Source organism: Mesoplodon bidens (assembly GCF_964165515.1).
Source record: "Mesoplodon bidens genome assembly, chromosome: 19".
NCBI classification, from domain to species: Eukaryota; Metazoa; Chordata; class Mammalia; order Artiodactyla; family Ziphiidae; genus Mesoplodon; species Mesoplodon bidens.
The window spans coordinates 1708279-1780367 of record NC_138179.1 but is presented as its reverse complement, the minus strand read 5'-3'; positions in this window follow the sequence as shown (position 1 = coordinate 1780367).

Sequence of the window (72089 nt, the reverse complement as noted above, 5' to 3'; positions counted from 1 at the left end):
TGAAATTCTACTCTAAGATCAAAGAATAAGAAATGTTCTATGTACTATTCTGATTCATCCTTTAGGGTCAGTTGGACCACAATAAGAACAATAACAGTGATCCAGAAAGAGAAAATGTAGATCTTTAAGGCCCACATGGAAGTGTTTCTACAGGAAGTTATGCTCAGTGGAGGTGGAGGTGGAGAGCCCCATTCTCATTACTATTGCAGTAAAACAGCACAGGGTGACTATGCTGTAGGGCTTTTATTCTGCTTTCTCTTTTCTTTTCTTTTAGGAATAAAATATTTATAATCTTCAAGGGCAGGCTCATATCTAAATAAATAAGAAGGTAAATAAATAACTGCCTTTTTCTTGTAGCACATGATGAGTCCAACTGGGAAATGCTTCTCTTCAGTCAACTGCCCTGTTCTTTGGGAGGCCTGATGCTGCAGAATATAATACATACCACTGCTACTCTAGCTCCTATCATTTTTGTGATCTTTTCAGGTAACGTCAGTGTCTATTGATATTCATTTTTCCAGTTTAGAAAAAGTAGTTTAAAAACTCTAGTGATTTAAAGGACATAGTTTTTCTTTTTCTTTTCTTTTCTAAGTTTTTCTTTTTCTTTTTCTTTTCTTTTCTATTTTATTACTTTTCTTTGCATGGCCCATGTCACTGAATTTATAGTATTTAAATAGACATATAATAACTTCTCCAGTCTGTGTCCTCTACGTGTTCTTGAAATCTCATTCAATCAGGAAACACTTTCATATTTCAATCATACAAAACATTTTTTTTTCTTTTTTAAATGAGGCTAAGCTCTGAATTCTGGATGAAGGGTTAAAGCATGAAGTGTAGACATGAGTTAAACTTTTCAAATGTCAGAAATGGAGGATCTTTAGAGATTGTTCAGTTCAATAACCAATTTGAAGATGAGAAAACTTTCTTTGAGAGGTACACAATACCTACCATTATGGTCTATGTACTGGGAGCTAAACATTGTGTTAAACACGGTGCATGTACTATCTCCTCTGATTCTAACACCTTTGTTACCAGAAAGGGGACCCCCTCCCAGGGCTGGAGAGTGGGCTCTTGTCTAACACTCAGAAATGAAGTGTCTGAGACACATGCGCTAATAAAGCAAAAAACTTTATTGGGAAGGGGAACGCAGGCAGAGAGCAGCAGTGTAAGGGAACCCAGGAGAACTGCTCTGCCATGTGGCTCACAGTCTCAGGTTTTATGGTGACGGGGCTAATTTCTGGGTTGTTTCTGGCCAATCATCTTGCCTGCGCTCATATTTGGTCTGACCTAGGGTCCTTCTTGGTGGAGCATGCATCTCTCAGCCAAGATGGATTCTAGCATGAGCGTTTCTGGGAGGTTGGCAGGACATATTATGGACTTGCATCTCCTGCCTCCTTTTGACCCCTCCCAAATTCTCCCAGTTAGTTTTCTGCAGCAGCACCATATTCCCTATGGGGACCTTCTGTTGTGAGACAACTCATGCAAGTGGTTATTGCTGTGCCTAGCCAAAGTGGGTGGTTTCAGTCAATGGTTCCCTAATACATTTACAGACAGGTAAACCATCTCCAGCCTATAGAAGTGGAATCTAAGGCTCAAAGAGGCTAAATAATTCACCTATGTGTCATATCTAGTAAGAAAGAGTCAGGGTGAGGATTTGAATCCAAGTTTTTCTGCTTGACATTCTAACTCAAGTCAGAGCTCCAAGGGCTTGTGCTGAGAAACTTCAGAAGGAGAAGGTCATAGCTCAGTGGAGATAGTGTCTTTAAGGTTATCACTTAGTTTCTGGGAATTGGTAGATTTACGATGTCAGCTAGTGAGGTGATAATTGAATTTTTAGCTCAACTCAGAATGACTTGGAGAATGTAATTTATTTTTCAGTACCTACGGAAATTTTAAGGTTCTATATTGAGCAGCAGCCCTAGCAGTTCTCTCTAACATGGTACAAACTGTATGGGTTGGGGGAATGTTGCTAAGGCATCTCCTATCCTAACAGTAATATCAGTGACATGTATTCCTCAGATTCATAGCCTCTGTCACGATTTGCTGTGTGATTTGGGCATATCATTTCAGCTTAATATCACTTTTCTCATCAGTAATTTGGTGACAATAAGAACTGCTTAACAAGTTAATGGTATTGTTGTGAAGATTTAGCAGAATAATGTATATAAAAGAAAATTTTAAATGTGGTACAAATTTAAATATCATTGTGCTAAAAGTCACCAGGTTTTTGTTAAGCAGGTTTGACTAGTGAAGTCAGCTCATGCAGAAACCTGTAGTAGGCGCTGTAGATTAGCACACTAACCTCTTAATGTGGATAGGAATCACCTGGGGAGCCTGTTAAAATGCAGATTCAAATTAATTAGGTCTGAGTGGGGCTTAAAAGTTCCCATCTCTACAAAGCTCCCGGAGTATGCCAGTGCTACTGGTCCACAGATACATTTTAATAGCCAGGGTCTAGATTACAAAATTTCAGGATTAATGTACCTTATGGAGTTGAAAATTTTGGCTGAAGTAACAAATATTTTTAAATAAAATTCTAAAAATGTTGGGGTAATGAAAACTGAAACTGAAATTATTTAGAAAAAATGATAGTTTTATTTAACTCCTCATTTTTGTAAAAGAGGAAAATGGACACACACACACACACACACACACACACACACAGGTAGAGTTCCTTTCTGAATGCCTTCCCCATCCCCTACCCACCATCTAGCTGGTGGAAGAGGCCAGGTCACCTGGCCTAAGGATGGTGCTCTCCCCACTGGGCTAGACTTCTACAACTGAACATCCCTCACACACTGCATCTAATTATCATGGACCCCACGCATTTCTCAACTTTATGCAAAACTGTAAGGCAGTAGTGGGGGTGACCCCTCTCAGTCTGTAAGGGCTCTAGGAAGTGTACCATCTATCTTTAGATAGAAACTGCAAGCCCCAGCTCCTAATTTTCAGTCTAGACTTCATGCAACATCACTAACACAGCTCTTTCTTTCAGTGAGATTACATTCCAGTTCAGTGACAAGTTCTGGCAGTAAGATAAGACAAGCTGCTTCTTTCAAATGATTCTTCATATTATACCTCTATCTACACACAATTCTGAAATATTCTAAAATACAGAAAAGCTAAAAAGATGATATAACAAATATCTGTATTTCCATTTTCCCAAATTACCGACTGTTAACATTGTGCCACCTATGCTTTTTTTACTTCATTCTTCTTTATTGTCTACGTAGTCCATGTTAGATACTGTCCTGGGTACCTGGGATAATGCTGTGAAAAAGATGAACAAGGTCTCTGCTCATGAACTTGCATCTAAATGGGGAAAATGGAAATATAAACATTAAAAACAAAGGGAAAATATCAGTGTTATGTGCTATGCAGAGAATTCAAGCAGTCACATGACAGGGAGAGACTGGGTGATTATTAAAGATTGGGTGGTCAAGGATGGCCACACTGCAGAGCTAATATTTAAACTAAGGTTTAAATGGAAGTTCATGCATATGGAGATATGGCAAAAGAAGCATTCTGAGCAAAGGGGACCGCTCTGACAAAGGCTTTAGAGGAAAGCAAGACTGCTGTTAAAAATAGAGAAAGAATGCTGGAATGTAGAAGACAATGCAGAATGGTAGAGAAAAGGTCAAGGAGCTGGGCAGGGGCCAGTTACTTTATGGTGAAGAGCTTGGTTTTTACTTTATATGAAGTCAGAAGCCATCAGAGGCTTTTAAGTAAGGGATTAACATCATTTGATTTATCATTTATCACTGAGAACATGATTACTCAGCTTGCTTTGTGTGTAGAATGAATAATTGGAAGCTGGAACAGATAAGTTAGGGGTCTATGGAACAATTCAGGCAAGAGATGATAGTAATTCACAGAAAAGGGCACAGATAGGAAATATGTTTGCATGTAGAGTTGATGGAACTTGTTTATGGATTAGATGTTAGGAATGAGGGAAGGCAACATGTGAATGATTGTTCCTTTTATTGGGAGGGAAAATCCTGGGCAAGCAGCAGGTCTGGAGGAGGAAATCAAGAGTTTGTTTTTGGCCATGTTAATTTCGCAATACCTATTGGATGGATCAACATGTCCCCTGGCGTTCTAGAAGGAGATCAAGGCTGGAGATCTGAGAGTCTTTAGTGTTTATATAAGATTTAAAACCCTGGAATAGGCAGCTGTCTCCTGGAGAGAACATGTTGACAGAGAAGTGGATCCTGGGCACACTAACATTTTGGAAGCCAGACAGAGGAAGAGGAGCCGACATAGAAACTGAATGGTTGTGGCCAACAAAGTGGGAAGGAGTGTGCATTACTCAGGGGTCTGCAGAGAAACAGAAGAGTTTATATATTATTGTGTGTGTGTGTGAGATAGAGAGAGAGAGACAGAGAGAGAGAGAGACAGAGACAGAGACAGAGAGAGAGAGAGAGAGAGAGAGAGAGAGAGAATGTGGATGTGTGGAGGCTGGCAAGTCCAAAGCCAGCAGGTTGAAGACCCAAGGAAAGAGTTAATATTCCTGCTTGAGTCTGAAGGCAGTCTTTTGGCAGAATATCCTCCTCCTTAGGAGAACCTCAGTCTTTTTTCTCAAGGTCTTCAACTAATTGGATGAGACCCACCTGCATTATGGAGAGTGACATGCTTTACTCAAAATCTACTGATTTATATATTAATCTCAAATCTACTGATTTATATATTAATTCCATCTAAAAATACCTTTGCAGCAACATGTAGACTTGTCTTACCAAATAAATATCAGGGCACCATGGCCTAGCCAAATTGACATGTAAAATTAACCATCACAGGATGTTACCATGGAAACCCAGAAAATAATATGTTTAAAGAAGGAGAGGGTGGCCAAATATGTTGACTACTGCCAATAAATTAAATAGGATAAAAGATCTCACTTTTAGGGTTCAATGTCTAGGAAGTTATTATTGTCCTAGACAAGAACAGTATCTAAGTGATAGGTACAGAAGCCCAATTGCAGTACACTGAGAAGAAATAATATGCCTACAAATTTTTTTCTCTTTTTTCCTCAATCTTTGAGAAATAATGAAAGATAAAGTCACTTTTTAATACATCCCATTCCCTTCTCTCCTCTCCATTTACAGAAATCTTGACTAAAGTTATAAAGTTGGAATCCTGGAGATTATTTAGGTAGACTCCAAATCTCTTTTTCTAATAACAGAGCAAATGAAAATAAGCCATAATTGTCTCAGCTATTTTAAATCTTGTCATACTATGTATATTTTTTTTCTGTAAACAGACAACTTCTTTTTAGAATGAATTAAGGTAGAAATAAAACATAGTGAAACTACAATTTATTATAGTACATTGATCAAGTGAAATATTATATAATTTATACTAAAAAGTTCATATAATGGAATTAATGAATAAAAGTTAAATACCTTTTAAAATCAAGTCACAGTCATCCCACAAAACCCATTTCACCCTTGCATATCACCTACTAGATTTTGTACACACTCATGCTTTAAAAAGAAAATCACTGTTCTTAGGCCAAGGTGACTGAGTTCTGGTATGAGACCAGACACTAACTCTTTGTATGACCTTAGCAAGTAAGTCCCCATCTTTAGGGTTTGTTTTTTTACCCATAAAATAAATGATGAGTTTCAATTAACTGATTCCCAATGTTTCTGCAACTGTGACAAACTATGCTTCTATGCTGCTACAGCACTAGGATTTTAAAAAAGGGAGACAGGTATAAGATTGAATAAGATCAAATTTTCTTTATTTAAGTGTGACACATACAATAAATAATATCACAAGAAAGTTCTGCTGCTTTGTCGTCAAAGGTATTAAATAATAAAACATATCAGATTAAAGTAATAAATCATGAGTTCCTAGAAAATATACTTGGGTAGAACTCTACCAATTTATTGAGCATAAAAATCAGCTGGAGAGCTTGTTTAAAATGAAGACTTTTGAGTTTCTTCCTCAAAGATTCTACTAGACTATGCTATGGCCAGGCTAAAGTTTAAGTACCTACATTTTTAATGTTTCAGGTTCCAATTGGTTTTGATGTGAATGAGTCCAAAGACAACATTTGAGAAACAATGAGTTAGAAAAAAAAATCAAACTAAGGTTAAAAAAATTCATGTCCCTCTCATGTGGGGAAGATAATGAGTTATAGGAAGAATTCCTCATTTGAGTAAGTTGAAATGCGGAGCAATATTCTTTTCTTTTCCAATCATATTCTGTTTAGGTAAAAACTATTTGGTTCCCTAAGAAACTGCAAATGTATGGCATTTGTTTGGATGGGTTAGCATGCTATATCAAATGATCTACGATATGGGCAAGCAACTAGGGCAAAGGATACACAATATTCCAAGCGTAAAGAACCTTTTATTAGTATGGACAAGATATGATACCTGACTTTAGAGACTTTCTCAGGATTAATGTCAATGAGTGTATATCTCCTTGTCCCAATTGGTGGAAGTTTAGTCTAGTCTCTGTCACTAGTTATTCTACTTTGGGCAAGTTTATTATCATCTCTGGATTCAGTTATTTTAGTTGTGTTATGATGACCAAGATGGTTTCCTAATTTTATTTCTCTTTGAAAGACAGTTATCTTCTAATACTAACATGCAGATGTTAACCAACTCCCAATAGGTTTTGAAGTACAATAAATCTATTGCTCTAAAACAATGGCCAAACTCATGGCCCTGGTCAATATAATATACCACACATGTTCATTAAAAGTTTTTTGAAATGTATCATATATGCAGAAGTATACATACAACACATATGTTCAGTGTAAGATTTTAGAAGAACACCATGTGTCCAGAAAAAAAAAAAAAAAAACTCTTCATATGCCTAGAGGTAAGCTCTATCCTGGCTTCTATTATAATTATTTTCCTGTTTTTCTTCATAGTTTTTAATCATTTACACATACTTACCTAAAAAATATTGTTTAGTTTGTCAGTTATCTAGCTATATAAATGGAACAGTTATATATTCTTTTGATTCTTTTTTCTTTCACTCAATAATTTTTTGTGAGGCACATTCATATTTCTATGTGAGCTGCTTTCACAAAATGTCTTTTTGAAATGTCTTTTATCTAGTAATATCCCACTGTATGAAAACATCATTATTTACCTATTCTACTGCTGATGAACATTATGAACAGTAATGCTACTAATATTCTTTTATATATATCCTCATGCAAGACTTTTATTGGAACATATTTCTAAAGAGTAGAAATGTGTAATTATAAGGTATTCACATCTTTAACTTTATTAGATAATTCCAAATAGTTCCAAAGTGATTGTGCTAATTTATAATGCCTTTGCACTATCTCCTTGTCAACACTTAATTTTGTCAGATTTTTAGCTTCTTTTTGCCAATCTGATGAGTTTGTACTGATATAATTTATTTTGTAATTTTGGGCCTGATTGTTAATGCAGATGAGTACTGTTTTATATATTTATACTACTTAACAGTACATCAGCATGTTGTTACCCTAATGTTAGTTTATCAGTAGTTTTTCATATATACTGGATACCCTGTGGTTTGTCTTCTCTTTATGGTGTCCTGACTAAAAGTTCTTTTTTTATTTTTTTAACATCTTTATTGGAGTATAATTGCTTTACAATGTTCGTTTAGTTTCTGCTGGATAATGAAGTGAATCATCTATATGTATACATATATCACCATATCCCCTCCCTCTTGAGCCTCTCTCCCACCCTCCCTATCCCACCACTTTAGGTGTTCAAAAAGCACACAGCTGATTTCCCTGTGCTATGCAGCTGCTTCCCACTAGCTATCTATTTTACATTTGGTAGTGTATATATGTCAATGCTACTCTCTTATTTCATCCCAGATTCCCCTTCCTCCACTCCATGTCCTCAAGTTCATTCTTTACATCTGCATCTTTATTACTGTCCTGCCACTAGGCTCATCAGACCATTTTGTTTTAGATTCCATGTATATGCGTTAGCATACAGCATTTGTTTTTCTCTTTCTGACTTATTTCACTCTGTATGACCGAAACTAGGTCCATCCACCTCACTACAAATAACTGAATTTCGTTTCTTTTTATGGCGAATAATATTCCATTGTATATATGAGCCACATCTTCTTTAATCATTCATCTGTTGATAGACATTTAGCTTGTTTCATGTCCTGGCTATTGTAAATAGTGCTGCAATGAACATGGTGGTACATGTCTCTTTTTGAATTATGGTTTTCTCAGGGTATATGCCCAGTAGTAGGATTGCTGGGTCATATGGTAGTTCTATTTTTAGTTTTGTAAGGAACCTCCATACAGTTCTCCATAGTGGCTGTATCAATTTACATTCCCACCAACATTGCATGAGGGTTCCCTTTTCTCCACACCCTTTCCAGCATTTGTTGTTTTTAGATATTTAGATAAAGGCCATTCTGACCGGTGTGAGGGGATACCTCACTGTGGTTTCAATTTGCATTTTCCTAATGATTAGTGATGTTGAGCATCCTTTCACGTGTTTTTTGGCAATCTGTAAATGTTCTTTGGACAAAGGTCTTTTTAGGTTTTCTGCCCATTTTTGGATTGGGTTGTTTGTTTCTTTGATATTGAGCTGCTGTATGATCCTTTTACTGTGCTGTTGGATTCTGTTTGCTAGTATTTTGTTGAGGATTTTTGCATCTATATTCATCAGTGATATTGGCCTATAGTTTTCTTTTTCTGTGATATCTTTGTCTGGTTTTAGTATCAGGGTAATGGTGGCCTCGTAGAATGAGTTTAAGAGTGTTCCTCCTTCTGCTATATTTTGGAAGAATTTGAGAAGGATTGGTGTTAACTCTTCTCTAAATCTTTGATAGAATTCACCTGTGAAACTATCTGGTCCCAGACTTTTGTTTGTCGGAAGATTTTTAATCACAGTTTCAATTTCATCCCTTGTGATTGGTCTGTTCATATTTTCTATTTCTTCCTGGTTCAGTCTTGGAAGGTTATACCTTTGTAAAAATTTGTCCATTTCTTCCACGTTGTCCATTTTATTGGCATAGAGTTGCTTGTAGTAGTCTCTTAGGATGCTTTGTATTTCTGTGGTGTCTGTTGTAACTTTTCATTTTTCATTTCTAATTTTCTTGATTTGAGTCCTCTCCCTCTTTTCTTGATGAGTCTGGCTAATGGTTTATCAATTTTGTTTATCTTCTCAAAGAACCATCTTTTAGTTTTATTGATCCTTGGTATTGTTTTCTTTGTTTCTATTTCATTTATTTCTGCTCTGATCTTTATGATTTCTTTCCTTCTAATAACTTTGTGTTTTGTTTTTTCTTCTTTCTCTAGTTACTTTAGGTGTAACGTTAGATTGTTTGTTTGAAATTTTTCTTGTTTCTTGAGGTAGGATTTTATTGCTCTAACCTTCCCTCTTAGAACTGCTTTTGCTCCATCCCATAAGTTTTGTGTCATCTTGATTTCACTGTCATTTTTTTCTAGGTTTTTAAAATTTCTCTTTGATTTCTTCATTGATCTCTTGGTTATTTAGTAACGTGTTGTTTAGCCTCCATACATTTGTATTTTTTATAGATTTTTTCATGTAATTGATATCTAGTCTCATAGCATTGTGGTTGGAAAAGATACTTGATATGATTTCCATTTTCTTAAATTTGCCAAGGCTTGATTTGTGACCCAAGATATGATCTATCCTGGAGAATGTTTCATGTGCACTTGAGAGGAAATTGTATTCTGGTGCTTTTGGATGGAATGTCCTACAAATATCATTTAAGTCCATCTGGCCTAATGTGTCATTTAAAGCTTGTGTATCCTTATTTATTTTCGCTTTGGATGATCCGTCCACTGGGGTAATGGGGAGTTAAAATACCCTACTATTATTTTGTTACTGTCAATTTCCCATTTTATGACTGTTAGCATTTGTCTTATGTCTTGAGATGCTCCTCTGTTGTATGCATACATATGTACAATTGTCATGTCTTCTTCTTGGATTGATTCCTTTATCATTATGTAGTGTACTTCTTTGTCTCTTGTAATAGTCTTTTTTTTAAATTCTATTTTGTCTGATATGAGTACTGCTGCTCCAGGTTTATTTTGATTTCCATTTGCATGGAATATCTTTTTCCATCCTCTCACTTTCAGTCTGTATGTGTCCCTAGGTATGAAGTGGGTCTCTTGTAGCCAGCATATACATGGGTCTTGTTTTTGTATCCATTCAGCCAGTCTATGTCTTTTGGTGGGAGCTTTTGATCTATTTACATTAAATGTAATTATCTTTATGTATCTTCCCATTAACATTGTTAAAATTGTTTTGTGTTTGTTTTTGTATGTCTTTTCCTTCTCTTGTGTTTCCTGCCTAGAGAAGTTCCTTTATCATTTGTTGTAATGCTGGTTTTGTGGTGCTCAATTCTCTTAATTTTGCTTGTCTCTAAAGGTTTTAATTTCTCCTTCAGATCTGAATGATATCCTTGCTGGGTAGAGTAATCTTGGTTGTAGGGTCTTCCTTTTCATCACTTTAAATATGTCATGCCACTCTCTTGTGGCTTGCAGTGTTTCTGCTGAATGTTCAGCTGTTAACCTTATGGGGATTCCCTTGTATGTTATTCATTGGTTTTCCCTTGCTGCTTTTAAAATTTTTTTTTGCATTTAATTTTCATTAATTTGATTAATATATGTCTTGGCCTGTTTCTCCTTGGGTTTATCCTGTATGGGACTCTCTGCATTTCCTGAACTTGAGTGACTATTTCCTTTTCCATGTTAAGGAAGTTTTCGACTATAGTCTCTTCAAATATTTTCTCAGACCCTTTCTTTTTCTTTTCTTCTTCTGAGGCCCCTATAATTACAATGTTGGTGTGTTTAATGTTGTCCCAGAGTTCCCTGAAACTGTCCTTAAATATCTTCCTTCTTTTTTCTTTAGTCTGCTTTGCGGTAGTTATTTCCACAATTCTATCTTTCAGATCACTTATCGATTCTTCTGCCTCACTTACTCTACTATTGATTCCTTCTAGAGTATTTTAAATTTCATGTATTGTGTTGTTCATTGTTTGTTTGGTCTTTCATTCTTCAAGGTCCTTGTTAACACTTTCTTGTATTTTTTCCTTTCTATTTTCAAAAATTTGGATCATCTTTACTATCATTACTCTGAATTTTTTTTCAGGTAGACTGCCTATTTCCTCTTCTTTTGTTTGGTCTGGTGGGTTTTTGCCTTGTTCCTTTATCTGCTGCATATTTCTATGTCTTCCCATTTTTTAAAACTTATTGTGTTTATGGTCTCATTTTCGTAGACTGCAGGTTCTTAGTTCCCCTTATTTTTGGTGTGTGCCTCCAGTGAATGAGGTTGGTTTGGTGGCTTGTGTAGGTTTCCTTGTGGGGGCTGGCCTGGTGCCTGTGTACTGGTGCATGGGGCTGCATTGTATCCCTCTGCTGCACAGGGCCGTGTCCAGTAGTGTGTCTTGGGGTGTCTGTGATCTTAGTATGAATTTAGGCAGCCTGTCTGCTAATGGGTGTGGTTGTGTTCCTGTCTAGCTAGTTGTTTGGCATGGGGCCTCCAGCACTGTAGCTTGCTGGCCGTTGGGTGGAGCTGGGTCTTAGTGTTGAGAGGGAGATCTCTGGGAACGTTCATGCTGATTATTAATACCTGGGGCTGGGAAGTCTCTTTTGGTCCAATTTCCTGGACTCAGCTCTCCTACATTGGAGGCTCAGGCCCAACACCTGGCCAGAGCTCCAAGACCCTGCCAGCCGCCTGGCACAGAAGAAAAGGAAGAAAAAAAAAAAGAACAGACAGAGCCCTGAAATAAATGGTAAAAGCGAAACTAAACAGACAAAATCACACAAAAATCCATACACACACACACTCACAAAAAGAAAAGAAAGAAAATGAACAGACAGAATCCCAAGACAAACTGTAAAACAAAACTAAACAGACAAAATAGCACAAAGAAACATACACACACACACTCACAGAAAGAGAGAGAGAAAAAAGGAAGAGACCAACCAAACCAATAAACAAACCTACAAATGAAAACAAACACTAAAATCTAAACTAAGATAAACATAAAAAAAAAAAACAAATCAAAAGCAGAAAGGAAACCCCAATTCTACAGTTGCCCCCAAAGTCCACTGCCTCAATTTTGGGAACACTTGTCTATTCTGGTATTCCACAGATGCAGGGTTTACCAAGCCAATTTCAGGGATTTAATCCACTGCTCCTGAGGCTGAATGCAGAGATTTCCCTTTCTCTTCTTTGCCCACACAGCTCCTGGGGTTCTGCATTGTTTTTGGCCCCTTCTCTCTGTAGGCTGCCCTCAGATGTCTGTTCACCACCCAGACAGGAAGGGGTTTAAGTAGAAGTTGATTAGGGCTCTTTTGCTCACTCAGGCAAGGGAGATGAGGATACGACAGTCACAGTTGGGATGTGTGAGCAGTGTGTGTGGCGGCAGAGGTCGGTGTGAAGTTACAACAGCCTGAAGCACGCCATATGTTCTCCCAGGGAAGTTCGCCCTTGATCATGGGACCCTGGCAGTGGTGTGCTGAACAGGTTCCTGGGAGAGTGGAGGTAGTGACCTGTACTTGCACACAGGACCCTTAGTGACAGTGGCGGCAGTGGTAGTGGTCTGTGCCCACCTCTGGAGTCCAAGATGATAGCTGTAGCTCTCACCTGTCTCTGGGACTCACTTAGGCAGTGCTCTGCCATCTGTGGGCACATGGGGCAGGAAGCCTGCCTCCTTGTGCATCCCAAAATAATGGTCTCTTTCTTGTCCAGCAGGTCTAGACGTTTTCCCAGACTCCCTCCCATCTAGGTGTGGTACACTAACCCCCTTCAGGCTGCCTTCATGCAGCCAATCCCAGTCCTCTCCCTGGGGTCTGACCTCTGATGCCAGAGCCTCAGCTCCCAGCCCCCACCTGCCCCAGCGGGTGAGCAGACAAGCCTCTTTGGCTGGTGAGCGCTGATTGGCACTGATCCTCTGTGCATAAATCTCTCCACTTTGCCCTCTGCACCCCTGTTGCTGCACTCTCCTCCATGGCTCTGAAGCTTCCCACACACACATCTCCTGTCCCAACCAGTGAAGGGGCTTCCTAGTGTGTGGAAACTTTTTCTCTTTCACAGGTCCCTCCCAGAGGTGCAGGTCTTGTCCTTATTCCTTTGTTTTTTTTTTTTTTTGCCCTACCTAGGTCTGTGGGGATTTTCTTGCCATTTTGGAAGTCTGAGGTCTTCTGCCAGCATTCAGTAGGTGTTCTGTACGAGTTGTTCCACATGTAGATGTATTTTTGATGTATTTGTGGGGAGGGAGGTGATCTCTACGTTTTACTCCACTGCCATCTTGAAGGTCTGCCTGACTAGATGTTCTTAATTTAAAGGGAACAAAGTTATCATCTCTCCCTTTATGATTACTGTTTTTTTTTGTCCTTTCCTACTCTGAGGTTATGAAAATATTTTCTAAAACTCTAAAAATGTACCTTTCCTTTATTAACTAATTTTTATATATGAGATAGAAGTTGAAATTTATTTTTAATTTCTTAAAATTAGGCTAAAATTTATTCACAGTAAAACAAAAATATTACTTGTACAATTCAATACATTTTGAGAAACATAACCAACACACCAAACAAGATGTTATAACATTTCTTTTATCCTGGAAATGTTCTTGTCCCCTCTAGGCAACCACCATCCCTACAAGCTTCTTTTACTCAATGTATTTTAACTTACCCTTGCCTCACCTCTTCATTCCTTCTTGTAGATCAGAGTTTCTGTCTAGTATCATTTCTACTCAGCCTCAGGACTTTCTTTTAGCATTTCTTATACTACAGGCTAACTACAATACATTCTCACAGCTTTATTTCATTAAAAAGTCTGGATTTTGTCCTCATTTTTGAAGGTCATTTTTCCTGGATATAGAATTCTGGGTTGGCAGTTGTTTTCATTAAATATTTTTACTGATGATGTTGAATTTTACCTAGTCCTATACTCCTGGAAACAGTGGTTAAAGGAATCTCCCCAGTGTTCTGTGTTCAGGAAGGTGGCTTACTACACAGAACACTCTTTCTCATGTGACCTAGGTAAGGTTCATGAATATCCCCCTTTTACCTATGATAATGGCAGTCATGGATCCTCCAAATTCCTGCTTTCTGCTTCATGAATGATTAACTAAACTGTATGTCCCCATTGAGCAATCATAACAAAATGCTTGTTAACTAAACTTGGGTAAGATTCTCTCATTCCCCCACGTCCCTGTACCAGCATATAGTCTCTTCTTAAGAGCTTGGGAAACAGGCTGGCTTCAGGGTAAATCATTATCTGATCATACCACTCTTCCATACCAAGGCCCTACACCCTGTTCCTTCTAGCCTGTCTACACCTCTCTATAAAAGAAAAATCCTTTTTACCTGATCATTGAGATGCTTGCAGATCTTATGGTCAAAGTATTCTCTCTATTGCAATAGTCTCTCCCTCCTCTCCTTGCAATAATCATTTTGAATAAAGTGTCTCCCTACTAAGTGCATATTTGCTTTTTACTTGACACAGTGTAACAAACAACCATGAAACTTAAGGCTTTTTAAAAGAAAAGCATTTTATTATATTTCATGGTTTTGTGGGTTGACTGGAATCATCTGGGTGGTTCTTCTGCTCCATGTGAAGTCATACAGAGATACACTAGTCTGGGTACACAGATGGGTTGAAAAATCCAAGATAACTCACTTTCATGGCTGGCTGTTGTTGTTGGCTTTGTGTTGGGAGCTCAGCTGGGGCTGCTGACTGGAGTGTTTACACGTGACCTCCATTTCAGCTTGGGCTTTTCACTGCATGGAAGCTGTGTTCTGAAGGGGAGCAAATGTTCCAGGAAAAGGAGGCACAACCTGCCAATCCTATTAAAGGTGAGACCCAGAACTGACACAGTGTCATGTCAGGCATATTGTATTGGCTAAGCAGGCACAGAGCCAGCACCCCTTCAAGGGTAATTGAAATAAACTCCATCTCTCCTTGAAGGGGGTGATAAAGATATGGCCATCTTCCATCCAACATTCTTTCAACTACTTTAAAATATCTTTTCATTTTTTTCTGACCTCCATTGTTTATGATGAGAAACCAGACATCACGATTATCATTGTTCCTCTGTATGTATTTATTTGCCCTCCCCCATGCTGTTTCTTTCAAGACTTTATCTTTCATTTTCAGCAATCTGACTATAACATGTCTGGATGTGGTTTTCTTTATATTTATCCTGCTTGGGCTTCACTGAGCTTCTTGGATTGTAGGTTCCTGTTTTTCACCAATTTGGAAGGTTTTTCAGTCATTATTTCTATTTTTTTCTCCTTTTTTCTCCTTTTTTCTCCTATACTCACATACTACTTGATTTGATGGAGAAGAGAAACCTCCAGGCCTTGTTCATGGATTTAGGAGCATGGTAGTTGGTGTGGGTTGAAAATGGACTGCACTGCAGTGCAGCCTGACTAAGGCTGCACTGCAGTGCTGAAAGGTGATGATGAGGGAGGGGAATCTTCCCAGTGGACAGAGCTTCAAGAAATGGACTTAAGCATCAATTAATTTAGAGAAAAGTGGACTGAAAAAAGTATATGCATGGACTCCCTGGCAATGGTAAATGACTTGATTGGTTAGGCAGGGGCTTAGAGCAACATGATTAGATATTCAGAGATGGAGAAGCCTGGGGAAGAAGCATGTGTATAAACCTATGGAAATGGGCCCAACCTGAATCTGTTTGTCTCATGTAAATACCTATTAGAGAAGATGCACTTTGGGCATGGCATCGAACAATCAGCTGGATATTAGTCACCCAGTGATTGCACAGTGAGTCCATGAATGGAGTAGCTATGTTTTCTAGGCTATAGTTTATTCATGGGCTAAACAGCTTGGGTTCCCTCTCAGAGACTGATTGAGCTGATTGAGTCTGAGCTCATAGTATCATAAAATCCTTTGAAGAGACATCAAACAGCCATTTTGTTTCAATCTGATTGCAATGAAACACTTCCAAACTGGAAGTGACAGAAATTTATCCTTACCAAAATTTATGCATAGTCTGAGGATAAGTTATTTATTCCTATCTGCAATGCCTTAACCTATTATTTGAGGACTCAGCCAATGTCTGTTTTACTGACATAGGATCTCACATAATACCTCTATGGGCAATTGACCTGCTTAATAACAAAGAAGGGATAGTAGTGGGCATATACCATATACTTTATCCTGCCACATACTTTATCACGCTGAAGCTTCCAAGTCTGACAGAAAATTGGAAAGAACTCTTAAATGCATACTTACATGCTTAAATGCAGCACCTTGTGGGGCTGGAGTGCTGTTCTCTAAGATGTGGTATTTGAGTCAACAGCCCTTGTGTGCTGTTGTGCTCTGAGAGGTAGAGAATTCAAGGGTTGGTAGTAGGAGTTGTCTCTCTCATTACCACTTTCAGGGACCTTTTGAGAACAAACTGTGCACCCTTTCTTCACTGGTGTTAACCAAGAATGCTAAGAACAGAGACCTGGTTGAGGCAAACAATATGTTTACTTGATGTTTGTTAGGATTGCAGCCCAGGAGACACAGATCCAAGAAGCATTTGAATTGTGCTCTGCTGGACTAAAAACTGGGGGAGGTTTGTAAAGGCAAAAAAACGCAAGAATTAGGTTTGTCAAGAATTAGGATTGGAGATGGCAAGGAGTAAGGGCGCTTGTTAAGAAAGGATCAGTTGGGGTTGGAAATAATTATGTAATTGAAAAGGGTGGGGGCAAGGACTTGGAGACTACAAGGTTGCAGCTAGCAGCTGTTAGCAGATATTGTTTTGAAAAAGGCCTGGTGATGTCCTTGAGTTTGATACAATTCAGAGAAAATTCAAGTTCTCAGTAATTTTTGAATGTGTCTGAAACCATATCTACAATGGCCACTCAGCTTCATTTTGGATGCCTGAACCACAGTTACTCCATTTTGATTTTTTTTTTTTTTTTTGCGGTACGCGGGCCTCTCACTGTTGTGGCCTCTCTCTTTGCAGAGCACAGGCTCCGGACGTGCAGAATCAGCGGCCATGATGGGCCCAGCCGCTCTGCGGCATGTGGGATCTTCCCAGACCGGGAGATGAACCCGTGTCCCCTGAATTGGCAGGCGTACTCTCAACCACTACGCCACCAGGGAAGCCTTTTATTCCTCTTCTGATCCTTCAGTTCAAGTCCACTGAACTGAGTATATACTCTGTTGCTAATTACTCTGTTTCAATTACTCTTGTATTAGAGTTTATACAAATTTCATAAGGATTTATGGATTTATTTCATCCTTTGCGAGTGAAAAATAGACTTTTCTGTAAGAACGCTGGAGAACAACTGCACCCCTCCTGCCTATTCTCCTATTGGTACACCTGTGTTCTGGTCAGGCCCCTGTCTTCCATTTCACACGTTGAGCTTTTCTAATAAGGTACTGATCTTGATTGGCAATGGGTGTGGGCTCCTATTCGATGCATTTTCATGGATTTAAACATAGTTATTAGCTCTGTATGTCTTGGGTAGATAAAGAAAAACCTCTCAATCCCATAGCCATTGCCAAAAAGCAGGAGGATCTGTAGCACTAGAATTGCATGACTGATTTTTCAATTGCATTAGTTTCTCCTGCTTTAAATCTGTTTCAGAGGTACAAGAAAACCTTACCAAAATTTATGTTTTACATGTTTGTTTGCTAGAGCTGCCATAACAGCTCTACAGCCACAGACTGGGTAGTTTAAACAACAGAAATTTGTTTTCTCACAGTTCTGGAGGCTAGAATTCTAAGATCAAGGTTTTGTTTGGCAGATTTTGTTTTTCCAGAGGCTTCTTTTCTTGGCTTGTAGGTGGCCACCTTCTTGCTTTGCCCTCACATGACCTTTTCTCTGTGTGCATGCATCCCCCATATCTCCATCACTTCTTATAAGGATACCAGCTTTATTGGATTATGGCTCACCCATATGACCCTGTTTAACCTTATTTATCCCTATAAAAACCCTGTCTCCAAATACAGTGACATTCTATAGTTTTGGAGGTTTATAAGTTCAACATACGAATTTTGGAGGACACAATTCAGTCTATAACACCACGGCCAGTGGAAATATCATAATGCTCTATTTAAAGGAGCTAATATGTGTAAGGTGTTCAGAACTGTTCCCAGCACATAATTAGGGCTCAATCATTACTGGTGGTGAGAGTTACTATGCCTGTTCATGTTGTGGCAGTGATTATTTTTATTAATTATTACTAGTATTTCGCAAACTGAGGCCATACATATATCAACCTAAGGTAAAACTCTTTTTTACAACCATGTGTTGTTAGTCTCCGAGCAATAGCTGTCTTATTTGAGGTGCTATTTAATATTACAAAACCCAAGCCAGTGGAAGGATTTGGACAGAGTAGAAGAGGCAGTTTGGAAAAAGTGAAGTCTTTGGAATAAGAAGACCCATGTTTAAACTCCAACTCTGCAAAGCATTGGCAGAGTCACTTGAAGCAAATCTTTAACTTCCCTACCTCTCATTCTCTGCATCTAAAAAACAAAATGACTAGTTTGTATTTGTATTGCAAAGATCAAGGAAGATAACATATTTGGAATTTTGGAAGGGCAATAATTTTATGTGTCAACTTGCCTGGGTTAAGGAGTGCCTGCATAGCTGGTAAAGCATTATTTCTGGGTGTGTCTGTGAGGGTGTTTAGGAAGAGATTAGTATTTGCATCAGTAGACTTAGTAAAGAAGATCACCCTCACCAATAGGGGTGGGCATCACCTAATCTGTTAGGGTCTGAGTAGAACAAAAAGGTGGAGGAAAGATGAACTTGCTCTTTGCTTGAGCTGGGACATCCATTTTCACCTGGCCTCAGACATCAGTGCTCTTGGTTTAGACTTGGACTTGGACTTACACCATTAGCTCCCTTGGTTCTCACACCTTAGGATTTGGACTGGAACTACACCACTGTATTTCCTGGCCCTCCAGCTTGCAGATGGCAGATTATGGGACTTCTCAGGCTCCATAATTGTGTGAACTAATCCTTCATAATAAATCTCTTTCTGTTTATCTCTATAAAGCCTATTGATTCTGTTTCTCTGGAGAACACTGACTAGCAAAACAGCTTTGTCCTGAACCATAATTCTAACCATTGTTCAGTGCTAAAAGCAATGCAGATGGCAGATGAACACCCATTTTACCAAAAATAGAAAAAAAATACAATTGTGAAAAAATTGGCACCACCATCTTGACTCTTTTAGACATTGTAATTAGGAAGCAAGAGACTTTTCACTTATATTGTATGTTTATAGACACATTTCCCTGAAGGGAAAATACTTTAATCATAAGGAAGGTAAACATGAAAGAGTGAAACAAACTCCATAAATGCTTAGAGCTGAGAGGGATGATAGAGGTTGTCTAATTCTACTATCTTATTTTTGCAGACAAAGGCAGTGAGGTCACAAAAAAGGAAGAAATTTGTCCAAGGTCACACAGTGAATTTGTGGCAGAATTGACTCTGAAGTCCATTTTTCCTGGCTTTAAATTTACTGCTCTTTCTATAGAGTCACACTGTTTCTCTCTAGCTTTCACCAGTTACAAGCCTGAATATAATGGCCAATAAGATACTTCTGTTAGCATAATGTGCTTTTTATCTGTACACTGAATTTGTAGTCCATGACTTGGTGCAATTTGAGGTTTCACTGATCTGTCACGGTAGCATTTGGGTACCTTTCCTATAAGAGTGAAGTATAGATGACCTTTAGGCATTTGGTAGCATAGATTCATTTCCTCGACATGACAGCTCATCTGATGCTGGATCTAAGGGAAAGGGAAACAGGGCTACAAGGAAGGGTTTTAAAGCCTTGAGACAAAGATTGATCATGGCTTGCATGGATTGCTATGTTCATAAGAGTGGGGATGGATGTCTGAATATATAGGAGGTCTTCATTTCTAGGTAGCTGGGACTCACTACAGAGACTCTTGATTCAAACAGGGAGTTAGGAGAAGAGATGGCAGTGTCTCAGATAGAAACTTCAAGAAGTTTTAAATTTGACGTGAGCCCACATCCAGTGGTTTTTTATAGGTATCCCTAGGTTCCTTGTCAAAATGGAGAGACAGCTAAATATCTTTTTGCTTGAGAATTACTGTGAAGGTTCTTTTCATGTTTCTAGGCACTTGCTATCCAGAGTTATAGACACTGTGAATATTTTATAAGATAGCCACAGATATTAATAGCATTTGGTAGGCTTTCATAATATGCACTTTTAGAAAAATTATTATTTTCCATGTCACACTATTGTTTGCAGATTTTCTTATTTTTTATGTTTATTGAAAACAGAAAAAAAAATTAATGGCATCCAACAGAAACTATCTTACCTATGGAGCACTAAGACTTTTATATTTATTTTCTCTTCCTCTTAAGCATATGCCTTTGAAGTACAAAAGACCAGAGAACCTAAAGAAGAAAGGAATGATGGCAGTAACTAAGGATGGATAATGTCCTGTTAGAACCAACCCATAGCTCCTGATGCTTACTTAAATTGACAAACATTAAATGGAAATTTAATGGGCATTAGAATTGCCTGAAACTTTATAAACTGCTGATTTCAAGATTCCTTCTCAAGACAACCTGGATAGCATCCCTTGGATTGAGCTCAGAAATCTGCATTTTGTTTCATTTCATTTTTTCTACCTAAAACTTTAAAAATAACATCTATTATGATTATAAAGAAAAGTACGAACAAGCACCAAGAGTACCAGAATTATTTTTTTAACATTTTAATTTTTATTTATTTATTTAATTTTTGGCTGTGTTGGGCCTTTGTTGCTGTGTGCGGGCTTTCTCAAGCTGTGGAGAGCGGGGGTTACTCTTCCTTGCAGTGCATGGGCTTCTCATTGCTGTGACTTCTCTTGTTGTGGAGCACAGGCTCTAGGCATGCAGGCTTCAATAGTTGCAGTGCATGGGCTCAGTAGTTGTGGCGTATGGTCTTAGTTGCTCCAGGGCATGTGGGATCTTCCCAGACCAGGGATTGAACCCGCGTCCCTTGCATTGGCAGGTGGGTTCTTAACCACTGCACCAGCAGAGAAGTCCTTAATATTTTTATTGAAGTATAGTTGATTTACAATGTTGTGTTAGTTTCAGGTGTACAGCAAAAGTGATTCAGTTATACATTTATATATATAAACATATATATATATATATATATATACTATATATATATATATAGTATATATATATATATATATATATAGTATATATATATATATACTATATATATATATTCTTTTTCAGATTCTTTTCCATTATAGGTTATTACAAGATACTGAGTATAGTTCCCTGTGCTATACAGTAGGTCCTTGTTGGTAGAATTAAGTAATTGTTTAAGGTGATTCTGATGATGGTGGTCTAAATAATACTCCTGCTAACAGTGGGATGCCTCTAATTCTTTCACTCCAGCAAGAAATCTCAAAGACTCATAAATCATAGAATTTCAAAAATTGAATGTACCTTATGAATTATCTCACTAGTCCAACTGTCATCTATTTTTAAGGTCTGTCCAGAACATCCCCGTTGGAAATTGCTTTGTTTTACAAAGTTTCTTTCTGTACTGAATCAAAGTCTTTCTCCATGTGCCTTATAGTCACTGTCCTTTTGCTTTTAAGAATGTGTGTAAAATGTTCAGTTCCTTTTTCATATATTAGAAGATAATCTTCCATACCCCTTTGACACTTTCATTCCCTGTGCAAAACATTCCAAGTTGTAAAGCATTCAGAATTTTTACCATGATATCACATTTCAAGACATGAAAAATAGTTTAGCATGTATTTCTTCTGGCTGCTCCAAGCCTGCATGTCCATTTGGGATGCAAGATAATTTTTTTTTTAATGAACTAGTTATTTAATTGCTGAGCCTGTACTAGTTGAATTGCCTCTAACTGCCTTAGTCCAAGCCCTTCCTTATAGGTCAAGTTGGGCAGTGCAATTATGAGATACATTTCACCAATTTCCATTTCACCAATTTTCCTAAAGATGTATTCTCCAAATGTTGATGAGATACTCCTGATGTGTCTGGCTATAATGTGTCAAGCACTGTGTTTGGTGTCACTGTTGTGGTCTCAGTTGCAGTGATAGACAAGCAGGATATCTCACTCCCTAATTCCCCTGTGGAGTGGCCTTCTTAACTGATTCCCTCTGCATTTCTTATAAGTTAGAGGGAGGAGTACAAAGGACATGGAGCACCTTTATTTGCACTATTTCTTCCAAGAAGTTATTTCCTTTGCTTTTATTCCAGAGAACTAGGTCCCTCAGCTTTTAAGAAACTTAGGTCAGAGTTGTTATGAGATTCTTCCCAAAAGGACTGGGACATGATAAGCAGGGCCAGAGGCATAGATAGAAGATAGACGGAGGAGAGAAAATGGGAGGATATTTCAGATAAAGCATATAATGAAAAAAATCAGGAAGCCAGCTTACGTGATTGTGTGATGGGAAGTGTATGTATGTGAGTGTATGTGGTGGGAGAGGGTCACAATTCAAGGACCTCAACCTAGAATACTACGTTCACTTTAGGGGACAACAGAAGGTAAATAGCACACACAGTAGAGATAGGGAGCTCTTCTCAAATGTCTGGCAAAAATGATTAAACTTTATGCTGAGGCAATATGAGCTTAATATGCTGATGCTCCATCTAACATCCTGAGAATGAGCTCATCACATGACTGCCGACAGTTTAGGAAAACCCAACTAGTAGTTAATGTGGCATAAATTTAGTTATTTAGTCTGGTATTATCCTCTGTTGAAGGAAAGTTAGGGGTTAACTTCTCTGATAGAGAGAACATTGACAAGAGGACAAATATGACTGGTGTCTCATCTAAATTAGACATTCTAATTTGGAAGATAAGCTCAGGGGAAAATAGCATCTGAGACACTGACATTTATATGATCAGAGCCATATATAAAAATACCACAAAAAATTGGGATATGTACCACAATTATGGTAAAGCTAAATGCAGATTAGATATCTGTTATTCAGTTTTCACTGGTAGCATAAGTTTCTATGACTTGCATATAAGTGAGTATGTGTGCTAAAAATCTGTAATATATGTGTATATTGCTTTAAATAGATTTGCTCCTAGAAAGCAGTAGTATGTCTTTATAGATTGATGTCATATTTAAATAATATTTAAATCAATAAGGGAACTTTAATAATATTCTGTGAGCCAGCAAGATTAGTGGTACAAGTAAAAAAAAAAAAGAAAGAAAAAAGAAAAGCCTATAAGAAACTGCGTTAATTCAAATCGAGTTTCCAGATTAGGAGAGGTGATAGTTCAGTGGACTCTGCACTAATACGATCACACACATTGTATTGTGTGAAATTCTAATCACAGGCTTTTAAAACGGAAATAGACAAGAATGAGTTCTTATGTAAGAAAATTATTATGTGTTAAGAAAGGCCTGAATATAACTTCATACAGAAAGGGTAATTATTTTAAAGTTTAAATAGCTGTAACATGAAAGGGAGACTTCATTTTCATGTTTTCTTGCAGCTAGACTTAAGGCTAAATAGTGAAAGTTACGAAGGGAGTTTCTAGCTCAGTATAGAAAGGGTATTATAAAAATCAATACTTTCTAATACAGAGGAATCTAATGTAATGTCTGGATGATTATACACCTATGATATTACAGAAAGGCTTCCTATGCAAAATTTCATGGAAGATACAATTAAAAGCCCTAAATGTCCTTTTATAGTATACCTTCTGTTATACATTCTCTTATATATTCCATTACACATATTATTCTCTAATATTTATAACAGTAGGTTGAATCTTTTAATAAAAAGATAAAATTAATGGGAGCAAAAGAAATGAAAATATTTGTTTTTACTCCTACTTAAAGTTGTACGTAACTATAATATTTACTTATATTGGTATCAAAAATTAATAAGTTCAGCATTTGAGCAAAGTTATTATGAAAACAATATAATAATATGTTATAAAATCCTGCAGCCTGTGCAGCAAAAGCCACATTCACAAAAAGATAGACAAGATGAAAAGGCAGAGGGCTATGTACCAGATGAAGGAACAAGATAAAGCCCCAGAAACACAACTAAATGATGTGGAGATAGAAAACCTTCCAGAAAAAGACTTCAGAATAATGATGATGAAGATGATCCAGGACTTCGGAAGAAGAATGGAGGCAAAGAACGAGAAGATGCAAGAAATACTTAACAAAGATCTAGAATAATTAAAGAACAAACAAACAGAGATGAACAAAACAATAACTAAAATGAAAACTACACTAGAAGGAATCAGTAGCAGAATAACTAAGGCAGAAGAACGGATAAGTAACCTGGAAGACAGAATGGTGGAATTCACAGCTGTGGAACAGAATAAAGAAAAAAGAATGAAAATACATGAAGACAGCCTAAGAGACCTCGGGGACAACATTAAACAAAACAATATCCACATTATAGGGGTTCCAGAAGGAGAAGAGAGAGAAAAGACTGAGAAAATATTTGAAGAGATGATAGTCAAAACTTTGCTAACATGGGAAAGGAAAAAGCCACCAAGTCCAGGAAGTGCAGAGAGCCCCATACAGGATAAACCCAAGGAGAAACATACCAAGACACATAGTAATCAAATTGGCAAAAATTAAAGACAAAGAAAAATTATTGAAAGCCGCAAGGGAAAAATGGCAAATAACATACAAGGGAACTCCCATAAGGTTAACAGCTGATTTCTCAGCAGAAACTCTACAAGCCAGAAGGGAGTGCATGATATACTTAAAGTGATGAAAGGGAAGAACTTACAACCAAGATTGCCCTACCCAGCAAGAATCTGATTCAGATTCGAAGGAGAAATCAAAAGCTTTACAGGTAAGCAAAAACAAAGAGAATTCAGCACCACAAAACCAGCTTTACAACAAATGCTAAAGCAACTTCTCTAAGTGGGAAACACAAGAGAAAAAAAGGACCTACAAAAGCAAACCCAAAACAATTAAGAAAATGGTGATAGGAACATACATATCAATAATTACCTTAAATGTGAATGGATTAAAGCTACAACCAAAAGACACAGGTTTGCTGAATGGTTACAAAAACAAGACCCATATATGCTGTCTACAAGAGACCCACTTCAGACCTTGGGACACATTCTGGCTGAAAGTGAGGGGATGGAAAAAGATATTCCATACAAATGGAAATCAAAAGAAAGCTGGAATAACAATACTCATATCAGATAAAATAGACTTTAAAATAAAGAATGTTACAAGAGATAAGGAAGGACACTACATAATGATCAATGGATTAATCCAAGAAGAAGATATAACAACTGTAAATATAGATGCAGCCAACATAGGAGCACCTCAATACATAAGGTAAATGCTAACAGCTATAGAAGAGGAAATTGACAGTAACACAATAATAGTGGGGAACTTTAACTCCTCACTTACAGCAATGGACAGATCATCAAAACAGAAAATTAATAAGGAAACAGAAGCTTTAAATGCCACATAGGTCAGATAGATTTAATTGATATTTATCGGACATTCCATTCAAAAACAGCAGATTACACTTTCTTCTCAAGTGCACATGGAACATTCTCCAGCATAGATCACATCTTGGGTCACAAATCAAGCCTTGGTAAATTTAAGAAAATTGAAATCATATCAAGCATCTTTTCTGACCACAACACTATGAGAATAGAAATGAATTACAGGGAAAAAACGTATAAAACACAAATACAGGGAGGCTAAACAATATGATACTAAATAACAAAGAGATCATTGAAGAAATCAAAGAGGAGATCAAAACATACCTAGAAACAAATGATAGTGAAAACACGATGATCCAAAACCTACGGGATGCAGCAAAAGCAGTTCTAAGAGTGACGTTTATAGCTATAGAAGCCTACATCAAGAAACAAGAAAAATCTCACATAAATAATCTAAGCTTACACCTAAAGGAAGTAGAGAAACAAGAACAAGCAAAACCCAATGTTAACAGAAAGAAAGAAATCTAAATGATTAGAGAACAAATAAATGAAATAGAAACAAAGAAAACAATAGCAAAGATCAATAAAACTAAAAGCTGGTTCTTTGAGAAGATAACAAAATTGATAAACCATTAGCCAGACACATCAAGAAAAAGAGGGAGAGGACTCAAATCAGTAAATGTAGAAATGAAAAAGGAGAAGTTACAACAGACACTGCAGAAATACAAAGCATCCTAAGAGACTACTACAAGCAACTCTATGCCAATAAAATGGACAAACTGGAAGAAATGGACAAATTCTTAGAAAGGTACAACCTTCCAAGACTGAACCAGGAAGAAATAGAAAATATGAACAGACCAAACACAAGTAATGAAATTGAAAATGTGATTAAAAGTCTTCCAACAAACAAAAGCCCAGGACCAGATGGCTTCACAGGTGAATTCTGTCAGACATTTAGAGAAGAGCTAACAACCAGCCTTCTCAAACTCTTCCAAAAAACTGCGGAGAAAGGAACACTCCCAAACTCCTCCTATGAGGCCATCAACCTGATACCAAAACCAGACAAAGATACAACAAAAAAAGAATATTACAGACCAATATCACTGATGAATATAGATGCAAAAATCCTCAACAAAATACTAGCAAATACAATCCAACAACACATTAAAAGGATCATACAGCATGATCAAGTGGGATTTATCCCAGGGATGCAAGGATCCTTCAATATATGCAAATCACTCAATGTGTTACACCATATTAACAAATTGAGGAAGGAAAACAATGTGATCATCTCAACAGATGCAGAAAAAGCTTTTGAGAATATTCAACACCGATTTTTGATAAAAACTCTCCAGAAAATGGGCATAGAGGGAACCTACCTCAACATAATGAGGACTATATATGACAAACCCAAAGGAAACATCATTCTCAATGGTGAAAAACTAAAAGCATTTCCTCTAAAATCAGGAAGAAGGCAAGGATGTCCACTCTTACCACTCTTATTCAACATAGATTTGGAAGTCTAAGCCATGGTAATCAGAGAAGAAAAAGAAATAAAGGAATACAAAATGGAAAAGAAGAAGTAAAACTGTCACTGTTTACAGATGACATAATACTACACATAGAGAATCCTAAAGAGGCCACTAGAAAACTACTAGAGCTAATGAATGAATTTGGTAAAGTTGCAGGATACAAAATTCATGCACAGAAATCTCTTGTATTCCTGTACACTAATGATGAAAAATCTGAAAGAGAAATTAAGGAAACACTCCCATTTACCATTGCAACAAAAAGAACAAAATACCTAGGAATAAATCTACCTCAGGAGACAAAAGACCTGTATGCAGAAAACTATAAGACACTGATGAAAGAAATTAAAGATGATACAAACAGATGGAGATATATACCATATTCTTGGATTGGAAGAATCAACATTGTGAAAATGACTATACTACCAAAAGCAATCGACAGATTCAATGCAATCCCTGTCAAATTACCAATGGCATTTTTTACAGAACTAGAACAAAAAATCTTAAAATTTGTAGGCAGACACCAAAGACCCCGAATAGTCAAAGCAGTCTTGAGGGAAAAAACAAAAAACAAAAACAAAAACAAAAACAAAAAAAAACGGAGCTGGAGGAATCAGACTTCCTGACTTCAGATTATACTACAAAGCTACAATAATCAAGACAATATGGTACTGGCACAAAAACAGAAATATAGATCAATGGAACAGGATAGAAAGCCCAGAGATAAACCCATGCACCTGTGGTCAACTAATCTATGACAAAGGAGGCAAGGATATACAGTGGAGAAAAGACAGTCTCCTCAATAACTGGTGCTGGGAAAACTGGACAGCTACATGTAAAGGAATGAAATTAGAACTCTCCCTAACACCATACACAAAAATAAACTTAAAATGGATTAGAGACCTAAATGTAAGACTGGATACTATAAAACTCTTAGAGGAAAATGGAGGAAGAACACTGTGACATAAATCACAGCAAGATCTTTTTTGATCCACTTTCTAGAGTAATGGAAATAAAACCAAAAATAAACAAATGGGACCTAATGAAACTTAAAAGCTTTTGCACAGCAAAGGAAACTACAAAGAATATGAAAAGACAACCCTCAGAATGGGAGAAAATATTTGCAAATGAATCAACAGATCAAGGATTAATCTCCAAAATATATGAACAGCTCATGCAGCTCAATTTAAAAAAAACCAACAACCCAATGCAAAAATGGGCAGAAGACCTAAATAGGCTTTTCTCCAAAGAAAATTTACAGATGGCCAAGAAGCACACGAAAAGCTGCTCAGCATCACCTATTATTAGAGAAATGCAAATCAAAACTACAGTGATGTATCACCTCACACCAGTTAGAATGGGCATCATCAGAAAATCTACAAACAGCAAATGCTGGAAAGGGTGTGGAGAAAAAGGAACCCTCTTGCACTGTTGGTGGGGATCTAAATTGATACATCCACTATGGAGAACAGTATGGAGGGTCCTTAAAAAACTAAAAATAGAATTACCATATGACCCAGCAATCCCACTACTGGACATATCCCCAGAGAAAACCATAATTCAAAAAGACACAGGCACCCCAATGTTCATTGCAGCACTATTTACAATAGCCAGGTCATGGAAGCAACCTAAATGCCCAATGACAGACAAATGGATAAAGAAGATATTGTACATATATACAATGGAATATTACCCAGCCATAAAAAGCAACAGAAATGGGTCATTTTTGGAGACTTGGATGAATCTAGAGACTGTCTTACAGAGTGAAGTAAGTCAGAAAGAGAAGAACAAATATCATATATTAATGCATACATGTGGAACCTAGAAAAATGGTACAGATGAACCAGTTTGCAGGGCAGAAATTGAGACACAGATGTAGAGAACAAACGTATGGACATCAAAGGTGGAATGTGGGCTGGGGATGGAGTGGTGTGATGAATTGGGAGACTGGGATTGACATGTACACACTGGTGTGTATAAAATGGATGACTAATAAGAACCTGCTGTATATAAGAATTAATAAAATTTTAAAAATACTATATTATAAGATCAAAGTTAAACGGGTAGTATTTATATACTTATTTGTATGATTCAGCAGGAATGTCTTTTCTGAGATTCAAACAAACAAAAAATCTAAAGAGTTGAAGATTCAAAACAAACCTTAACATTTCAAAATATATAATAGATTTTTTAGTACAATTAATCATAGGAGTTACAAGACAATTTTAGTTGGTTGAGCAAAAGCCATATAAAATCTCCTTCTCCCTTTTCCCAGTGTCTATTCATATCAGTTAATAATGTGTGAACTTTGAGGCAATGAGGAGATTCAGGAGAACAGCATAATGTTTGTCATCCAACCAGCTACATGGACTGCATATAAAAGAAAATAATAGTTAAATACATGGGTTCTGGAGACAGAATGCGTGACTCAAAATCCTAGTTTTATTTCTTCAAAGCTAAGTGAACTCGGGCAAGTAATTCAAGCATTTATTATCTCAGTTTTCTCATGTATAAAATATAAAAAGAAAAGAAAATCTATCTTAAAGGATTGTTCAATATAATTACAGTAATAGCTAATATTTATTAAGTGATGACTTTGTACCAGGCACAATTCTGTGTACATTGAGTGTATTAACTCATTTAACCCTCATAACACTATAAAGTTGATCAATTTTTTTCTCATTTTTCTAGATGGGAAACTGAAGCACAGAGAGATTCAGCACCGTACTCAAAGTAATGGCATTAACCCAAGCAATCTGGCTTAAGACATCAAGTCCTGAAGTATTATTCTCTAACTATATCAAATAGATCCTAGAGCAAAGTAAAGAATTTGATGAATTATAGTTATTATTATTATTAGAGTGAAGACATGTTTTATATTCCTCAGATACTGAACTCTATTGATATTTGGTTGCCATATTTTAGAAATAAATATGAGATCTGTAAAGAGATCATGCTAGAATCTGGCAAAACAGATTTAATGAGATGCGTTGTGAGACTCCAGACACAAATGGAGTTACTTTAGATTCTAAGTAAAGAATTAGAAAAGGCCATCTCTCTGCCTCTGTTCAGAACCTGTTTAGGGGCAACACAGCATACAGTGGCAATGGTGAGACTTCACCAAAAGACTTTGCAGTCAGTGAACATACACAATGGGGAAGAGGGTGAAAATTGCATGACAAAGGTGGTCAATACACTGGTTTGTAGGCATGTTTAAGGTACCCCTTTTATGACTTCTTATAATAGCCAAAGGATACATTGAGGTGAATCAGTTTTCACCAGATATGCCAGGGACATCTGAAGTTACCATAATTTGATTATTAAAAATAAATGTGGTTTCCATTTCTAGTGATAACTCAGAAAGATCCTGTTATACTGACACCCTGATATAACAAATATGAAATCTAAAAATATATGTATTGTAGGTGTGGTTAATACCTACAATACATATGAGTGAGTTTCCCACTTTAACTGTTTCCTGCCTGAGGAGAGGCCCTAATTTGCACATATGAGGTAGTAAAACTTAGAAAGAAAATCTGCCATCATTTTGATTTGAAGAAACAGAAGACAGAGATGAGGGCAACCACAGTTACAGGAAAACATAGTGGGGATCTGGGGGAGACACCTGTGGAGGGAATGTCCAATAATTAGTGTATAAACTCTTCTCAAATATCTGGGTGACACCTGAACCACACCTGTGCGTGGTCAATTTCAAGTAGCACAGCAAAGCTAAAAGGACAAAATTAAGATCAGAACTGCTGCCCAAGAGACAGAGTGTGCACTTTGAATTTAACCAAAACAACCTGATGAGACAATCAAATCAACACTGTATGGGGCAGTGTAAGAGAATCCAGAGTCTCCACAACATTAAATGTGTAAGTCTAAGATACAATCCAGAATTACTCAACATAAGAAACATGAAGATGTGCATCATTCTTTTAGTAGAAAAGATCAGTAAGAGAAAACTGCCTCTGAAATAAGCCATGTGTTGGAATTATCAAAGATTTTAAAGCAGATGTTATAAATGCTCAATGATATGAGAAAATATGCTTGTAATAAATGAAAACAATAGAACATTTCAGTTGAGAAATGGAAATACAATATCTGAAAGAAAAACATACCTCCTGGATGAGCAAAATCTAGATGACAAAGAAAAATGTCAGTAAATTTGATGATAGAACAAGAAAGAGTATTTAATCTGGAGATGGAGAGAAAAAAACATTAAAAAATAAACAGAGACTCAAAGACATAAAATTTGTTTTAACATGTAAAATTTGAGCCCATGGAGGAAGATAGAAAAATATTTGAAGACATGATGTCCCCCAAATTCCCAAACTTGACAAAAAGATAAATTAACAGATTCAAAAAGCTAAAAACCTTCAAGCAAGATAAATACAAACAAAACTATGCCTAGGCACATTATAATCAAACTTCTGAAAAGCAAAGGTAAAGAGAAAATCTTTCTATGGACAGAAGAAAAAAGACACATTACATACAGGGAACAAAACACTGTGCTGAGCAAGGGAAGCCAGATGCAAAAGAGTATGTGCTGTGTGATTTTATGTAAAATTCAAGGAGGAATGAAACTGATCAGTAGTGACAGAAAGCACGTCAGTGGTTACCTGGGACTGAGGGTGGGGATGACCTCAAAGGGACATGAGGAACCTTTCTGAGGTACTGGGCTTTTTTTATATCTTGATTGTAGTGGTGTTTATGTGATTGCATATATGTATCAAAATTTGTTGAATTGTACACTTAAAATGGGTGTGATTTATTTTCATAAGTTATAACTCAATAAAGTCAATTTAAATAAATGAAAGAAGTGTTTGTAAAACATCCCCCTAAAATGTAGCTGCATATTGACAATCCTAAAGTCCAACCTATGTTACTGCCTAATAGATGTGGCTAATAAGTATTAGCTATCTACATATTAGCCAATATAGATTTGAGAAGACGTCAAATGAAATGACAAGTGGTGCACAAAACAACTTCAGAGAGCACAAGTTTAGCAGGGCAGCAAATTTTCTGATTTGGTTTCTATCAGATTGTTCAGATATTTAGAATTTTTTTTCTTTTCAACTATCCAAAGTTGTTTATTATTACTATCAATTAAAACATCCAGGGCTTCCGTTGTGGCACAGTGGTTGAGAGTCTGCCAGCCGATGCAGGGGACACGGGTCCATGCCCCGGTTTGGGAGGATCCCACATGCCGCAGAGTGGCTGGGCCCGTGAGCCATGGCCGCTAAGCCTGCGCGTCCGGAGCCTGTGCTCTGCAACGGGAGAGGCCACACAGTGAGAGGTCCGCATACAGCAAAAACAAAAACAAAAACAAAAACTTCCAGAAATCATGCAGTATTTTTTTTTAACATCTTCATTGGAGTATAATGGCTTTACAATGGTGTGTTAGTTTCTGCTTTATAACAAAGTGAATCCGCTATACATATATTCCCATGTCTCCTCCCTCTTGTGTCTCCCTCCCACCCTCCCTATCCCACCCCTCTAGGTGGTCACAAAGCACTGAGCTGATCTCCCTGTGCTATGCAGCTGCTTCCCACTAGTTATCTATTTTACATTCCGTAGTATATATAAATCCATAAATCTCACTCTGTCCCAGCTTACCCTTAACCCTACCCATGTCCTCAAGTCCATTCTCTACATGTGAATCTTTATTCTTGTACTGACCATAGGTCCTTCAGAACCTTTTTTTTAAGATTCCATAAATATGTATTACTATATGGTATTTATTTTTCTCTTTCTGACTTACTTCACTCTGTATGACAGTCTCTAAGTCCATGCACCTCACTACAAATAACTCAATTTTGCTTCTTTTTATGGCTGAGCAATATTCCATTGTATATATGTACAACATCTTTATCCATTCATCTGTCGATGGACACTTAGGTTGTTTCCACGTCCTGGCTATTGTAAATAGTGCTGCAATGCACATAGCGGTACATGTCTCTTTGAATTATGGTTTTCTCAGGGTATATGCCCAGTAGTGGGATTGCTGAATCATATGGTAGTTCTATTTTTAGTTTTTTAAGGAACCTCCATACAGTTCTCCATAGTGGCTGTATCAATTTACATTCCACCAACAGGCAAGAGGGTTCCCTTTTCTCCACACCCTCTCCAGCATTTACTGTTTGTAGATTTTTTGAAGATGGCCATTCCGACCCGTGTGAGGAGATACCTCACTGTAGTTTTGATTTGCATTTCTCTAATGATTAGTGATGCTGAGCATCCTTTCATGTGTTTATTGGCAATCTGTATATCTTCTTTGGAGAAATGTCTATTTAGGTCTTCTACCCATTTTTAGATTGGGTTGTTTGTTTTTTTGATATGGAGCTGCATGTGCTGCTTGTGAATTTTGGAGATTAATCCTTTGTCACTTGCTTCATTTGCAAATATTTTCTCCCATTCTGAGGGTTGTTTTTTCGTCTTGCTTATGGTTTCCTTTGTTGTTCAAAAGGTTTTAAGTTTTATTAGGTCCCATTCGTTTATTTTTATTTTTATTTCCATTAATCTAGGAGTTGGGCCAAAAAGAATCTTGCTTTGATTTATGTCATAGGGTGTTCTGCCTATGTTTCCATCTAAGAGTTTTATAGTATCTGGCTTTACATTTAGGTCTAAAATGAATTTTGAATTTATTTTTGTGTATGGTGTTAGGGAGTGTTCTAATTTCACTCTTTTACATGTAGCTGTCCAGTTTTCCCAGCACCACTTATTGAAGAGGCTCTCATTTCTCCACTGTAAATTCTTGCCTCCTTTTCAAAACTAAGGTGACCATATGTGCATGGGTTTTTCTCTAGGCTTTGTATCCTGATCCATTGATCTATATTTCTGTTTTTGTGCCAGTACTACACTGTCTTGATTACTGTACCTTTGTAGTATAGTCTGAAGTCAGGGAGCCTGATTCCTCCAGCTCCGTTTTTCTTTTTCAAGATTTCTTCGTTGATTTTGGCTATTTTGTGTTTCCATACAAATTGTGAAAGTTGTTTTTCTAATTCTGTGCAAAATGCCAGTGGTAGTTTCATAGAGATTGCATTGAATCTGTAGATGCTTTGGGTAGTATAGTCATTTTCACAATGTTGATTCTTCCAATCCAAGGGCATGGCATATCTCTCCATCTGTTTGTATCATCTTTAATTTCTTTCATCAGTGTCTTATAGTTTTCTGCATACAGGTTTTTGTCTCTTTAGGTGGGTTTATTCCTAGGTATTTTATTCTTTTGGTTGCAATGGTAAATGGTAGAGTTTCCTTAATTTCTCTTTCAGATTTTTCAGCTTTAGTGTATAGGAATGCAAGAGATTTCTGTGCATTAATTTTGTATCCTGCAACTTTACCAAATTCATTCATTAGTCTAGTAGTTTTCTGGTAGCATCTTTAGGATTCTCTATATATCGTATCATGTCATCTGCATAGTGACAGCTTTACTTCTTTTCCAATTTGGATTCCTTTTATTTCTTTTTCTTCTCTGATTGCTGTGGCTAAAAGTTCCAAAACTATGTTGAATAATAATGGTGAGAATGGACAACCTTGTCTTTTTCCTGATCTTAGAGGAAATGGTTTCAATTTTTCACCATTGAGAAAAATGTTGGCTGTGGGTTTGTCATATATATGGCCTTTATTATGTTGAGGTAAGTTCCCCCCATGCTTACATTCTGGAGGGTTTTATCATAAATAGGTGTTGAATCTTGTCAAAAGCTTTTTCTGCATCTATTGAGATGCTCATATGGTTTTTCTCCTTCAGTTTGTTAATATGGTTTATTACATTGATTGATTTGCGTGTATTGAACAATCTTTGCATTCCTGAGATAAACCCCAAATGATCATGGTGTATGATCCTTTTAATGTGTTGTTGGATTCTGTTTGTTAGTATTTTCTTGAGGATTTTTGTATCTATGTTCATTAGTGATATCGACCTGTAGTTGTCTTTCTTTGTGACATCTTTATCTGGTTTTGGTATCAGGGTGATGGTGGCCTCGTAGAATGAATTTGGGAGTGTTCCACCCTTTGCTTTATTTTGGAAGAGTCTGGGAAGGATAGGTGTTAGCTCTTCTCTAAATGTTTGATAGAACTCGCCTGTGAAGCCATCTGGTCCTGTGCTTTTGTATGTTAGGAATTTTTTAATCACAGTCTCAGTTTCCGTGCTTGTGATTCATCTGTTTATCTTTTCTATTTCTTCCTCGTTCAGTCTCGGAAGGTTGTGCTTTTCTAAGAATTTGTCCATTTCTTCCAGGTTGTCCATTTTATTGACTTATAGTTCCTTGTAGTAATCTCTCATGATCCTTTATATTTCTGCAGTGTCAGTAGTTACTTCTCCTTTTTCATTTCTAATTTTATTGATATCAGTCTTCTCTCTTTTTTTCTTGATGAGTCTGGCTAATGGTTTATCAGTTTTGTTTATCTTCTCAAAGAACCAGCTTTTAGGTTTATTGATCTTTGCTATTGTTTCCATCATTTTTTTTCATTTAATTCTGATCTGATCTTTATGATTTCTTATTTTCTGCTAACTTTTTTTTTTTTTTGGTTGTTGTTGTTCTCTTTCTCTAATTTCTTTAGGTGTAAGGTTAGGTTGTTTATTTGAGATGTTTCTTGTTTCTTGAGATAAGATTGTATTGCTATATACGTCCCTCTTAAAACTGCTTTTGCTGCATCCCATAGGTTATGGGTCATACTGTTTTCATTGTCATTTGTTTCTAGGTATATTTTGATTTCCTCTTTGATTTCTTCAGTGATCTCTTGGTTATAAAGTAGTGTATTGTTTAGCCTCCATGTGTTTGTAAATTTAACAGATTTTTTCCTGCAATTGATATCTAGTCTCATAGCATTGTGGTCAGAAAAGATAATTGGTACGATTTCCATTTTCTTAAATTTACCAAGGCTTGATTTGTGATTCAAGATATGATCTATCCTGGAGAATGTTTCATGAGCACTTGAGAAGAGATTACATTGTGTTGTTTTTGGATGGAATGTCTTATAAATATCAATTAAGTCCATCTTGTTTAATGTATCCTTTAAAGCTTGTGTTTGCTTATTTATTTTCATTTTGGATGATCTGTGTATTGGTGAAAGTGGGGTGTTAAAGTCCCCACTATGATTGTGTTACTGTCGATTCCCCCTATTATGGCTGTTAGCATTTGCCTTATGTATTGAGGTGCTCCTATGTTGGCTGCATCTATATTTACACTTGTTATATCTTCTTCTTGGTTTGATCCATTGATCATTGTGTAGTGTCCTTCCTTGTCTCTTTAACAGTCTTTATTTTAAAGTCTATTTTATTTGATATGAGTATTGCTACTCCAGCTTTCTTTTGATTTCCATTTGCATGGAATATCTTTTTCCATCCCTTCACTTTCAGTCTGTATGTGTCCCTAGGTCTGAAGTGGGTCTCCTGTAGACAGCATATAGACAAGTCTTGTTTTTGTATCCATTCAGCCAGTCTATGTCTTTTGGTGTGAGCATTTAATCCATTTACATTTAAGGTAATTATCAATATGTATGTTCCTCTGACCATTTTCTTAATTGTTTTGGGTTTATTATTGTAGGTCTTTCCCTTCTCTTGTGTTTCCTGCCTACAGAAGATCATTTAGCATTTGTTGTAAGGCTGGTTTGGTGGTGCTGAATTCTCTTAGCTTTTGTTTATCTATAAAGCTTTTAATTTCTCTGTTGAATCTGAATGAGATCTTTGCTGTGTAGAGTAATCTTGGTTGTAGGTTTTTCCCTTTTGTCACTTTAAATATGTTTTGCCACTCCCTTCTGGCGTGCAGAGTTTCTGCTGAAAGATTAGCTGTTAACCTTATGGGGATTCCCTTGTATGTTATTTGTTGTTTTTCCCTTGCTGCTTTTAATATTTTTTCTTTGTATTTAATTTTTGATAGTTTGATCAATATGTGTCATGACTTGTTTCTGCTTTGATTTATCCTGTATAGGACTCTCTTCCTATATAAGTGCTTACTGGACTTGATTGATTATTCAGGGATCTTTTAGGGAACTTTTCAACTATAATCTCTTCAAATATTTTCTCAGACTCTTTCTTTTTCCCTTCTTCCAGGACCACCACAATTGCACCAACATTCGAATTGTATTCGAATGTTGGTGCAAATAATGTTGTCCCAGAGGTCTCTAAAACTGTCCTTAATTCTGTTCAATTCTTTTTTCTTTTTTCGGCTCTGCAGTAGTTATTCCACTATTTTATCATCCAGGTCACTTACCCATTCTTCTGCCTCAGTTATTCTGCTATTGATTCCTTCTAGATAATTTTAAATTTCATTTATTGTGTTGTTCATCATTGTTTGTTTGTTCTTTAGTTCTTCTAGGTCCTTGTTAAATGTTTCTTGTATTTTCTCCATTCTATTTCCAACATTTTCAATCATCTTTACTATCATTACTCTGAATTCTTTTTCAGTTAGACTGCCTATTTACTCTTCATTTTTTTTGTTCTGGTGGGTTTTTACCTTGTTCTGTCAGCTGCTGTGTGTTTCTCTGTCTTCTCATTTTCCTTAACTTACTGCATTTGGGGTCTCCTTTTTGCAGGCTGCAAGTCCATAGTTCCTCTTATTTTTGGTGTCTGTCCCCAGTCGCTAAGGTTGGTTCAGTGAGTTGTGTAGGCTTCCTTGTGGAGGGGACTAGTGTTGTGTTCTGATGGATGAGGCTGGATCTTGTCTTTCTGGTGGGCATGACTGCATCCAGTGGTGTTTTTTGGGCTGTCTGCAACCTTATTATGATTTTAGGCCACCTCTCTGCTAATGGGTTTGGTTCTGTTCCTGTCTTGCTAGTTGTTTGGCATAGGATGTTCAGCACTGTAGCTTGCTGGTTGTTGAGTGCAACTGGGTCTTAGCATTTAGATGGAGATCTCTGGGAGAGCTTTCACCATTTGTTATTATGTGGAGCTGGGAGGTCTCTGGTGGACCAATGTCCTGGACTCGGCTCTCCCATCTTAGAGGCACAACTCTTTTCCTCCTTCACAGCTCCCTCCCCAAGGTGCAGGTCCCATCCCTATTCTTTTGTCTTTGTTTTTTCTTTTTTCTTTTGACCTACCCAGGTACGAGGGGGGGCGGTTTGCCTTTTGGGAAGTCTGAGGTGTTCTGCCAGCATTCAGTAAGTGTTCTGTAGGAGTTGTTCCACATGTAGATGTATTTCTGATGTATCTGTGGGGAGGTAGGTGATCTCCATGTCTTACTCCTCTGCCATCTTGAAGGTCTCCCCAGTCATGCAGTATTGAGTTACAAGTATTTTTGAAACCTAATTCTTATGTCAGTATCCTACCAAAAATACAAAATTCTGAGATTTTACATGCCAAAATACCCAGGATACTATTTACATTGTAGAGAAACACTTATTCTTAATATCTCCGGGCAAAAAAGCCATAGAGCATATAGATGCTGTGGTGAGCAAGAGAGCATCTCTGACCTCAGGAAGCAGATGGTTTTACAGGGAGAATAAAGGATGTAGCATAGTATCAAGTAGGGTTTGATAAATGCCACAGAGATAGTTCTATATCACTCAATATACTTCCCACTGCTTACTTAGGTGTCTGAGTACATAATATGATACCAGTGACCAGGACTGATTTCTAACATAGTCATCTCTGTTTCTTACAGGTATTGTCATCCCTCTATTATCTCTTAACCCTTCTGGTTTTCATGGTGCCCTTTTGTCTAAAACATATACAAAGGAAAAAAAGAAAACAAAAGACAATTTTCCCATTAAAGTTTTGAGTAAAGGAAAGACAAGTGCCTTGAATTGGTAGCTCTTTAACAAGGACATGATCTAGTTGAAATTAGCAACTCATCTAGAAATGCTTTATTGCTATTGCTGCTATTTGTTCAACTTCCATTGAGCCAGTTTATATAAATTATCCATTAATATGTTCTGGACAGTTTGGTTTGGTGAGGATGCTCACTTTCCCCAAGGAGCTAATGAAATTTCAGTGTTTGCCTATTCCCTTTTCCTCATGACAAAAATCAATGCCTGAAATACAATAGCCACATTGCAATGATCTGTGCTTTTGGTGCCTTCACAGAGCTGAAAATTATAGCTTGAAAAGCAATCTTTCCTTTTCTCCTCTGAAAACTTTAGATTCACACATCTGCTGCCTTCTTGACCCTGAGCTTTCTATGTTCTTACCAGACAAGAATGTTTTCTCCTTTTTTTGTGTGTGTGGAAAGTGCTGACTTTTTCTGGAAGTTAGTCTCAAGGGGTTGCTACTTACCACGCACCTGTAGCTAGATTTGAAATTTCTGTAGTATGCCAGATCGAAGAACTGTGCAAACTGAAAATTACAGAGTAGCCTTCTGACTTTTTAGCAGTAAATTTTATTTGCTAGGGTGAAAACTCCAGATCAGTACCGTTCACTAGGCCAACAAAACCAAGGGATTTGTTTCTTTTATTGGAGTTGTGGAGTTAGAATATTTGCTGAAGAAGAATGGAAAATAAGATTGGGTGAAAGAGGATAGAATTTGGGCTTTATCTCTTTAATTTCTTTAAAATTGAAGTTTTAAACTTGAGGTCCAGGTAGGCTTACTGAGGATCTGAGATCAAGGATAGGGTTTCAGGGGTGTTTAAATCTATGTACAGGGTTATGAACGTATATGAATTTGGGGAGAGGTTGATTCCATCAATTTCAAACAGTTATTGCCTCAAGGCATTTGATTATCATATGATTTTGTTTAAAAATATAGCAGTAACTGTGTGATCTTGAGAAATTCACTTACCCGAGATACAGTTTTAACAAACACACAATAGGAATAACAGAAATATCTCACAAAGTTCTGAAAAAATGCTTATAATGAGATCACCACTGATATAAGTGATTATTGTTTATTTTCATTTTGTATAGGATAGCACTAAAGACAACTAATAATTACTAGCCTGGTGAAGGGAAGTTTAAAAAGGAACCTGATATTTTTTCCAATATATTAAGAACTATATGGATGAAAGATGAGGCTTATTTTGAATTTCCCCAAGAAGGAGAAATTGAACTAATAAATAAAATTGTATTAAGATGGCTTTATAAAGAACATCCTAACATGCCAGTGTCCAAACATGGAATAGTCTGTTTCTGTTAAAAATGGATTTCCTGTCACTGGAGGTGCAAAACAACTTTGAGTAACTCAAACGGTTGAAAAACTTGCTCAAGTTCATGCACTTAATAAAGCCAGAGTTAAGATTAAAATTTTAGTGTGATCTGAAAGCCCTGGCCAAATTTACCAGAGATGGTGATTCTCTCCTGACACACTTCCTGGCACTCCATTAAAGGAGCACATGTTTGCCTGCAGGTGGCACTGTTGAACAATCTGTTAAATGACTTAATTGCTAAATTAAATAAGTATGTGTTTTCTCAGCATCATTAAATTTATCTTAGATTCTAAAAACCCTAATGTACTTTACTTGAACCTGTTCAGGATAATGCATAATATTCCTTAAAGGCAAGCATCAACAGTTATTCTAATTCCCATCATGGTTGCTAACTTATTTGGACAATTCAACCCCAGTGTTTTAAACAAACAGAAGTACAAAAGACCCAACCCCAATGCTCTCATTAGCTGAAGAAATGTTATAGTTTCTCCCTGATGAAAGACATTGTTCCTCCCTCACATTCTTCTGTTTCTCCCTGTGATGTTTGAGAACAGACAGCAGGGTATCTAATCAACTGCTGCTTTGACTGAATTACCCTTATGTCCTGGTTCCCTGCTTATCAGCCAGCTGGAGGGAACTCCTTTGTTGTCATGTGGAGGTGGGTGGATTGCTTTCTTCAGTTTCTCAAGGAATCATTCACATTTGTGATGTTAAGCAATTATAGCATCTAATTCGACTGTATGTAACAAACCTCCTGTTTCACCTCAGCAAAGGCTCATTATGTCTTGTAAGCGTGCTACATGTTGAATTTGCACCTTTGGTAATTAGTATGACTGCTCTGTCAGCCCTCCTTCCTGCTTTTGCCAACAGTTTCAGTGTTAGCAAACAAGCATCAATCACCAACGTGATGAATAAAATTAAGGCTTCTCTGTGCAACTCGGTGCACAGACTGGACTGAAATTCCAGGTTGAAGAATTCATCTTTGCCAATATTGCACCAATATATAATAAAAGTAACAATAGTCCATATAACAGTAATAATGGCTAACTTTTATTGAGGACTACTATGTGCCAGACACTGTGTTAAACGCCTTCCATGGATTATTTCACATAATCTTAGCAAGAAGCATAAGAGATAGGTGATGTGTTTGCCACTTTACAAATAAAAAATTGAGGCACAGAGGAGATAAATAACATGCCCCAAGCCATAGAGCTATAAAGTGTTAGAGCCAGAATAAGATAAGCAACATCTTCCAGTTCAACATGGGAAAGTTAGTTCTGAAAACGAGTCTCCCTAAAACTGATTTCCTCTGCTGAGTTTATGATTAACCTCTCTATTCAAAACATTATTTCCTTTCTTGTCCAATACCTGTTCCCCTCAAGATTGAGGAGTATTAAATAAAAAGGGGGACTGAAGCCAAGCAGCACCCTTACCAGGGTGCTTACCTGGGGCCTTACCAGGCACAAAAGCTTCTCCGTGTCCCTCATTTCCTGTTTGTAGGAAAAAGGTTTCAGTGTCCTAGACCTTCCCTGAGTTGCCAAGGGCAGATTCAATGACTAATTAGAGGAGTGAGGGAACACAGAAACAAAGGAAAGGCAGCCAAAAAACGATAGTGCTCTGATGGGGCAGAGTCCTAGTTCCTTTCCAAGGGATGTACATAAAAATCTGATACATATCTTTGAGTTCTTCTACAGGAATTGAGACCCCCACCCAGGTGGAGGATGGTAAGTAACTTCAGGCTGAGGACAAGAATGTGGGCCCCAAACTGATTGGAACCAGAGGCTGATGATTGAGATTCCTGGAACACCCCCTGTTAACCTCCCCACCAACCAATCAGAGGAAAGTCACACACCCTGAAGACCTCCCACAAATTTTGCCTATAAAACTGTTCCCCCAAACCATCAGAGAGTTCAGGGTCTTTGAGCATTAGCTGCCCCGGATTCCTTGTCTGGTGCCTTAGAGTAAGTGCTGCACTTTCTTTCACCACAAGCTGGTGTCAGTAGATTGACTTTATTGCACAGGTGTGAGCAGACCCAAGTTTGGCTTGGTAACAATTCTAACCCTTTGGAATAACAGTTCAGATTCTCTGATCCAAGGCTGGACAAGTTACTTCTGAATCAGACATTATTAACTCAGAAAAAGCCTGTGGTGATTACAATTATTAGATAAGCCTAAACAAGTTGGAAAGCACTGGTATCAAAAATCAAGAAGAGATGGAATATTTCCCAAAGTCTTGAAGACATTCTGAAAGGGGTTCAGATGAATATGGAAGCATAAGAGAGTTAGATAAAAGGAATAGAGACTTCTTTTTTTAACAGTTACTGTCATTTGAATTGATCTCCATGCTGGGATGAATTCCCCTTAAGGGTGTGTGTGTGTGTGTGTGTGTGTGTGTGTGTGTGTGTGTGTGTATTGTTGCTATTGTTGTTACAGGGTGGGGATAGTGTAAAACTTAAGGGGAGTAAGTGAGTGTTTACCAGTCATTGCCAAACAAGCTTTGCCACTGAACAAGCCTCTGATATGCAGCTCTGCTTTCAGTGACTGGGTTTCTTTTGGTTCTTGGGACCACGTGCTGCTGATATCCTTTTTCTTGCCTCTTAGTGTTTGTCGTGTCCTTTTTGTGCCAAATTTGCTATCCCAAGCCATTTTCACTGGTTGCTGGAAAAGGAACAATGATTAGAGAAATTTTGCTAAAGCTAATTTTATTAAATTTAAAAGATGGACATTCATTTTGAGATTATGCTCTCTTACTTTTTGTTTCCCTGATGCTAATTTATGACTTTCCTACCAACCCACTTGCTGAATGTTTTAAGTTTTAGATTCCCAATAGCCATCATCCACATGCTTTTTTTAATTAAGAAATATATTTTCTTGTTACTGAAGCACTCTAATGTCAATGACAACTATAGTTACTGCTATTTTCTAAGCAATCATTAAAATAGGCTGTTGAAATCTAGTACCTGGCATGACAACATTTAGAGTGATAAAACACTATAGTTGGACCATTGGGAGTAAAAACCTCCAACCCTAAACATGCTATCTCTGGAAACTTGAGCAATGTACTTAATCTCTCTAAACCTCAACTTTAACATCTGTAAAATGGGAATGCTAGTACCTATGTCATAAGGTTTTCATGAAGATTAAATCAGACAATCCATAATTCATTTAGTACAACTCAGGATCATAGTAAGCACTCTTATTTGAAAACACTGGTATTATTTTAAGGTAAGTCATGTTGAAGTCCTTGGACTCCAAAGAGTTAAAATTTTGAATAGAATGATCACAGATTATGCATGCACATTTAAAAATCATTATGGTATCTATTAATAAAGAAACAAAATTATTCTTGAATTCAGCTTATTAGGGCCTCTGTGACAACATGGAATGCAAAATTACCAGCATGTTCTGGAATCCATACTCCAAGTTGTGATACTTCCTAAGCTAACTTTAAAGCAAAACATTAAGACAAAAACATGTTATCTGCATAAATAAGTTTTTAAAAATCATTCAACAAATTTGAACAAGTTTCTTTGTTGGAACTACTTAGGGTCTTTAAAATGCAAATGTGCATTGTGAACAGCCAAGAAGGGGATTTGTATTTGCAACATTACACATGTGTTTTTGACCAGACCATTGTGTTCTCAAAGCAGCCATGGAAGCTACTTTGGGAGTGCAGATTGGGTCCCATAAGTCCTAGTTGGTGTGTCTATTTCCAGGTTGGACCCATCTTAGCCAGGGCTGGTCTATAACACTTAAATCTTTTGTTCTGGGTTATTTTCCCAAACATGAATATATAGACTACATTAAGATCTCAGAATTATTTATTTCAATTCAGAAACTGAATGTTAGAAAGGATAATTCTTTGATATTTTATGGGTCAGTAGGTAATATTACAGGTTAGTGAATGCACCTATGTGTTGATGGAAAAGAAATCCTAGAGTGATCCTTATTTGGAAGGCATAATACTAGATCATAGGCCATCAGAGTTGAAGGATACCATTCCCTGTACTTTTTCTTCCTTCTAATTAAAATTTTATAAAAAAGTGTCTATCTGCCTTTAGGCTGCCTCATGTACCTCCAAAACCAATTCAATCCAGAAGGCCAGGTAGCAGTATCTATCTCTTGACTCAATAACTTGTCTTCTTGTTTGACCACCATCTGCCTGGTTATCCTAGGAGGCTGGGCTTCCAATGCTCTGGGGAAAGTCCTATCTTGAATTCAACTTTACAACATAGGTGGTGCTTTCCTGCTTTGCTCTGTGCCAAAGAACCAGGGGTTAGGTAATAACAACCTTAACACAAATATACTTAAAGCCTCCAACTGAGAATCTATTATTTGCCAAAAAACATGAAAATTTGCATATCATCACCAGTAATCAGAGAAATGAAAATCAAAACATCAATTTGGCAAAAATTAAAAAGATTGATTGTATACAGTGCTGATCAATTTGTGGTGAAAGGGGCATCCTTATATATTGTGATAGGAATGTAAATTGCTGCAAAAGTGATCCAGGGTCTGTGTTTTATATGTGTCTATCTCTTGACTAATGATTCAAGAAGCTTCAGTACATAAGAAAATGTGTAGTAGGATATTTTTGGCCGTGTTGTTTTATTTCTGCCCTCTGTGCCTGGAGAGTTCTTGCCCCAGATAGATGCATCTCTTGCTGGCTCTTTTCCTTCAGTTCTTGGCTTACACACTTTCTGCAACCACTTATGTGAAAGGGCAAGCCTCTCCCATACCCCTTTTCTCTGGAGTCCCCTACAACACTCAATACCATGTGACAGGCTGTTATTTTATTTCTTTTTGTGTTTATTGTCTTTCTCCCACATTAGAATGCAAATTCCATGAAAGCAAGGATTTTGTCTGTTTTGTTCACCTGAATGTCTAAAGCAGATATCTATAGACAGTCATAATAAATATATGATGAGTGAATGAATATATAAATTTAAAAGAATGTGTTATATTTGTATGTAATGACCCAGAGGGAAGAATGGGATATCCTGTCGACAGAAAGCAAGTTTATACATATGTGTGTGTATATACCTTTTCTGTCTATCTATCTTCTATCTATATTTCTAGGAGCACGGAAATATCAATAGGTACAGAGTATATATACCAAATTGCAAATTAACATAGGTTGCTCTGGGATACTGGAGGTAGACTCGAGGGTTAAATAAAAAATTGTTAATTTTTTATACTTTCATATTGTTTTCCTTGTGACTACAAGCATTGTATTACTTTTCTAATAAAAAAAGAATACCTAATAAAATAAATGCAATCACAAACACATAAAATGACTCTGGGCTGTTTCTTTAATTGTAGTATAGCAGATAATATTATTTTATTCTTGCACAGTTGGGCTGCTTTACATCTCCATGATACCAATGTTTGCAGGCTTGTAACAAATAGGTAATTAGCTTCATTGTGGTTTACTAGAGTCTCAGGTTCCCATGAATGTGTAATTGTTGGTTAAGGCTTAGCCAAGAGGGCTACCTTGAACTTTAGCTCTTAATTGTCTGAGGCTTTGATAGAAGACAATAGTCATGCAAAGGAATTTTTGTACCTCTCAAAAACAGTTTTGTACTTGGGGCAAGACAGAAATAGGGGTCAGTCTGGAGTGCAGGCATATTGGGGATACATTGTCTGTAGACAATTAAAATCAATAATAAACAAATGAGTTCATCTACTATTTATTATCACCACGTTCTAGCAATTCTAAATAATACCTGTGTTAAAATTCTCCTCTGAAAATTTTCAGCCTAATTTTTAAATAATTGCTGCAGTTACTGATAAGCCAAGATGGACTCTACCAGCCTTGATATATCACTACTCATATAATTTCCAGTTTTAATAATGAAAGGTAATATTTTTGTTTTATTAAGCATCTATCATATATTTAGTGCACTGCTAGGGAATAGAAATAGAAAGATAAATAATATATAGCTCTCACACTTATGAAGCTCACAATCTAGAGAGAAAACAGGTGTAGATGTAACTAGATTAAATATGGAACATATATTTTAATGAAGCAATCTCTAAGTGCTAGGAGGACACAGAAGAGAACAGAAGAGGAAGTGATTCGTTCTGTCTGGAGAGTTCGCTCAGTAACTTGTTCACACATGTTTACTGAATGAGTTGTCTACACTGGGCCAGGCACAGTGTACAGGACACAAGATTCCTGTGTCATTGGAGCTTATTTTCAGGTAGGAGAGTGCAGGTCCCAGCACGAGTAAGCAAGGTAAATTTAGGCAGAGAAAGGTGCTTGAGGGTACCTCCTGAGGAGGTTCCTTTTGGGCTGAGACTGAATGATGACATGGAGACAGCAGTACAAAGATCAGGAGGAGTAAGTGCTATGAAAGTCAGAGGTGGCACAGGTCAGACCATATAGAATGGAGGTTCACAAACCTGGCTGCACTGAGAACCACCCGGCGAGTGGTACGTCCTACATAGTAATCTGCTGTGGGGTCCAGGCTTTGTTACCTTGTAAAAGCTCTACAGAGATTCTCATGTGCAGCCAGGGCTGAGACTCTACAGAGTGTGATAGGAGAAGTATGATGAAGACCATGGGAGGGTTTTAAGAAAAGAGATTGGCATGATCTAATTTACATTTAAAAAAATACTGTGTGCAAATGATATGGCCAATAAAGGGTTAAAATCCAATAACTATAAACAGCTCATACAACTCAACATCAAGAAAACAAACAACTTGGGCTTCCCTGGTGGCGCAGTGGTTGAGAGTCCGCCTGCCGATGCAGGAGACGCAGGTTTGTGCCCCGGTCCAGGAAGATCCCACATGCCGTGTAGCGGCTAGGCCTGTGAGCTATGGCCACTGAGCCTGTGTGTCCAGAGCCTGTGCTCCACAATGGGAGAGGCCAAAACAGTGAGAGGCCGGCGTACCGAAAAAAAAAAAAAAAGAAAACAAACAACTCAATTAAAAAAAGAGAAGAACTGAATAGACATTTTTCTAAAGGTGAAATGTAGATGGACAACAGGCATATGAAAAGATGCTCAACATTGCTAATCATCAGGGAAATGTAAGTCAAAACAACAAAGAGATAACACCTCACATCTGTCAGAATGGCTACCATCAAAAAGAAAACAAATAGCAAATGTTGGCAAGGATGTGGAGAAAAGAGAACCCTTGTACACTGTTGGTGGGAATGTAAATTGGTGCAGCCACTGTGGAAAGCAGTATGGAGGTTTCTCAAAAAACTAAAAATAGAACTATCATATGACCCAGCAATTCCACTCCTGGATATATATCCAAAAAACCCCCACTAATTCAAAAAGATACATGCACCCCAATGTTCATAGCAGCATTATTTACAGTTGTCAGTATATGGGGGCATCCTAGGGGTCCATCAACAGATGAACGGATAAGAAAGATGTGATATATGTGCATAGAGGAATACTACTCAGCCATAAAAAGGAAAAAAATTTTGCCATTAGTGGCAACATGGATTTGGAGGGTTTTATGTTTAGAGAAATAAACCAAACAGAGAAAGACAAATACTGTACGATATCACTTATATGTGGAATCTAAAATATACAACAAACTAATGAACAAAACAAAAAAGAAGCAGACTCACAGATATAGAGAACAAACTAGTGGTTACCAGTGAGGAGAGGGAAGAGGAGAGGGGCAATATAGGGGTAGGGGGAAAAAGGTGTTATTATGGGATTATATGAAATTATGAGTGAGAAATTTTTGAAAATTGTAAAGCACTATAGAATTTAAAGAGTCCTTCATTCAATAAAAAAAAATTTAAATATCATTTTGATTGCTACATGCAAGAGTGATCACATGGAAGGCAAGCATTAAAGCAGGGAAACCAATTAGAAGGTTCTTACAGCCGTCCAGTGGAGAGATATTGATGGCTTGGACCAAGGTGGAGACAATGGAGGCTGTGAGAGAAATGTAATCAGAAAATCCTTCATGGTTTTCTGAGGGGTCTTGAAGAAAGAGGAGTAAGATTTTTACTTTTGGTGGAAGAGTGGGAACAAGGGCCCAGAAAAGGAATGAAAAGTGATGTGGATGTGTCGTGGGAAGGAGTCATGGACTCTGGGTGACACAGGTGTAGACAGATGTGGGAAATAGCATATAGGAGCTGCTAAGTATATAAACCACTTAAAAGTTACTCAATTACAGAAAAGTTAAGGTTTTGCCTTAGGTAAATTGTTAAGTACAACAGTAATCTTTGATTCTTCCTGGTCTTCCCCTTGGGAGGATCTCTAACCTCTTTCAGAATCCCTCTCTCATTGTCCATGTTAAGAGGCTTCCCACCCTGGAGTGCTATTTTCTTTGGTAGGCTTGCAGTTTTTTGAAAATTTTTCCTGTAGAGGTTGCAGTGATTTTAATGACTCCTCCTGTTTTCTGCCTGCAGTATCCATTGCTGTAGAGTAGCAGTGATGAAACAGACAGTGAGTTCTGGAGCCTTCTGAAGTGGGCTTTCACCTAAGTCTCAGTGTGCTAATATACCACTGATGCCATTTGCTATAAGACATTCCCAGTCTCCTGGTGCTGAGGTTCTCAATTCCCAGGTCAAGAGCCCGATTAAATGTCTTTCTTGGATTCTCCTGCACTGTGACGACTTTATTATCATGGAGACTGTGCTATGTTGGCACCAAATCTTGATCCCACATGTTATGAAATCTCTCTGCCTTTTATCAGTGGGGCAATGGTGGGACTTCACAAGGTAGAGCCATGAAAACAGCTAGTGTGCTGTAATACAGGCAGAAATTGTCTAATTTTAAGATTTCTGAGCTTAAGACATATACTTCCCAAAATGAGTGAGAGCTGACATGTCTGTTTTTTCCTAGCTTAGCAACCCATTGTTGTCAAGCTTACCTATTTTTTCCTCAGAGAATGTGCTATCTGTGCATACCTTTATGGGGAAGCTAATGATTAACTGAGAATATAGGCTGTGGAAGTCAGACATACTTGTCTTCCAGTCATGGTTTTACCACTTACTTAACCAGTCTGACTTGATGTCCTCATCTGGAACCTTGCCACTCAGTAAGATATCCTTGACCAACAGCATCAGGGTCACCTGGAGACAGCAAGAAACGTAGAATCTCAAGTCCCAGCCCAGACCTACAGAATCAGAATCTTCATTTTTAACAAGATCCTCAAGTGATTGCACGCTCATTAGGGTTTGAGAAACAATGATACAGAAAAATCCTTGTTGTGTATTAAACATTACCTGTGGATAAAAATATCTATTCCTGAAAAATGTCAACAGAGGAAAACTTGGTGGTTGCAATTTTCAGTATAGAGGGAGTTTTTAAGGAGCTTATTTGTGAAAGATAGAAACAATGGAGGAAAAAGGATAAATCACTTTATATTTGGGAAGGCAGACAGACCTTTAGTTACCCCCTCAAATTATGATATCCCAGTGGCCATTCAATTTGTCTATGACCTGAATTAGCATTCAAAAACATAGTGAAGGCAAAATTCTATTGTAAAGCCTCAAATCACATTTTTGAGGCTTTTCACTTTATTTAGAATTGCCACCACCCACCTCATCTTGGAATACTCACTCTTCTTGATAGAACTCATAGGAAAAACAGCTTTATAACCAGTACTGAATATATACACAAATATAACAAGCTTAGACATTTCATAAACTGCCAATTTTTATTGGCTTTATAACTGTATCTATTTTTACCTAGTTGGGAGAAGGAACAAGTAAGAAACAATACTGAAGTTTCTAGAGTCATTCTAAGTCATAACCACACTTGCCCTATCATCATCTTTTGTCTCCTACTTACAGGTATTTTATTAATCTTTTAACTATTGCTGTTTCATTCCCAGCACAGCTTGGGCCACTAAAGAAAATGCTTTTCTATTTCTTCAACCCACCACTATTAATATTTTTCTCTTTTTTATTTTTAACATAAACACCACATGTTTCACTCTTCTCTTGCTTCTCGCTACCCTCACCACCTAGAAAGTAGCCTGTGAATGTTTTGGCACATATTTTGGATATAACTCTCCATAGTGGTAATTCATGCATGACCCTCAGTTACTTTGTGTTATGTTGTATTTCCCACTGGCAGGTGGTAGACAGGAAAAGTTCTTGCTCTTCCGTGTTAGGAAAAATTGATTTTGATAAAAATGACTATAATCCTCTTTATTAGCCAGAGCTATCAGTTGGTATAAAGCAGCCAGTGTAAAACATCAAGATAGTAGACTGTTTTGCTGAAAGTTTTACTTTCGTTTTAGGTTCGAAGGATTTGTTAACAAAAAGACACCACTTGTCATACAAATAAACAGTTTTAGCTCAATATTAATAGGAAATCATCAAAAAGAAAGAAATATAAAAGAGAGAGAGAGAAGTAAAACATTTACTTCATCAAATTGGGCCTACACCTACATCCAGACTCGAACAGTGCTGGGAAGTCCTGGAAACAGCAATCTGGAGTCCCAGTTGGGAAAAGTCCCAGGCACTGTGTCCACTCCATGGGTAAGACTTCAGATTGTACTCTAGGAAAGTCCGCTTCTAATCCCAGGCTGCAAACTGATATCATCAGTTTGCGTGCAAATATTCAGCTCTGGTTTTCTTCAACAATGCTGTTTGTTTTACCTTGTGAGTCACAAGATTTTCCAGACCCTGGGTAACTAACCAGGTTCTCAGGGCTCAAGAAATTCCAAGGCCCACTCCCTTTCTTTATCTTAAGAGCCTCCGGACTTCCTGATGGCAGCTTATGTGCAAGCATGTAGTCCAGACAAGGTCACAAATTGGTCAGAGGCCTAGTAATGCCTCTGAAGCCTGAAAAAGACTATTTCCATTTCAGTTTTCCTAAATAGACTCAGTGACTCAGATCCATCATCGAATTAACATTCAACTATTTTATCATACTATGTAAAGAGCTTGCATGAGAAAGGGGAAAAAGTAGAAGTCTAAAATATACAGCTCAGGGCTTCCCTGGTGGTGCAATGGTTGAGAGTCCACCTGCTGATGCTCAGGATAGTCTTGGTTATTCTGTGGTGACAAGCCACTCCCAAATCACAGTGACTTAACCTCCCAAAATGTCATAAGAATTTAAATTACATGCCCAGTGTGAGTTGATATTGGTGCCCTTCTCATTGTCAATACTCAGGGATGAGACTAAGAAGCGTCCATTTGACACATGCTTCCTCCATAACCATGGAAGATGGCAAGGAATGGTGGCTCTCAAAGTTTCCAGAAGTGATATGTCACTTTCACCCATGTGGCATTGGCCAAAACATGTCACACAGTCTATCTTCAAATGGGGTGGGGAAGTGCAAGCCTACTGTGTCCAGAAATACTTGAGGACCAGCACTGATGACTATCTGAGACTGTTACATGCACAGATATTGTGCGTTTGAGCTTTCCTACTTTACCACACACTAGTTTTATAACCTTGGTAAAACTTGACTTTCTCAACAGTAAAATAGATATAATACCACCTGCCCTACTTACCTCACTGGGTTATTTTGAGGGCCAAATTCCCTAATGTGTGTAAAAGCACTCTGAATGTGTGAAGGATTCTCACCAGCAACATTTTTAGTTCCTGATACATGTCTTTGTTTCCATCTGTGCTCTATTATGTTGGTTAAGCAATGAATGATTTGTTCTTAATATATGTGAATGTTCTTATATAATCCTAATATGAGATAATTAAAATATCAATAAGATTACTTATATATTATAAAAAGGCAGACATAAAATCTGAAAATGCAATTAGTTTTGTTCTCTATATCAGTGTAAGAATGTGGAATATTATTCTGTTTCTCAGAAAGCCAATTTCACCACTGCTACCATTCCTGTGACTCTACATACCCCAAAAGGTTTGTCCTGTAAATCAATAGTTTAGTATGGAGGGAGGCCTCCAGGAGCAAAGTCCCCAGGATCATGATTGCATAACCGCAAAACTGCTTTCTAAAAAGAAGGGATTTGAAAGGCTATGTGGAGAAGGGAAAAGGAAAAGAAGAGAAATTGAATAAATGGCTGGCTGCCAGAGAGAAACTTTGGGGATGAGCAAGTGTACTTAGTCAGAAATTTTAAGTTTTCTTGTGGAGCTTATTATTTGAATCTTCTTTCATGTCTCTATACACATTTTACAGAATAGCTATAACACCCAATAAAGTTTTGTGGAAGTGAACCTTTGTTTTGTTAACTTTTTTTTTTCTTTTGAGTGGATGGTTTATTAAATGCTGAGTATGGGCTCAAGGTGGGCACTGGTTGAGAAGCCAGTCTTATTTTTGAGAAATCCATTAAAATGAATGATACCAAGAATGATGAGAATGGGAAAAGCAGTCTTTCAGGCAAGACTCAAAACCAACTAGCCAATTATTTGTGTCTTCCAAAATAGAATTTAGAAGTTTATACATTCTACGGTCCCTCTACTTATTTAACATTTGATTATATAAATAACATTTTTGATGACTCACCCCCATTAGGAAGTATACTTAGCCATTCAGTTTCCCAGGGCCAGAACAGTGATCATTGTAAACAGGCCAGAGGACTGGTAACAAGTTCAAGATGGAAAGTGAATATACAACAGATCCTCTAAACTAGAGGCATCAGAGGAGAAAACAAGGAACCAGCATAGAAACGAAGCAGATTGGAACAGGTTAAATGGGAGGTAATCTAAGTTTATGCTGAAAACTGGATTCAGTGCATCTACACTGGCCAGCTTAGCCCTCTCCAAGTTGCTAGAACAGAACAGACACTAGATATTTATTGGTCCTTTGGATTTCTCTCACCATTAACTTCTCAACAGGTTTTTAATTCACAAAGCATCTGGGTTTGTGCAATTGCTTACCTAATAGTGTGCATTACATGGTTGGTTGTTAACCAGGACAGAGATAAACTAGGGAAATATAGAGTGTTCTTCAAAATATCTCAAGTGGTGGAGTAGAAAAATATGGTTTAGTAAAATGTTCAGTAAAATAGCAATTTCATGGCTTAAAGTCCCAGTCCTGTTACTTCTAAACTCTGTGACCCAAGCCAAGTCACTTCACCTCTCTGAGCAGCAGTTTTCCCATATGTAAACTGGATAATAACAATAAACTCACTGCCTACATCACATGGTTATTGGACAACGTACCAATTAATCATTTAAGTTCTTTTTTTTTAAACATCTTTATTGGAGTATAATTGCTTTAAAATGGTGTGTTAGTTTCTGCTTTATAACAAAGTGCTTCAGCTATACATATACATATATCCTCATATCTCCTCCCTCTTGTGTCTCCCTCCCACCCTCCCTATCCCACCCCTCTGTGTGGTCAAAAAGCACCGAGCTGATCTCCCTGAGCTATGTGGCTGCTTCCCACTAGCTATTTATTTTACATTTGGTAGTATATATAAGTCCATACCACTCTCTCACTTTGTCCCAACTTACACTTCCACCTCCCCATGTCCTCAAGTCCATTCTCTATGTCTGTGTCTTTATTCCTGTCCTGCCCCTAGGTTCTTCAGAACCATATATATATATATATTTTTTAGGTTCCATATATATGTGTTAGCATTGGTATTTGTTTTTCTCTTTCTGACTTACTTCACACTGTATGACAGACTCTACGTCCATCCACCTCACTATGTAAATACCATACTCCCCTACATTCATGCCTCTTCATGGGTGTTTCCTTTGCACAGGCTTCACCCCCAAACAGCTGCATATGTTAACCCCTAAAGGCTCTTCATGCCTAAACTCCAGTGGCCTTCTCTGGCCAATGCCTTCATCCCCAGTTTGGTAAGATGTTCTTCCTCTATCCATTATAGTGTAAAGTATATTGTATCATCATTTCCTAATGTCATTTTCATGATGGCAAGTCAGTGTCAATTTATTAAAGAATGAGTTGTATTCTCTATTGTCTTTTTCAAAAGAACACTTGATGACTATTATTGCTTAAAAAGTCAACGTGAAGACAAAGTAGACAAAGACAAAAATGGCTAATTATTACCACTTTGACACTAGTTTACGCCTTCTTAACATCAACCAAATGCTTACTAACTCAGTCAAGGTCAAGCTAGAGCCCGCTCCCTTAGATCAAACATAAACATAAGAAAAAGCAAGGACATATAAACTGCGGATCTGTACTTGATTATAAATTTGTCACCTAAACAATCGAAACTATGCATATACTTAATACTTTAAAATATAATCATCAAAGTAAATACACACTCAACTCTCATAGAGATTTTCCTAATCCATAGAATATGTCTTTGGACACCCAAGGGCAACCCAAGGGATGCCCAGTTGCAGAAAAATTGTCCTGGAGATTGGATGGAACAGAGTGTTACTGAGCTGAACTCAGGTCTGCTTGCCTGACACGCAGCAAAATCAATCTACTGACACTGTTACCGAACTCAGGTTCAATTGCTCACCACTTAAAAGCCCATACTTGAGAGATGAATGTTGGCTGGAAAGAAAAGTTTGCTTTATTCAGGAGGTTGGGAACCTGGGGAGGAGGCAGACTCATGTCTAAAAACCAATTCTGAAGATTCTGTTCAACCATGAAAGTTTTTAAAGGGAGAATCATTTGTGGATGGGGTGAGAGTTTATCTTTCACTGTGTGCAGATTTTCTTCTAATTGATTGGTGGTGAGGTAATACAATGATGTTTTGGAAATCTTAACTACAGCCTTCTGTTTCTAACCAGTCTGGAGTCTATATGCTGTGGTCAGCATGTAGTCACCATCCTCTACTGCGTAGGGGGTCTTAGTTTCTGCAGAACTCAAAAATATGCATCAGATTGTTATCTATATTCCTTCAGAAGGAACTAGAAGTCTTGTGAGTCTACTGTTCTAATTATTAACTGCTTGTGTCTGCTCACTGGAACTCAGGGAAGGCCAGGCAAGAAGCAGGGAACATGGAGGGGCTTGTACTAGAAGGCCCCACAGGTCCCATTCAGTTTCAATCACCCCCACTTTTTTTTTAATAGTCCTCAATCTTGAGGGGAACAGGGGTGAGACAAGAAAGTGAATAAAGTTTTGGATAGAGAGGTTAATCATAAACTCGGCAGAGAAACTCAGTTTTAGGGGGACTCGGTTTCCATAGTACAAATGGTGAGAACAGAGAGCTAAATAACTCACCTGAAATATAATATTTTGACAGAATTCTGAACCAAATTTATGAAGAGATAATGGTTGGCAGATAATTTGTAGAAAAACTCAAAATATACTGGACATAAAGAGATTTATTCTGGAATGCAAGTAGAAGCCAACCAGAAAATCAAGACAGATGTAATTAACACAAACTGAAGAAGACACAGAGAAGGAAAAGTAATTTCTTGGGCAAAGGATTATTACTTGAAATTTCTTTACTGCTAGACAACGCTGGACACTGATTTGATTTTTATTGCAATGCAGTGATAACAAAGTCACATATCATTACGTTTCCTCAGAGGATATTAAAAGGAAAAGTCTCTTTCATTCTGTTATTTAAACGTTGATCTTTAGCCTGAGTCAAGGGGTTCCTTAACCCAATAACTGGCTTTCCCAAAGCATCCAGACTGGTGTCGACTTAGAATGCTGCCTGGCACCTCCGGGGCTTGAAGTTCTCAGAAAGTCCGCTGAATAAAACATAATTCTCAAATTTTAGGTTTTGCAATTTTTTTCATTTGACAGTGGTCTCTCTAGGAAGTGCATCTGGAGGGACACAGGAGGGTGAGTGTGGTTTGACAACACTAACCTTTGTGATTTCCTTAACAATGGAACACTTAGGGTTTCAAGAAATTCACAGAAGTGCATTCAGAGAAAGAACAATGGTTATCCCTGGGAGGGATATGTGAGGTGCACCCAAACATGGGCACGTTGGATGAATCCCTCTCATTCTTTCCTTTTTCACTTCTGTTTGTTTGATTATTGTTTAATATAACACAGATGCAGTACTTTGTAATTAAAGCAAAAACATGAAGGATCACCAAAGTAATTCTAAAATCCCTTGATACCCTTCCTCTATTTTCTTTTGGAATAGTAGTAGTTATTACAATGGAAGAAATGACTTTGCTTAATACCTTGTTGAGCAAGAAGACACCTTATTTGTAAAGGACTATATTTTCATAACTTCAAAATCAGCTACTTCTTGACCACTGAGGAAGATTACTTTTAATACTTTCCCCAAGAGAGCTTCTCATTAAAATGACTCTGTGTTAGGAGCTAATGTAGAAACTCATTTTGCTCCTTAATTACTTCATGGGTAGAAATTGCTTCCTAAGCTTTACTTGGAACTGAGATTTTTTCCCCCTTAACTTAATTTCCCTTCATTCACCAGGTTCAATTGCCTGTGATAAATACAAAGAATAAAAACTCAGTCTGTCACCTGAAGTTCTCTAGCAACAAAAATTGTATTTCTCAATTATATCTGTTATGAACCACCTTTTCTATTCTATGTAAAGATGTGCAACCCATCTTGAAACTGCAGGCCTTTTATTTTCACTCTGAGCCTGGACGTTGTTAGGCCTATTTTAATTCAAGCACTGTTAGTGTCTCAGATTTCAGTAATACAGTGAGCAAAATAATCTATGAGAGGTGAAATAGAAATGTATTCAGGCTGACCTGAACCTATCACATCTGATCATCATAAATAGCTTGACACTGTAGCGTGTCTTTTCCAATTCCTATATCAGAGAAATTTATGTTGAATTGGAAGCTCAATTTTGCTACCTACCATTAGGAAAAGTTAGATGGAGCTCAGATAAAGTAACTTAACTTGTCAGGACTTCCACAAATGCCACTTACCTCCCTCTTTGGTGAGGAATAGATACTGCCTTTCAGAGTAGGCTTGAGTATGGATTCTTGATTCAAGCAGATCTCCACAGCTCCTCTTGACCTTTATTTTTGACATAGGTCTAGCCAGATGGAAAACTTGATTCTAACAATTTATTTTTAGAGAAAAAGGAAGGCTTATTTAGAAGGAGAGAGAGAGCCAAGCGACATAGGGAATTGGGGATTTCTTTAGAAACTTTCCTTTTGATGAGTAGTATTCTTTTCTTTATTAAATGCCTAATATACATTAATGCTAATGAAATGAGCAGAAGTTAATTTACATAAAAACTTTATTAAATCCAAAATTTAAATACAAATCAGTACACCTACCACATAAAAATACCACTCAAACTAAATGTATATTTACATACAAAACATTATCTTTTGTAACTAGTATGTTGATGATGATTGAATTATGAATGTTATCTTTCCAATACATAGCTTGCCTTTGAAGCTCATTAAATTCATTCCCTTAACTTGATATGTAACATTGCTATGAATTACTTAATTATAAAAGATACAATTTTGTTTTTATAAACAAAACAAATTCTTTGGGAAAATATATATGGCTTATCATATCTGAAAAATACTTGACTTCTTTAGTAATCAGACATAAAAATTAAATCAACAGTGGACATTCTCCACTTAATTGACTCACCAGATTAAGCCTCTCCATTTCTATTGTAAAACACAATTAAAAGTAATGATTGTGTTTAATTTAATTGATTAATTAATGGGAAGGACAACTGAACACTATAGCAAGTGACAGTGCACTTCTGCTCTTAGCAGTTGAGTCCCATACTTACTGTGAATCAGTTGTGGTTGTTCTCAAACCATTTTAAAATAGCAATACTTCTCATCACAATCACATAATTTAGTTATGTTAATTAACTATATACAACTAAAGAAGAAAGTGCTACTTCTATGTTGAGTGTGTTAGAAAGTCTCACTAAAAATGAGTTAGGAAAAAAATTGCTGGTATTGAATTAGATATATACATTTATATAGATGAGATAACTGTAAGAAAAATGAAATCAATAAGAATCTAGGACTGTGCATTTGGAGCACTTTAGATTTTCTTTCCACTTTATAATAGAAAATGGAAATCATAGAAGACCAATTAAAGGAGTAATTTATGTAAGAAAATCCAATCATGTACCTGAAAAAGGAAAAAATAAAAAGGTTCCAATCCTGAAAGAAGTCAGTTATGCCATCTAGCATTTCTAATAACATACTTCAGCAATTTATGTTCAGCCAGTTTGAAACAGCCCTTTGTTGGTGATGTCTGTACTAATTTGCAGTATATGTGCATAACTGGTCCATCTTTGACGTTAGCTTTTCATCTAACATACTGATTGTATGTTTGGCAACTACTCATCCATACCTCTTCCCCTCTGTAGAATAGTTTATTTCCCCACCCCACTGACTTGGGCTTGCCCATGTGACTTATTTCAGCCACTAGAAAGGGATGGAAGTGACAATGTGTCAATTCTTAGCTAAGGCTTTATGAGGTCTGGCCAATTTCTGGGAGTCCTCTGGAGCCTCTGACATCCACCATGAGAAGATCATGCTCCAGACTGAAGCTCTTCCTTTCGCCTGAGTCTCAAAATGGAGGAAACCTGAATCTGACCAGCAGCATGGAATCAGGAGATTAGCCCAGCTAAGCTGGGTCAAGTTGAAGCTGAGTTGCAGCTAACCCATGAACTGTGATGCAGGAGTCTTAACTAGGTGTTGCTGAAGGCACTGAGTTTTGTTTTGTGTTTTTCCACATGAATATTGGGGTGAAAGAAGACTAATCCAGCTTTTAACCAATGTTATGACTAGTCTTACTTTTTAAATAGACATTCCTTTTTAATACTTTGTCTATAACATGTACGTAGTATCTCTTTTTCTCCACTGAAGATGACCCTTGCTGATAAATAAATATTTGAACTGGTATTATTTGGAACTACTTATTTCACAGCAAGTCCAAAACAATACTGTGAAATGTGTTTGTAATTCACTGGGGAAGTTTGCCTTAACAGACACATGCCCAAAATAGAAATGGCTTTAGCTGTACATCAAAATTTGAAGAATCAGTGCATCTTAATATACTTTAAGTAAATTTAAATGTTTGAGACTCATGTATTATATATATGATTTCTTGCTTTATCTCAACCTTTTATGTTAGCCTACAACTACTAGATACAGTAGCATTTTATGAGTATATTATTATTGGCAAAGAACACATGCCTGGCATTAGAGAGAGTGTGAGGAAATGGGCAGTCTCTATATACTCTAATAGTTGAAGTATGTATTTTTTGGACGTGGTAAGCAAAGTGCCTCTGGTCACACCATAAGGTATGTGGAAGGAGTCATTCTGTCCTTATTGTGTGCTATACCCAGAAGAGGACTTGGCACATATTTGGCAATCGGCAAATATTTAATGAATGGAAAGATGTATATGCCTAAATCTCTGCATGGATACAACCTTCTGAGACTGGTTTTATTGACTTTCTACTCCTCCCCCTTGCTTGCTTTCTCATGGGAGTATAATTGCACCCATAAATATACTACAGGCAGAAAAATGTGTCACGAATAATGAAACGAAGAGAGTTGGTGACTCACTGATTGACTAGTCTTTTTATGGACTATTGATTGAATATTTAATAATATGCATAAAAATTGGAAATGTGCATGCAATTTGCAATGGTACAATCAGAATATTTCCAAAGACATTGTCTCTTCTCTAATGTGTCTGTTTCTATCAGTTGAGTTGTAGGGAGGGAGGCTTACATGGATATTCATTGTAGGCTTGATTATAGTAGTGAAAAATTATAAACAATATAAACTGTCTGATTATAGATAATTGGTTAAATCTATCATGGGGTATACATGCAATGAAATACAACATGTCTTCATTTAGTAGGAACTCAGTAAATATTGTTAACTCACTGACTGCAGCCTTTAAAAACAAGGATGTAGGGCTTCCCTGGTGGCACAGTAGTTGAGAGTCTGCCTGCCAATACAGGGGACGCGGGTTCATGCCCCAGTCCAGGAGGATCCCACATGCCATGGAGTGGCTGGGCCCGTGAGCCATGGCTGCTGAGCCTGCATGTCCTGAGCCTGTGCTCCACAATGGGAGAGGCCACAACAGTGAGAGACCCACACACCATAAAAAAACAAAAAAACAAACAAAAAACCAAGGATGTAAATATATATTTTATTGACAATGAAAAAAGTCCACAATATATTAAGACTAACAGGTTACCAAGTGGCATGTATAATGTAGTTCTAATTCTGGGGAGGTGGAAGGGAACACCATACATATCTGTCTGTCATCTCTCTCACTCTCTCTACATCTTCCTATCTATCTATCTACATAGAAATGTTAAAGGATTCTTATCTGAGTATTAAAAGTTGTTATCTCAAGGGGTAAATTTTTGTGTTATCTTTCTCTTCTTAGCTTAATGTTTTTATTATCTTCTGATTTAGTTTATAATTATAAAAAGAGAAAGACAATACAATTTTCAAAAAAAATAATTATGTATGTAAAGTATTTGGGGATGGACTTTAGTATAAAACCAAATCAGCTGTTCAGTAGGTAAAGGATATTCACTATCTCAATTTCCATATGTTTGGTTTGTCATGTCATTTATGGGTGAATTGACAAGTGTTGTAAATGGATGAGGGGTTGGAAAACTTAGGTTTTTCTACCAGATCCACATTCTACCTTCAAACATAGTAACAGTTGATCACTTATTCTATAGAACAAGGCAGAAGGTAATTTTGGACATTATTCCTTAGACCATTAATCAGAAAATAAATACCAGAAAGAGACAGGTAAAGCACTATTTAAAACTAAATTAGTTCTTCATTCTTCAAATACTTTCCCAAGAAATCTCAATGTCTGGAGAATACACAGATGTGTGGTGTATGGGACATACTTATAATAAAATATTATTTACTGTTTATCTGAAATTTAAATGTAACTAAGTGCCCTATATTTTATCTTTGATCAATCTAGCAACGTATTGACAACCCATTTGTTTGGGCTTTCTCGTTGAATAGGAAATAAGCAAACCTGCCTTCAAGGTTATAGTGTCAGATGTAGTATATCTCTCTTTTACTTTCCCTCTCAGCTCCTGGCCCCTGACTCTGCAATGGCCTATCCAGTCCTAGCACTGACAGCTGTAGTGACTATGTTTTCCTATAATGCAGAGATAAGACCCTATGAGCCCATCCTCATTCTATACCTGATAGAGAAGAATAAATACTAGTATGTTTGTTATATAGAACAACAACAAAAATGCCCTAGTTTTCACTTTCTCTCCCTCTCCTCCCCTACCAGCCAAGAAAGCATTAATGATATGGTTCTAATAATCTCCTTTATTATCTCCTAGTATGAAAGGATGCTCATTGTTGCAGATAAGTTACCTGCTGCCTAAATAGTACTGCATAACCAACCATCTCAAAAGATAATCATTTAGAGGGGGCAGTTTGAGATGGTAGCCTAAGATCCTGAACTCACATCCTCCCATGGACACAACAAATGTGTAGCTATATATGGGTCAGTTCCCTCTGAAAATGACCTGAAAACTAGCTGAGGAGCTCCTTCACAACAAAGGATAGAAGAAATACACCAAGATGAGTAGAAGAGGCAGAGACACAGTCCTGCCAAGAACCCCATACCCACAATTAGGAAGTATTTCACAAATATGAAACTTCTCCCAGAGGACTGCTGTGTGTGTGTGTGTGCCCAACATCAGGCACAAATATTTATGATACTAGCATAAGACAAACACAGAGATCAGTGGAACAGAATAGAGAGCCCAGAAATAAATCCACACATATATGGTCAATTAATCTATGACAAAGGAGTCAAGAGTATACAATGGGGAAAAAGTTTCTTCAATAAACTTCAATAAACTTAAAGCCACATGCAAAAGAATAAAATGGGACCACTCTCTTATACCATGTACAAAAATTAACTCAAAGTGAATGTAAGACCAGAAACAATAAAACACCTAGAAGACAACATAGGCAGAAAGCTCCAGAATGTAATGACTTAAACAATAAGATTAATGCAGCTTGCAAGTTTGCAGGTGAGTTTTATTTCTTTTTTCTTTTTTTTTTTTTTTGATAAACTTCAGTTTATTTTATTTTTTTAACATCTTTCTTAGAGTATAATTACTTTACAATGGTGTGTTAGTTTCTGCTTTATAACAAAGTGAATCAGCTATACATATACATATATCCCCATATCCCCTCCCTCTTGCATCTCCCTCCCACCCTCCCTATCCCACCCCTCTAGGTGGTCACAAAGCACAGAGCTGATCTCCCTGTGCTATGTGGTTGCTTCCACTAGCTATCTATTTTACATTTGGTAGTGTATATATGTCCATGCCACTCTCTCACTGCATCCCAGATTACCCTTCCCCCTACCCATGTCCTCAAGTCCATTCCCTACATCAGTGTCTTTATTCCTGTCCTGCCCCAGTTTCTTCAGAACCTTCTTTTTTTTTTTTTTTTAAGATTCCATATATATGTGTTAGCATACGGTATTTGACTCACTTCACTCTGTATGACAGACTCTGGGTACATCCACCTCACTAAAAATAACTCAATTTCTCTTCTTTTTATGGCTAAGTAATATTCCATCATGCCACATCTTCTTTATCCACTCATCTCTTGATGGACACTTAGGTTGCTTCCATGTCCTGGCTATTGTAAAGAGAGTTGCAGTGAACATTGTGGTACATGACTCTTTTTGAATTATGTTTTCTTTGAATTTTGGTTTTCTCAGGATATATGCTCAGTAGTGGGATTGTTGGGTCATATGGTAGTTCTATTTTTAGTATTTGAAGGAAACTCCATACTGTTCTCCATAGTGGTTGTACCAATTTACATATCCACAAACAATGTAAGAGGCTTCCCTTTTCTCGACATTCTCTCCAGCATTCATTGTTTGTAGACTTTTTGATGATGGCCATTCTGACTGGTATGGTGGTGATACCTCATTGTAGTTTTGAATTGCATTTCTCTAATGATTAGTGATGTTGAGTGTCTTTTCATGTGTTTGTTGGCAATCTGTATATCTTCTTTGGAGAAATGGCTATTTAGGTCTTCTGCCCATTTTTGGATTGGGTTGTTTGATTTTTGATATTGAGCTGCATGAGCTGCTTATAAATTTTGGAGATTAATCCTTTGTCACTTGCTTCATTTGTAAATATTTTCTCCCATTCTGAGGGTTGTCTTTTCATTTTGTTTATGGTTTCCTTTGCTGTGCAAAAGATTTTAACTTTCATTAGGTCCCATTTGTATATTTTTGTTTTTATTTCCATTTCTCTAGGAGGTGGGTCAAAAAGGATCTTGCTGTGATTTATATCATAGGCTGTTCTGCCTATGTTTTCCTCTAAGAGTTTTATAGTACCTGGCCTTATATTTAGGATTTTAATCCATTTTGAGTTTTTTTGTGTGTATGGTGCTAAGAAGTGTTCTAATTTCATTCTATTACATGTAGTTGTCCAGTTTTCCCAGCACCACTTATAGAAGAGGGTATCTTTTCTCCATTATATATTCTTGCCTCCTTTATCAAAGATAAGGTGACCATATGTGCATGCTTTTATCTCTGGGCTTTCTATCCTGTTCCATTGATCTATATTTCTGTTTTTGTGCCAGTACCATACTGTAGCTTTGTAGTATTGTCTGAAGTCAGAGAGCCTGATTCCTTCAGCTCCATTTTTATTTCTCAAAATTGCTTTGGCTATTCAGGGTCTTTTGTGTTTCCATACAAATTGTGAAATTTTTTGTTCCAGTTCTGTGAAAAATGCCATTGGTAGTTTGATAGGGATTGCATTGAATCTGTAGATTGCTTTGGGTGGTATAGTCATTTTCATAATGTTGATTCTTTCAATCCAAGAATATGGTATATCTGTCCATCTGTTTGTATCATCTTTAATTTCTTTCATCAGTGTCAAAGTTTTCTGCATACAGGTATTTTGTCTCCTTAGGTAGGTTTTGTTCCTAGGTATATTACTCTTTTTGTTGCAATGGTAAATGGGAGTGTTCCCTTAATTTCTCTTTCAGAATTTTCATCATTAGTGTATAGGAATACAAGAGGTTTCTGTGTATTAATTTTGTTTCCTGCCTCTTTATCAAATTCATTGATTAGCTCTAGTAGTTTTCTGGTAGAATCTTTAGGATTCTCTATGTATAGTATTGTGTCATCTGCGTACAGTGATAACTTTACTTATTTTTTAATTTGGGTTCCTTTTATTACTTTTTCTTCTCTGATTGCTGTGGCTAAAACTTCCGAAACTATGTTGAGTAATAATGGTGAGAATGGACAACCTTGTCTTGTTCCTGATCTTAGAGGAAATGGTTTCAGTTTTTCACCATTGAGAATGATGTTGGCTATGGGGTTATCATATATGGCCTTTATTATGTTGAGGTAATCTCCTTCTATGCCTACTTTCTGGAGGGTTTTATCATAAATGGGTGTTGAATTTTGTCAAAAGCTCTTTCTCCATCTATTGAGATGATCATATGTTTTTTCTCCTTCAATTTGTTAATATGGTGTATCACATTGATTGATTTGCATATATTGAAGAATCCTTGTATTCCTGGGATAAACCCCACTTGATCATGGTGTATGGTCCTTTTAATGTGCTGTTGCATTCTGTTTGCTAGTATTTGGTTGAGGACTTTTGTATCTATGTTCATCAGTGATATTGACCTGTAGTTTTGTTTCTTTGTGACATCATTTTCTGGTTTTGGTATCAGGTTGATGGTGGCCACGTAGAATGAGTTTGGAAGTGTTCTTCCCTCTGATATATTCTGGAAAATTTGAGAGGGATAGGTGTTAACTCTTCTCTAAATCTTTGTTAGATTCGCCTGTGAAGCCATCTGGTCCTGGGATTTTATTTGTTGGAAGATTTTTAATAACAGTCTCAATTTCAGTACTTGTGATTCGTCTGTTTATGTGTTTTATTTCTTCCTGGTACAGTCACAGAATGTTGTTCTTTTCTAAGAATTTGCCCATTTCTTCCAGGTTGTCCACTTTATTAGCTTATAGTTGCTTGTAGTAATCTATCATGATCCTTTGTATTTCTGCAGTCTCAGTTGTTACTTCTCCTTTTTCATTTCTAATTCTATTGATATGAGTCTTCTCCCTTTTTTTCTTGAAGAGTTTGGATAATGGTTTATCAATTTTGTTTATCTTCTCAAAGAACCAGCTTTTAGTTTTAGTGATCTTTGCTACTGTTGCCTTCATTTCTTTATCATTTATTCCTGATCTGATCTTTATGATTTCTTACTTTCTGCTAACTTTGGCATTTTTTGTTCTTCTTTCTCTAATTTCTTTAGGTGTAAGGTTAGGTTGTTTATTTGAGATGTTTCTTGTTTCTTGAGGTAGGATTGTATTGCTATAAATTTCCTTCTTAGAACTCCTTTGCTGCATCCCATAGATTTGGGGTCATTGTGTTTTCATTGTCATTTTTTTCTAGGTTTTTTTTTTTTTTTTTTTGCTTTACATGGGCCTCTCATTGTTGTGGCCTCTCCCGTTGTGGAGCACAGGCTCTAGATGCTCAGGCCCAGTGGCCGTGGCTCATGGGTCCAGCCACTCTGCAGCATGTGAGATCCTCCCAGACCAGGGCAAGAACCCATGTCCCCTGCATCGGCAGGCGGACTCACAACCACTGCACCACCAGGGAAGCCCTCTAGGTAATTTTTGATTTCCTCAGTGATCTCTTAGTTATTTAGTAGTGTATTGTTTAGCCTCCATGTGTTTGGTTTTTTTTTTTTTTTTACAGTTTTTTTCCTGTAATTGATATCTAGTTTTATAGCATTGTGTTCAGAGAAGATACTTGATAAAATTTCAGTTTTTTTAAGTTTACCAGGCCTTGATTTGTGACCCAAGGTATGATCTATCTTGGAGAATGTTCCATGAGCACTTGAGAAGAGAGTGTATTCTATTGTTTTCGGATGGAAAGTTCCATAAATATCAATTAAGTCCATCTTGTTTAATGTATCATTTAAAGCTTGTGTTTCCTTACTTATTTTCATTTTGGATGAATTGTTCATTGGTGAAAGTGGGGTGTGAAAGTCCCCTTTTATGATTGTGTTACTGTCGATTTCCCTTTTTATGGCTGTGAGTATTTGCCTAAGTATTGTGGTGCTCCTATGTTGAGTGCATATATATATTTACAATTGTTATATCTTCTTCTTGGGTTAATCCCTTGATCATTATGTAGTGTCTTTCTTTGTCTCTTATAATCGCCTTTATTTTAAAGTCTATTTTGTCTGATATGAGAATTGCTACTCCAGCTTTCTTTTGATTTCCATTTGCATGGAATATCTTTTTCCATCCCCTCACTTTCAGTCCGCATGTGTCCCTAGGTCTCAAGTGAATCTCTTGTAGACAGCATATATATGGGTCTTGTTTTTTTATCCATTCAGCCAGTGTATGTCTTTTGGTGGGATATTTAATCCATTTACATTTAAGGTAGTTATTGATATGTATGTTCCTATTACCATTTTCTTAATTGTTTTGGCTTTGTCATTGTAGGTCTTTTCCTTCTCTTGTGTTTCCTGCCTGGGGAAGTTCCTTTATCATTTATTGTAAAGCTGGTTTGGTGGTGCTGAATTCTCTTAGCTATTGCTTGTCTGTAAACTTTTTACTTTCTTCGGTGAACTTGAATAAGATCCTTGCTGGGTAGAGTAACCTTTGTTTTAGTTTTTTCCCTTTCTTCACTTTAAATATATCTTGTCACTCCCTTCTGGCTTGCAGAGTTTCTGCTGAAAGATCAGCTGTTAACCTTATGGGGATTCCCTTGAAGGGTTTTTGCTGTTTTTCCCTAGTTACTTTTAAGATTTTTCTTTGTATTTAATTTTTGATAGTTTGATTAATATGTGTCTTGTTGTGTTTCTCCTGGGATTTACCCTGTAGGAGACTCTCTGTTCCTCCTGGACTTGTTTGAGTATTTCCTTTCCCATATTAGGGAAGTTTTCAACTATAAACTCTTCAAATATTTTCTCAGACCCTTTCTTTTACTCTTCTTCCAGGACCTCTATAATTCGAATGTTGGTGCATTTAATGTTGTCCCAGAGGTCTCTGAGACTGTCCTCAATACTCTTCATTCTTTTTTCTTTATTCTGCTCTCCAGTAGTTATTTCCACGATTTTATCTTCCAGGTCACTTATCCATTCTTCTGACTCAGTTATTCTGCTATTGATTCCTTCTGGATAAGTTTTAATTTCATTTATTGTGTTGTTCATCATTGTTTGTTTGCATTTTAGTTCTTCTAGGTCTTTGTTAAATGTTTCTTGTATATTCTCCATTCTATTTCCAAGATTTTGGATACCTTTACTATCATTACTCTGAGTTCTTTTTCAGGTGGACTGCCTATTTCCTCTTCATTTGTTTGGTCTGGTGGGTTTTTACCTTGTTCCTTAATCTGCTGTATGTTTCTCTGTCTTCTCATTTTGCTTAATTTACTGTGTTTGGGGTCTCCTTTTTCCAGGCTGTAGGTTCGTAGTTCCCATTGTTTTTGGTGTCTGTCCCCAGTGGCTAAGGTTGGTTCAGTAGGTTTTGTGGGCTTCCTGGTGTTAGAAGACTGGTGTCTGTATTCTGGTGGATGAGGCTGGATCTTGTCTTTCTGTTGGGCAGGACCACGTCTGCTGGTGTGTTTTGGGGTGTCTGTGACCTTGTTAGGATTTGGGGCAGCCTCTCTGCTTATGGGTGTGGTTTTGTTCCTGTCTTGCCAGTTGTTTGGCATAGGGTGTTCAGCACTGTAGCTTGCTTGTGGTTGAGTGTAGCTTGGTCTTAGCATTGAGATTGAGAACTCTGGGGGAGCTTTTGCCATTTGATATTACGTGGAGCTGGGTTGTCTCTGGTGTACCAATGTCCTGAACTCGGCTCTCCTTCCTCAGAGCCACAGGCCTGACACCCAGTCAGAGCACCGAGACCCTGTCAGCTACATGGCTCAGAAGAAGAGTGATTAAAAATGAAAGAAAGAAAGTAAATAAATAAATAAAATAAATTTATTAAAATAAAAAATAAAAATAAACTTAAAAGTAATAAGAAAAAAAAGAAGAGAGTTACCAAACCAAAAACAAATCCACCAATGTTAACAAGCGCTAAAAACTATATCAAAAATACCTCAAAAAAACAGACAGAACAGTAGGACAACAAGTAAAAGCAAAGCTATACAGACAAAATCACACAAAGAAGCATACACATACACATTCCCAAAAAGAGAAAAAGGAAATATATATATATATATATATATATATATATATATATATATATATATATATATAAAGGAACAAAATCAATAAACAAATCTACCTATGATAATAAATTCTAAATACTAAACTAAGATAAACTTGAAACTAGAAACAAATTAGATGCAGAAAGCAAACCCCATGTCTACAGTTGCTCCCAAAGTCCACCATTTCAATTTTGGGATGATTCGTTGTCTATTCAGGTATTCCAGAGATGCAGCGTACATCAAGTTGATCGAGGAGATTTCATCCACTGCTCCTGAGGCTGCTGGGAGAAATATCCTGTTTTTTTCTTTGTTCACACAGCTCCTTGGGTTCAGCTTTTGAATTGGCTCTGCCTTCGTGTGTAGGTCCCCTGAGTGCATGCAGGTGAGTTTTTAAGGATGAGCTTGCCTGGGCAGTTCTTCTGTTTTGAGCTGGGATCACTGACATGTCTGTAACATGACTGACTGGGGCAACAGAGGTCACTGGGTCCTGCCTTCTTTATCTTCCAGCAGGCCAACTTGGGCAGAGACAAAGATGTAAGAGCACAAGGGGAAATATGTGAGCCCTTTTTTTAAGTCTTCGTTTGTGTATCATTTGATAACATCTTTTTATCCATACTAGTCATATGTCCAACTAAAATCAAGGGACAGGGAAACATAATCCATCCTTTGGTGGGAGAATGTATAAATTCACATGACAAAGGGCATGGATATGTTAACGATTGAAGGTGTCATTAAAACAATCAATATATCACAAAATTCATGTGATAATAATTAAAATAAATAATGATGATTAGCCTTTACTAAATACTTGAACAGTTCTTTGGCACAGTATAAAATTAGTGAGGTCTCTCTACTAACGTTGAATAAATCTGCTGGCTCAACATGAGATTCTCATAATTGTTATATTCTAGGAATAACATCTTCTTAGGCATCCTGGAACCACCTGTGAAAAGAATAGGCCGGCACCTCTCTAAGGAAGGTCTAGCAATATTTCTGCTTAAAACTGAGCACCGTTTGCATTTTTTAAACTCATAAATTGATTTTCAGTCGGACCAGGCAACTATGGCACTATTCCTTACTGAGCCCATCAAAATTATAAATCTATTTAACCTTTTTTCTCTAAACTTCTATTAAATATACAATGTGCACTGCACAGATAATGTAACACAGAATGAAATGGAAAATAAGGTCTTCATCCATCCCTAATCTAATTGTAGCAACTTGCTGATAACCAATGAAAGGACCAGAATGTAGTCATTTCCTCTTTTGAATGAAGAAGAATTTTGCAGCTTGACTGTAACTGTGAATTTTAAGCTCCATTTGCTGAAACTAACATGAAAACAGTATATTTTACTCTTTTGGAATCATCATGCAAAATTGTTTGGAGACTACTGCAGAATTTTATATTCATTTTCACCTTCTCACAATCATTATGTCCCATCATACTTTATAACAAAATAAATATCCTGGATTTTATAAAATTAAGGCAGAATAATATTGAATTATAAAGGATTTTCCCTGATGTTACTGGCAATTAACATTTAAATGAAGATTTAAACCATCTATAGAATAAAATTGAGGAAAACTATTACATTTAATTAAATGTATTTTTCACAATGATTAAAATAGAAACTTAAAAATGATTGGCAACTAATTTCATTCTTAAATATCAAAAGTAAATTTTAATATTTTAATTATTTTTCTGTGTATGCATGACATTTACTCAAATAACTAGAATCACAAATCAAAGAGGGTTTACCCTATTTTCTGAATTTATGTGTATGGTCTTCAAGGAATGTATTACTAAACATAGATAATGTGGGGATTTTTAATGTAGTCAATGGAATTGCAATGTTGTTACTGAAAACGCATACATTTGAAAATTTACCTTGAATTCTGTGAACTGTCTCTGTAGACCAACTAAACATGTAGAATAATCAGAATAGTTTTTGTTTTTTTTCTCCCAGTTTGGGCATATAGATTATACTGTAAATAGCCGTCATAAAGAAAGTCAGTTGTGACAGGGTAAAAAGAGTATTAGACTCAGCATCATGTGTCCTGGCTTGAGTCTCCAACAGTTATTATCTATATGACCTTGGGCAAATTTCACCCGAGCTTTATGTTTATCTGCTAAGTTTCAGTTGTGATACACCAATGGCACAATTCAAAAACACAACTTACTGAACAGCTGAAAGAAGAAGTACACAGAAAAATAAAATAAAAGATTAGGTTCTTATCTACTTTTTCTGTAATCAATTGACCTTTTCTGGAGTTGGGCATAAAGAAGGTCAGTAATTCCTCTGTTGTTCAATAATATGGATAAGCAACAAATATTATGGACTTTATGATAATGCTTTTGTGAAACTATGGCTCTAAATATAATGACACTATTTATCAAAGCTATTTCTAAAATGTAGATGAGAGGTTTTTTTTCTAAAACAACTCATAAGCTCAAATAAACACCGTGATAATTATATAATTATCATTGTTATTAGTGTTTCTAAACTTTTAGAGGGTGTGGACAATTTAAGAATTTGCCAAAGCTTTGGGCTTCTTATACAAAACAAAGTATCCATACATAAAGATTTAGAAATTTTGTGCACAGTTTCAGCAGGATTTATTAGACTGTCTGAAGCTACATAGGCTTCTGATTTTAAAGTCAGATATTGGCTCATCCTTAAATTTCAAGCAATTTGTTGGTTTAACCTTAGGAGTAATTTGGATTTTAACTTTTCCTCATTAATATTATGGTGTGGTTGAAAACCAACTGAAAACTTATTCAAGAAGAACAGTATTAAAGGTTCATATTTATATAAGATGGATAAACAAAGTGTGTCCTTTTAAATTAAGAAAAATTTTCTTAGTCTAGTGGAAACAAGACAAGAAGGGATTCAATGTCAAAGAAAAGTAAAATTGCACAATGAATGGTTGCCCAAACAGAACTAGTGGTCTATATAAGGAAAAAAAAAACCACTTCCTTTGCCTCTTCCTGAGGTAGCTACAGTTGGATATTTGACAGCCGTTTTCCTTGCCAGCAGAGTCCATTTAGCATTATGGAGGCTAAAAATGCTGGATGCTTGTTGTCATAATCTTCCTTGCAGCCGAGGCACAGGCAAGTGATACAATGATGGCCAGTGAGACAGGATAGTAGTTTACTGCAGACTTGCAGGAAATATTTATTTCTTCTTGAATAAACAATGTTTATGGAAAATAAACCACTGCCCCTTCCTTCCTACTTTTGGATATTGTCCTATGAAGGTGTCATTGAGCTACTGTAGCCATCTTGTGACCATGAGTTTAAGGCCAGAGGAGCTGACATAGAGTCCTGACAACTGCTGAGTCACTTAACCAACACTGATCTGCATATCTACAGACTCATTGTTATTAGGGAAAAAATTAACTCATATTGTTTATTTAGTCAGATTTACAGTCACATTTAGTCAGATATACTGTTACCTGAGTCCAAAAGTACTCTAATGAACTTCCTATCTCCCAAAGGTTTCTCACTATTGAACACAGTGAGAGGCAAGATACATTTTTATGTGATGGGAGACAGTGAAAAGCAATGATATTTCTAAAATCACAAATACCATGGTGGGCGTTCTTATCTTGACTTTAAGTAGTGCAAGAGATAGCCTCTGATGCCATTCTGTTGATTCCAATATGAACACTCTTTTTAAGATCAGTTAAGAAAACAGGTCAGAGAGACATACATAGAGAGAATACCACAACATCACAGATAATAAAAGCTAAAATAGCCGGTCAGAGTAGGTGACGTATGCTATGATCTGAATGAATTCTGAAGTCTTGATTTTTATGTGAACCCTCAGTGCATGTTTGTGTGACTGTATTGTGTTTCTTTAAAAGCTTTATATAGAAGAGGATGACAATCCTGACAGAATTTGACTAAAAAACTCTCCAAAAATGAAAAACAAAACCAAAGAAATCAGACATGCTATTACCTATTGCTTAGGAGGAGGTAAAGACAGGTTATATTTTGTTTTCCATTTCATACATCATTTAGAATTTACTGCAGTGATTCCACAAAGTCAGGAGGCTTTAAAAAGTTAATGAGAAATATATGAGAAAAAAAC